Source organism: Centruroides vittatus, unplaced genomic scaffold (genome assembly GCF_030686945.1).
Source record: "Centruroides vittatus isolate TY-2023 unplaced genomic scaffold, ASM3068694v2 contig_3175, whole genome shotgun sequence".
In the NCBI taxonomy this organism is placed as follows: domain Eukaryota; kingdom Metazoa; phylum Arthropoda; class Arachnida; order Scorpiones; family Buthidae; genus Centruroides; species Centruroides vittatus.
In genome coordinates, this window is record NW_027122041.1 from 1,022,375 (window position 1) to 1,094,463 (window position 72,089).

The window sequence follows — 72,089 nt, forward strand, 5'->3', positions numbered from 1 at the left end:
ATTTGGACGTTTGGATTAATTTCAAGTGTAATACCTGTAATGATTATCGATCGAAGAAGTATCAGATTTATGCTCAAAATAATTCTGAAAATCGCAACAGTTGAAAAGAAAAAAATTGTTATTATAAAGATTGGTAGCATCATAAGAATAGGATTTTAAACACTGTTTCGATATTTAGAATTGTTCGTTTTACAATAATACAAATAATAAAACTACAATTATAAACCCCGAGGAAAAAATATAATTAAAATAGACTAAAAAAAACATTAAAAATACCTTAAAGTAACCAAATTGAATTTGGTGAAGGCAAAAAATATTTCTACAATGGTTTTTAAAGTTTTATGTTAAGTAATTATTTTATATGTAGTTTTACATTTACCTGGAAAATTTTTTTTATCATCGTTTTATTCATTAAAGTATTAACTGCATAAAACCAGTCATTCAGTCAATAGAGGTTATTCGCATATCTTTACACCCTATCAGATTACATTGAAGATAACTCCGACCAATTAGAATTATCGGTATGTTGTTAATATTAAACGTGATAGTAATTTCTCACATTATTATCAGAAAAATATTTTTATATCAAGAAACGTAAAAAAAGGAAAAATAACAATTTTTGGTCAACAAAGTTATCATTATTAGCTAATCGACGCTGTTATCATCAGCTAAATACTATAGTTTTATTATTCAACCAATGAACATACAAGAGAACCTCTAAAAACAAACGAGTTGATTGGTTATATCTCAAAAATATATGAAATTTACTTCATTAGTTAACGACTGCTAATAGAATAATTGCCGATTGATTAAAAAATATTTGTCTTCTCGTTAACCAATAACTGAAGTAATTTGCATGTAATACTATTACAGAAATGTTTATTTCTTAACTATATGAGCAAATTACACTATCTCTGTTTAAGGAACGATTGCAGAAAATGAACAACTTATAAAGAAATAGCGTAAGCTTTTTTAAATTCAGAAAACAATTTTAATAAAAAGAGAAAAAATTTCAAAACTAGGAGACGGCTTGCAGCTATTAAGAGAAAGCGTTGAAAAAACTAAAGCCTACGTTGCAAAAAAATTTATTATTAACACAAGACTTTTTTATTAATACAGCTAATTATTTCGACATTAGAAGTCATTATAGAACAAATCGAAATTAACTTTTCAAAATTTAATGAAGAAATTTTACAAAGTTTACAAATCTAGCAAATCACACTAGATTAATTTTTGCTTTGAAATCAAAGACAAAATATATTGTGTTATGCAATACCATACCATTACACATTGTTTGATACTTATGAGAGCCGTTATTACAATGGAAATAAATTATACATCGTTAACAAACTCAATATATAAAAGTATTACTTAAGGGCTAAGTTTCTCTTTAATTTATTTATTACGAATAGATCGTATGTCGCCTTCATACTATTTCATACATACGTAATAATATGTTGATTTCATCGAACATTATTTTTATTTTATTTTATTTTATTTTGTCTTTTATGATCACGGTTATCGACATAAGGGAATGTGGGGCAACAGTACGAACTGCATTTTTTCTCTTGTTTTACATGTTGTTGACAACATTAAACATAAAAATGATGGTGGAATCTACTGACTGCGAATTTACTATCGCCGAGTTTAAGGCTTGTTCGTTGAGGTAAATGTTTTTTCTATGTTCCGATCTTATTTTTCTGTGTTTAGAATTTAGCATTTTGCCTTAAATACGCGTGTAAATAAAACAATTGTTTAAGCGTAAAGTATAACGTTCTTTCGATTGTTACTAATGAAACTCGTTTACCGCTGCAAACACGATGTCATTAACTTATCCACTTTAACGTGAAAAGTATCCTGTGGGGCAAGAGTACGGATTCGTACTCTTTCTCCACAATCTATTGTTTAGTAGGCCTAATATTAATAAAAAGGAATTGGTTTAACTAGCTTGGTTACTTGAACCTAACTATCTCATTTAATGAAGATCAGCAAACTCAGTTTAAATATAAATATGCCTATATGGAAATATAGAAATATACTAGGCGCATTTTCCTGTTTGTTATTACAGGATCCTAACTGCATTCCAACATCTCTTTGGAGATTTAAGCAAATTTCAACCAAGAGCAACTCAAGGAGCTTTCTCAATACTGCAAAGAAATTTAATTGACCATCTTTATACTGACTCTTGTCTACTAGAGGTAGTAAATCCAGTTCCGCTTCTGGAATTGGAACTGTTAAAACTGAGTGAGAAACTGTTAAGCTAGACGGTTCTTCAGAACCGTTATGTTCCGATGGAATTACTTAATCTACTGGACTAGACGGTCCCTGGTTGGTTATATATATATAATAGAATGTTTGTGTTTCTCTGTTTTTAGCTTTTTGATCAATCTGCTTCGAATTATTCTTGCTTAACTCGGACTCTAACTCGGAGAAAAATATAGAACTATCATGAAACTCTAAACATCTTATCGCTTTCCTGATTTCATCCCCCCTTATTAACTCCTAAACCCTTTGTCTGGTCTGCACCAAATTTTTCATACTTATTTTCTGAGCCTCTGGGGAATATAGACTTCCATGAAATCTGGACACCCCTCTTTCCCTGTTTTAATTTCCTTGATACTTCTTGATAAACATAACGGTAAGTTAAAATAACCAAATTTGTAATATGGTTTTTATCTTAAGGTTTAGCCTTCTTACATTTGGTCGGGAAACGACAGGTGTATCTGCTAGTTACTAATAAAACAAGTAATTACGAACTCTAATAAAAATATAAACTTTTAAAATATCTTTATAAACTTAAATACCCTGAACTAATTTGATAATTCCTAAAAACTCGTTAAACATTAAATACTGCAGCAGTGGTGCGTTAGCCTGTGGGAAAAATAAATAATTGCCTGAAGCCTCAAACAAGTCTTTTATAAGAATATATTTTCCCCAAAAAGTTTTCCCGAATAAAAATGTCTGAAGTCAGCACTGTACACGGGGCATCCTTATTTAAATTCGCTGGGTCCTATAAAGTTATTAATATAACGAGACACTGTACGGCAGCTGAAACTGATTAGTGTTTTGTAACAATTCATTTCCATCTAACTGTTTAAAGTACAGTATCATAAAAAAATTAAAAACTGATTCAAATAAGCAAATAATCGTTACTATGCCTTACAAGAGGGGGAATGTTTACAAAAACGTTACGTGATTCTAGAATTTCAACCCTTGGGTAACACAATTATTCATTTTTGTTTCCGAAGAATTTATTGTATAGAGAACCTATTGTTTATATCACTGCTTTGTACGTAATAAAATAAAGTTCAGTACCCCGTGCTGTGTATTATTCCTTAGTACTGTACTATTAAGAGAGACATTCTAAGAAGTGCATGATTTTGAGGGTGGGTATGTGGGACGCATTATGTACCGTTACAAAGGATGGGATGGTAGTTGAAAAGTATAAAAACAGCGTTACGTAACTTATGAAACATCCTATACATAGATTCCTAACAATTCTTATAAGTATTTAACTTTAATGAAAACAAGTACAAACCACACTGAAACATAAAAGAAATTTAATTCACTACTGTCAAAAGTTTTCTTCCACTCAGTGACAAATAGATTATGATATTATAATATTGATAGTAACATTTTGATATTAACCAATAAAAAAAATCAATACAAGTGTGTAATTTTTGTTCTTTGTTTAATATTGCTTTAAATAGAACATCACTACTAATATTTTAAAATCTGTTGATACGTGATAGCAAAATTACTGATCGAGAAAATTCTCACAAACTTTAATTAATTGCTCGCTAGTCACGACCGACTGAAGCCATCACGTGTGAGAACTAGTGACGGCAATATTCCCATGGTTATAAATAGCTCAACAATACAATTGCATTAGCTGAATCTGGAAATGCGCTAAAAATATAGGAGATGATCGATCAGCGTAAAGCTGTATTTGACTCCGATGGAAAGAGGGTGTACTTCTGATCCGTCCTATACACTTGTCGACAGCTAATGACTTTGATTGTGTAATCTAATACTCTTTAATTTGTTTACTACCTTACCTCCCCTTCTGTTCTAGCTACAATGACCAGAGAATAACACAGTTTGTTCTATTTTATGGACTATACCTCCCGACTTCCAGGGAAAAATAGTTTACATTTTTTTTAGTATTTAGGGAACAGATCAATTTTTTTCTCCCTTTGCCTCTATCAAGAATAGCATATCCCTCAAAATCGTAGGCCCATACCAACTGGCTTACTCAACCCTTTCTGTTCTGGCTTTAATTTAGTTTCAAGTGAAGTAAGAAGATTAGAAGTAATCGACTAAAAAAACCTGTTAAATCTTTTATCCGATTAGTTTTAACCTTCTTAGTTTAAATCTTTCAAGCCGATTAAGAATTAAACGATTAATTAAGGTACTTATCGAATTAACATTTGTAAAATATAGGCTAAGTCGGGAAAAATTTCCTACTGAAGCACTTTGAATTTTTTCTATAGCAAGGCAGTGCAATAGAAAAAATAACAATAGCTCAAATCTGTAATTAAGATTGTTGTCAACATAATACAAATAAATACGTCATAAAATGTTAGTGCATCTTACGAAAAACAAAATTTATTAAATTTACTGAAATTGAGCATTTTACCCCACATATTGGGGCATTTTTACCCCCTATATTGGAGCATTCTACCTCATATGTTGAGCTAAAACTAGTTAAAACTAGCTAAAAAAGCCCTGGACAGAATAAGTTTCTTTTCGTTTTTATTTCCATCCACATTTGTTCATACGTTGTACAAATTTCGTGTAACCATTTTTACAAATATTACATTCTATCCAGTCGTTTGTAGTTATCATTGTATAATAATAATCAAGACACTCGGTGCAATTTTTCCTCTTTCAAAGAATCCTTGAAATTTTAACGAGTGAAAAAATTATGCAGTTTAGAAGTTTTGTTTGGTTTATCTTCCTGAAAGTTCATTGGGATGTTATTAGTAGCAATTTTATGATGATGAGGTTGTAAGCAATAGACTGAATATCAAAGCTAAGATTCGTTATTGTAAGGAAGTAAATGTCATTGTTACTACCTTGCAACATTCCTGTTTATAAATTATCTATTACCGCTATAATTTTAAACACATGCTCTTTAGATTAAAACTTCGTGCATAAGTATAGTTTCAATCTACTACAAATGCCATCACTCGGCCATTTTCTATTATAATGGGGCATTTTTCCCGTGTTATAGGAGCATTACACCCAACGACTTACATTACATAATAAGTCTAAAATTAATTTTAGAAGAGTTTCCTTATGATAATATCGCTATTTGACTATGAGATAGAGTCGAAATCATTCATTCTATCAATAAATTTTAAAGAATTTGTTTACCTTACAGGTAGGCCTATATTGAAAGGTAGGCCTATATTGAAAGTTCTTTTCAAAATAGACCTGTGTTTTCAAAATAGACCTGTATGCAAAGTGCTATATGGAATTAATGTGATACTTATAAAATAACCTTTAAAAATCAGGAGTTAAACGAATTAACAATTTTAAAATTTATTTCAGAACAGTTTTCCTACGATACCATAGCGCTTTAACTACGAGAAAGATATTAAATTATTCATTTAAATAAAGAATATGCTAACCTTGCAATTGAACATAATAAAATTAATGTTAATAAAATAATTTGAATAATTTTTCCGTCCTGTAACATGCCTAACAATTAACATTTACTTGTTTAACTGTGCAGTAAAATTTGTTTAAACCTTAATTATTTTAAGGTTTATCTAGAATTCTAATTTCTAAATGTACAAAATTCCATTAAATACCTTTCATTTAAATAGTTGCCCAATAAAGGTAAAGTACGTGAGAAACGAATGACAAATTCTTATTGTAGTTAAAGAGATGAAGTCACTTGCTCTACAAAATAATACAAGTATATTTTAACTAATAAATATATAAAAATTTATTAAACATTAATAAAATTTTGATATATTTAAACTTAAAATGAATGATTCATAGTATATTAGAATCGTTTATAATGTTTTTAGTAAATTAGATATTAAGTCATTTTGCAAGCAATGAGATAATAAAAATACGTAATCTAATAAATGAATAAATTATAATTTCGAAAATTATTACGAAATCCTTAGAATAAATTAATAAAAGGTAAGGGTTAAAGCCGGAATCTTAAATCACATGCTTCGTAGAAATGTATAAATAATTGCAAAGATCTGTATGGTAGTTTATTAGTTCCAAGGAGCGTTATAGAAATTACTGTATTTACAAATATAATATTTACTTTATTCAAATTATTTATAACCCTCCAAAAATTATTAAATTTCTTAAGTAAAATTAAAATTTATAATAGATTTTTATATAATTATATCATAAAATTATTCTACTATTTAAATTGTGATATACTGTATAAAGGGATAATTCGATAAGTCAATGGAAACAATACTTTTCACGAAAAATATGAGATTTGTAAAAGTGAAAAACGAGCATTTAATCGAGATTTTTGGCGGCAGTTTTGACAAATGTAACTAAATAGACCTGTCATAGCGACGTCATTAAGTTGATGCTGAACAGACACTCGGCCGGAAATGAGGAAGCTGTAAAGATTAGGAAGCATAATGAGAAACTTATGATATACTTTGTTGATTATAATGCGATAAAACAATGACTCGTCTTAATAACATCCTTCAAAGTAATCTCCTAAGTATTCCACGCATTTTCCCACGCTTTTTTACGCATCCGTCAAGACATAAGGTACCCACCAAGATTAACGTTTTCTTTTATACAGTATTTTTAAAAGAATGCGATAGACTGTATAGGCAGTAAGATTAAGTCTCTACTGCTAAATTAATGTAGCTCTACCACCAATCAATCTCGAGGCAATGCGCAACAGCTACAACTAACAATTGACAGCTTGTTATAGTTTATTTTTTCCGATTATGTTTATCATTTCACACTATATTATAACATTATATTATACAAATAATAACAATAACAAGATATTTATGAATAACTGTTTGTTATTGCAGCTGTTTAGTTTGTGGAACGGTTTTATTGGAAATGCTGCACTCTGCTTACAAGAAAAGAACTTTCAATATAGGCCTACCTATTTTATAATATTTTCTAAAAATTTTAAAACTTTAAAATTGGCAAAATATAGTTTTGATTTAAGTCCAAGTTCGGAGTTATTCGCTGCTTTATTACGGTTCTCAAAACAACTTTTCAGGGATACTCACAGTTTTTGTTTTAAGAACTACAATATTTTAAAAATTGGGTAGATGTATTTGGTCCGAAATTATTTGAGAAAATGTTAGTTTATAAAAATGTTGTTTCGTTTGTGACTTCAAACTCTAAAATAGGATAAAATAGAATACTATTTGAAGGGTTTTTTCAAGTCATTTTAGTCATTCAAATCTATAAATTTCTAACACTCAAACATAACACAGTTTAAGCAAAGAAATTTAAGATCCGAATGACTTTAATTCATAAATAAAATCTGAAATTCATCTCTTATAGGAAATTTTCCAGTGTTTTTAGTCGCTGACCTTCTCTTTAGTGTACTAAAAGCCGTGACATTATCTAGAAGTGTAGTACGTAATCCAATTGGAAATAGTGACGTTACTAGTTGGAAAACCACGTTATACAAGAATTAATTACATAAAATTCTAATATCTAATTTATTTTATAAATTAAACTTTAAAAAATTAGGATAAATCTAATTAATTTTCCAAAATACTGTATCTTAAATTTATACCTATTAAAAATGACCAAACTGAAAATAGTTACAACTTGGAGCAAAGTAAAGATGTTTTTATTTGATGAATCATAATTAATTTAACGAAACAAATTTTAAACTATAATTAAAATAATTTTCATCAATATTTTTAAATTTCTCATCAAATTTTACTTTGTCGATAAGAAATTTGTTTAAGGATAAATGGCGAAATGAACGTTGCTCTATAAAGCACTGAATTAACTGGAGAAAAAAAATAAGAAAATCATAAATTTCTTTGAAGTTTTAAAAAGTTATTCTGGATAAGTTTCAATTGATTTTAATTTAATAAACCGCGGTGCAATCAGCAAATATTCGTAATTTAGTAAAAAAATAATAAAAATTTAATCTAATTTTCAAATTATAAAATACAAGAATTTAATTAGATATACGTGTACTTTCGGTATATAATTAAAGATATTAATACTTTATATTAAATATCATCTTTTGTTTAGAAATGTTTAGTATTAGATGAAACTTTTATTGATACAAACGTTCTTTTATGTGTAAAAGGAGAGTATAGAAGATAAGTATTCCCTTAAAACTTTGAATATTAATTATTCTGAAAAGCTTCTTAAACTCGAGTAATTTCTGATACAATTAAAGCTCGAAGCTAATTAAGTTTATCTCCTTCTTAACCCCCAGGAAATGAATGCGACTGACAATAATTGATTTATTTTTGTTCGATGAATATATTAGATTAATCTTCGCTTACATAGAAATTCTAAAAAACATCAATTATTCTTTAAAAAAATATATTTTGAGATTTAAAAAAATGATCATTTTACGTGTACAAAAAGTTAATATATGACAGACTGATTTCTCTGCAATACAACTTAAACAAGCTATAATTTAAAACCTCATTCTACTGAAAGTACAATGCAACTTATTACTACAGTATTTTGTACAGGCCTATTATAAAGGGACGGATTTACATATAAGATAATCAAGTAATAACTTAGGACCTCACTCTTTGAGCATATAGCTTTGAGATCTGTTCTATGAGGATGCAACTTAGGGACTCGTCTTTTAAAATTCATTGCTATCTGGCGAAAGTCTCTTATAGAGGTCGGATTGCTATATAGGCAAAACAAGTTGCAGCTTAGGACCTATAAAGCTTATTGGACTTTTAAAACTTATTATTATCAATATTTGGTGAAGGCCTTTAATGGAAGGATGGGTTTACTCATACTGTAAGCTAAACAAGCTTAAGTGTAAATATAAAACTTTATTGATATATATATATAATATATAAGTTTAAACTTATTACCAATTTATGGGTGTAAAGATCTTTTAACTTATATTAAAACTTAGATTTACAAGTCTAAAACCAGTCCCGTACATAGCAATGTTTAAAGTATATGCCAGAGTTATACAATATATCTATTTGTATATTAGAGTATTTATATGTATATGTAATTACATTGTTTTTAATTAAATAAATTTAAAGATGTGTCAATAATAAGTTAATAAATCAATTAATCAACTTACTTTCTTATTTATTGAGTACGAATCACCAACTTGACATTCTAATTTTGGTTATATTTGCACCATTTTCAATCAGATCTTTATGTCTTTTACAATGAGCTACTCAGAACAATGAGAATCAAACGTGAGTTAATTAGAGAGATGAATATAAAGATAAATGAAGTAATTTTGAAGCTAATAAATTACTTTTAAAATTAAATAGAGTTAATCATTTAAAAACCTGAATATTTTTATTACTTTTAGCAAAATAAATAAATTTATAAAAAGTAATTAAAGAAATTTTAAAGTGATTGATTATTTATTTAACTACTTTAAATAAATAATTAAATTTTAAAAATCTTTCTCTTGAACCATGTTGCTAATTGCTAAATCCAAAATCCATTTTGTAAAGAGTGACATCTTAAGGAAAGAAATAACCACTGCAAATTTATTATTTTATTTTTGGAAGAAGTACACTTTAAACATATTTAATTATTTGTACAATTTTTAATTAGCTAGAGAAGATTAGATTAAGAATTACATCAATAAAATCAGCAATGTAATGAAATACACTTAGACTGTTGACAAAAGTTATGCACCAAGAAGACGTTAAATCAAATGAAATTGTATTAGTGCGAACGAACCATAGTATAAAACAAGAGAAATAACTTAAATATATATTTTTTAAATTAAAATAAAAACTTTTATTGGTCATGTTTGTCGAGATTGGTGTGGGGAGTACTTCCACCAATACATCACTACAATTCATTAACACACCCGCACCATGATTAAGTTCTTCATTTGGTTATGTTTATCGGGCTTCATGGTGAGGCTAACCTCTTAAAACATCATTAAAATGCATAGTCATTAGATTTTGGTAGGCCTATATACTCAAATTTTCAACCTTATTAACTTTGAATAAATTTTTAAACCAAAATTCAGGTTGTCCATTGTCCAAAAATCGATTACTTTCAACAGTATTAAAGTTTGAAATTCTTTGAAAGACGTCTTAAAAGATATGAATTCATTTACAAGGTTACATAATGTATATAAGAATACTGTTACAGAGTTAAAATAAATCATTTGATGTTCATAAATAAAAGCTTAGTTAATTAGGCCTACATTATGTTAAGATGGATTATGTTGTTGTTATTCCTTGTATCAACTTATATAACAGCTTATAACTTATTTATAGGTTAATATCTTATGTAGTACTGTATCAATGTACAGTAAACTACAATTATAGTTTCAATTATTTATTGTTCATAATTAACATGGTATTGTTTTGTTACATTATATTCTGTTGTAATATTGATGTTTATGAAAACTTGATGCGCCTGGAAGAGGTCTTGCTGTGCTGCCTTTTAGTATGTACTTTTTTACTTACGTCAATAAAAATATCTGTCTAAAGGCTATTAAATTAAACAGAATATACGTAATAAAAATACTTCAAAAATAATCTTTTTAAAATTATTAACTTATATTTAAGTTAAAAAAAAAACATTTTTAGTTGTAACATAAATACATTTATTTCTTTATACAGTCAAACTTCGATTTAGCGTCACTGCATTTTTGGCCTCTGAAATTGGCATTAAATCAAGTTTGAAATGTACATAATTTGATTATAGCAATGCCGTTTACAATGCAAAATCGTACGTTTAGTAATTCACGAATACTGAAAGGTTCTCTATTTAATAGCCTATATAAGTTATATGAAAAAGATTTGTTTACGAGTATTCATTGGTTCTTTATAAAGGTAGCGCTATTAGGATGGCGCTATATTGAGATTTGGCTGTAATTTTATTTAAAACTTTAAAAATATTTTATTAATTATAATAAAAGAGAATCTGAAGAATTAAAATAATTTTTTGAAAGAACTAGTTTACGTCATAAAATAATAATGTTAAATAATAGATTTTGAAAAGTATTAAAATAATTTCAATTAGTAGATTTTTTTCGGATTTTCAAAGTTTTTACAAATTGTATTTTTAATTTGATTCAAAATAAGAATTTAATATAATAATAACCGTTATAAAAACAACCTCTAAAAATAAATTTCTAAAAGGAACTACTAAGAAAAAAATCTCTAAAATAAAACCTTCAAAAAACCTCTAAAGACTCTAAAAAACTTGTAAAATAAAAAGAAACCTAGAAAGAACCTCTAAAAACGAATCTCTAAAGATAATCTCCAAGGAAAAAATATATATATATATATATATATACAAATAAACCTTTTAAAAACTTCTAGAAAAGAATCTACAAAACAAATCTGTATAAAAAGTACCTCTAAGAAAGAATCTTTGAAAAGAGCCTATAGAAAAACAACTTTAAAACTAATTTTCAGAAAGAACCTATGTAAAAAAGGAATGTTTAAAAAGAAACATTAAAACATCCCTCCATAAATGAAGCTTTAAAAAGAAGATCGAAAAGAAATAATATTTAAAAGCACCTCTAAAAATGAACGTCTCCAAAACAAATCTCTAAAAAGAATTTTTAAAAACAGAACCCCTAAATAAAGCTTCTAAAACGAAAACCTCTAAAAAGACTTCTAATAAAAATATTTTTTAACAGATTTTTAGCGACTTAATTTTTATTTTAAATAAAAACTGATATATATTAATATTCCTATAATTTCTCGAATCAGTTATAATTTTAATTAATGATTTTGAAAGGAATTCTTAGATTTAGTTAAGGAATTTAAAAGATTTCAAAGTGATAATTAAGGATTTGATAAGCGAGTTAAGTGGATTCAAAAGAATTTAAAGATTTAACTGAGAATTTCATAAAACAATATATCTAATGATCCATTCAAAATTGTTGAAGCTTTACCACTTTGTAATTGATGAGTGTGCTAGATATATAAGCCAAAATTATCTCCTTTTCGATATTCTTTTTCCACATTCTCTAAAGAACTATCAATCCATTTACCTTTCAGATCCACACTTTAGGGAGTTTTATAGGATGATCGATTACCTATAAATATCGATTTGATTCTTGAAAGGTAAAAGATTCTAAAAATTGGGTAACATCCCATGCAACAAACAGGAATTGATGATCCATAAAAACTTTCTTTTATATCTACTGATTTACTAGCATTTTATAGAAACTTTTAGTGATTTATCAAGGAAAAAAAATATGAAATAAATTTCAACAATTTCCTGTTGATTCATAATAATATCGGGCATACAGAGCGTGTCTCAAAGGTCGGTTAATAAGCGCCTATTATTTTTTGATATTCCTAAACTGAGTTTAGAACCCGTTTCTTTACTTTTTTTTTACAAAATTGGTAAAAACATTAAGATGAAAGTATGATTAAGTAAGAAGTTTGCAATTTACTCTTTACTGTAGTTAGCTGATTGTTGGGCCAACCTGTATATTTATATATACATATCTTAAATATATGTAAAATATGATTGCATTCTGTAATATATAATTGCATTAAAAAAAAAATCAGTTAGCCACTTTAGAAACTAAGCTGCTGTCATGTTTAAGTACTTCATTACTTTCAAGATTACAAAAATTATGCTGTACACTACATTACAAAATAGCTAATGATTTAAGACAACAATTTAACAATAAGCCTTTAATCCCTTTTTTAAAATATTTAATACAAATATACTTTATTACACATATGTAGAACATTATTATAATGAAAGGGTTATCACACACATGAAACAATTAATGCCTTATATATCTCCTAAAATTTAAAATATAATTTTAAATTAAATCTAAATTGAAATTTATATAAAAATATATCAAATTATTATATCTTTCATCCAATGAATAGCATAAATTTAGAAAAAAAAAGAATCAATTTTATGAAGAAAAATTGAAGAATATTCAAAAATTGTTTACTTTGATTTCTGAAAGATTTCTCTGTAATATGAATAAGAAAATGTAAAAGCTTTTGTACTTCAAAATAATATTTCTTTCTATAAAAGAAAAAAAAAACAAATAAATAAATAAGTATAAAATAAATAAAAAAAAAAATAAGAAAATGAAAAATATTTATGAATGCTTTTGAATAAACATAATATTGAGTTATTTTAATTTATTCAAATATTAGAATTGGGTTTATCAAAACTGTCAATAATTTCAAATAATTTATTCTAAAATTATTTATGCAAAATTCTAAAAATATTAAATAAAATTATTATGTATTTATTTGATAAATTGAATTTATTATTATTATTGATTAGCAAATAATTATTTGCAATTCAAAAATTATTTAGGACGAATTTTAGTTTGTTAATACAAAAAATTGATTTTTCTAATTTTTATATATAACTAGTTTTTTTTATTTAACTAATAATTTCTTGATATATATTTAATCAAATTCATGTAAAATGAGTGACAACTTTGAGAGATCCTAGATAAGACAGGATTTGTAATGCCCTCTTTATATAAGTTTATTTAATGGTAAGCCTGTGTAAGGCCGCGACTCCACTAGCCGTAAAAGGGCCGTAAAACCCCTCACCGTAAAAGCTTTTAATCACGTGACCATGATATTTTACGCCTGAGCAGGTCGTAAAACCAACGTAAAAGCGAGTTGAACACTGCTCAACTCGCTTTTACGTTGGTTTTACGACCTGCTCAGGCGTAAAATATCATGGTCACGTGATTAAAAGCTTTTACGGTGAGGGGTTTTACGGCCCTTTTACGGCTAGTGGAGTCGCGGCCTAATACATGATTATTTACATGGTCTAGTATCCTAGCAGTGAGGTGCTGTACCAAGACCATTGATAATAATATATTTTTTTGTGTTTGAGTCCCTAGGCATGCAAGGACTTTGAGACTCTTTAAATGTATATTTTATATAATGTAAAAAGCACAGAGACTAGACAGATAAGGTTCGGTTGACCTCCTCTATCTGGATATGACTTTTATTATAGAATTTTATAATACAAGGTTACCCAAAAGGCAATTAACACGGATGAGATTTTTTAGAAACATTAGCTTCGAATAAAACGAATGAATCACGAAGAACAGTTTTAACCCTTGTTAAAATAATCTTAGTATCTCGATTAATTGACTTTTGAACTACACTGTTAAATATGAAAATATTGCAAATCATCGATGCTAATCCCAAAGCTTTTTCTCTTAAGACATAACTATAAATGCTTTTAAAATCTTCCTTTTATTATATATAAATGTACAGTACAGTACAATACTTAAAACAAAATACTCGAAATTAATAAATGAAATCAAATTTATTTTGAAAATGTCAAATTTCATTTGATTAATTTTGTATCAATTATTATTGTTAAAAACATACATTGCATTGAAAATAAAATTTTATTGATTTTAATTTGCAGTATAAAATTTAATTTTGTTATTTCAAATATAAGATCAAATCATTCATTAATTTCTATAAAAATTGTTAATTTTTTAAAATTGTTTCATTTTATTTGGGCTAATTGAATTGTTGATTTAAAAATCTCGATATTTAATTAGTAGGATAATGATCGATAAATGATCATTTATTGTCAAGTTGACATAAAAACTGTAGAAATCAAAAAGCATTATAGACAATATAAAGGATATGGAATTCAGAAGTTTTCAGTTGGAAATCTGGATAAAATCGGAATCAAAATCAGATGACAAAAATCTTAACAATCTTACGATTAAAATCTGTCCAAGATTAAAAACATGCCAAGAATCAAAATTCCTTTAAGACCAAAGTTCGGAACCAAAAACAGAATGAAATGAAAATGTCTCCAACAGTAACATTCTTATAAATGATCCACCATAGCCTAGTGGATAAAAACCGGTAATGTGTTCGCGTATACCGCGTGAAGTTTTCGATTTTCTTTACGTGTCTAACACCAAAACAGGGGCCAGTTTTTTATAGAAAATCCTGGAGATTCTCCCCAGCAGATTGCTCGTGTGTTGCTTCCATCAGTCTAATGCAATCTAACCAAACTAACCTTATGAGCCAAGCCTCAAAACTTCAAAATAAATTACAATAAAATGTAATCGTTTCCTGAAAAATACAAAATATTAATTATAAGTATAACATTAATATAATTAAATCTTTATAGTGTTAAGAAGATCGATTTGAAATTTTGTGCATATCAAAATTCTTACTTGGGATTGCAAGTTTATAGAGTTTCTTGCTGTCAGGATTTTGATTTTGGAGAAATTTTGTTTGGAAATTCTGATCTTGTCGGAATTTTTTCTTGTAATTTTGAATTGTCAGAATTCCAAGTGTATGGGGATTTTGGTCTTCTCAAGATCTTTGATTAGTTTGGATTGATGAAATAATGCAACACAACGCAAGGGCAATCTGCCAAGGGGTGGTGTCTTTCAGAAGAACTTTCTATAGGAAACTAGCCTTATTTAGATGTTAGACACGTAAAAAACGCCTCGTGGCCAGCCCGATGGTCAAGCGCGAATCCGCGACTAGCTACCAATGTTGTGATTTTATGATGGCTTTTGACCTAGCGAAACTTTGATCTTGGTATTTTAACTATTTAAGTTCTACGTGTCTAGAGATTTGACTTGTTGAGATGATTGTGTTTAAGTTCTATTCTATCGCGCTTTTATACTATCAGAATTTTGAACTTCATAATATCGATTTATAAAAATTCCGAACCTCATCCTTCAAACCCATCTTAAACTCACTTAAGAATATTTTCAACAGCTTATAACCTTAAACTGCTCAAAAAACTCCATCACCAAATAACACAATTGACAATATATTAATAATAAAATTTATAAATGAATAAAGTTACTAACAATTGAATAATAAGTTAATTTCGAAATAGATGTAAAAGCCCACTTTAAAAACCTATCAACTGTAAAATTTCATACGAAATAAAATAAAATTGACGAGTCTTTTTAGTTAAAGTTGAGAAGGTTCACTCAAGATATATCTGTCAAGACGTTTGACAGGAATCGATACGTGTCCACAAAAAGCACTACAGAAGACTAGAATTCGATTTTATAATACACTCCAGCGTTACTGTTAAATAAAAGCTAAGATATAAGAAAAATTCGTTATATCTTTTGATTCTGGGTGAGTTTAAATACGAATAAAACGTTTTCTGATGAGTTTGTCTGTCGAACTATTTGTTATGATGCACAAGAAACTATTCCTGAAGTTAAGATCCATTGGGATATTGCTCGAAAAGTCCTGATACTATGTCAATTGTCATTTCTTTTTCTTCTTCTTCCCTTTCTTACAGATAAATTCTAGCTTTTCCATCACACGAAACAACTAAAGAATCACATAGCGTGTACTTGTGCGTACGTCTGGAAGCATAAAGTTGAAAAATATTGATATGAATAATTTTTGTTTTTCTAGAAAACATAAACTTTGTCAACTAGAACTTCTATTTTTGGTTTTTTCAATAAGTAAAATTTATTTTTAGTTTTAAAAAAATTATCTCTAAGAAACTCTCATATTTTAAAATGTTTTAAGAAACTCTTTGATTACAGCAAGTTTCCAACAGGAAGTAAAGTAAATTCCCAATGGGATTGGAAGGTCTTTCAGAAGTAAGCTTCAATTCTCTAACGTTTAAAGTAGATAGAAAACGTTTCAGTTTCAATTCAGAAAAGATGTCTTTACGAATAACTATCGATTTTTTGGATATTATTTCGTGTCGATATACTGAAAACATAAGTAAAATCGATGAGAAATTTATTTTACAGTAAAAAATTTTAAATTTATAATAAAATAACAACAAAAATTGACTAAATTATAAAAAGACAAAGACTCTTAGATATCTAGAGAGGCCTTATTTTTATACATTTAATATATTTAATACAATACAATAATAAATACAAGAAATGTGATAAAATGAAAATTTTCTAACATACGTTTTCTAACAAGCTAGTACCATATTGAACAGTTTTGAGGTACCGGTCTAACTTTAGAGGCATTGCACAGATACAGATGTAGAACAAAAATAATAAGTAGTGAGATGAAGCCCTTAAGAACAGCCAAGATATCCTGGCTATTGCAAGGTTTTTCCATGTGTTAACGTGGCCATGTCTCTAGCAAAAGTGACCTGTCGTGGTCTCTCTGTAGTAGCCTAAAGCCTTTATAAAAAGTTTCTTGTTTGTTTGTTTTGTTAAATTACAGTAAGCAATACTTGGACGATCTGCCTAAGGGGAATGCCTTCCGGGAGGTCTTTTTAAGGAAACTGACCCCAATCAGGCATTACAGACGTGGAGAATACCCGGAAAACTCCACGTTAGCGAGCAATGCTAGCGTTTAGAGATTTTATCCACTCGGCCTCTAGTGTGCATTTTAGTTTTTGCCATCTTGGTTATCTAATTCTGTTGATGGGGATTTTATAAAATAAAAAAAACTACGGATTTTATTAAATAAAAGTTAACGTTTTTCATGAGCTTACTTTTAAAATTAGGTAACTATCTCGTGTCTTAATTTGAATATTAAATAGTCACTAAAACGCTCAATAAGATGATAAATTTACGTTTTTTGTAAACAGGCATTAACTAAAATGAGAGTATTCATTACTATTAATCGTATTACTACACTGATTGAGATAAAGGAAGAGAGAAGATCCGTTTGGTTTAGGTCACGGGCACAAGAGTCCCAAAAGTAAAAGACACGATACCGAGCGACAGTTAAAATTTCAGTGATAAAAACATCTGTTTTTATGTTTTATTGATTTTTCGAACCTTTTGTATAGCTTTTGGAGAAGTGTAGGATCACGTCTTACTTCTCTTTCATGTCTTGTTACTATGTAAACGAATTTTTTAATGTTTTATTAGAAAATTTAAAAGTTATCAATCCTTAATAAACAATTTCCTACCAGTTTACAGTAATTATCATGAGATACAAAGCCGTAAATTTACAACAAAATTCACTCAACAAACAAAAAAGATGACTTATCCGAGTAAACTTCATCTTAGATATGCAAATCAATCCATTTAGGCGATCCCACACATCACATTGGATAATATTTAAACTAAATCCAATGTTAAACATGGGACAACTTCACATTAATATACGAGCGTATAAAGTATGTAACAGACATATCCCAAAGAGATTTATAAATAATTAGAAGCAACTCATGTATACTTGTTTAAAAAATGCAGCAACGGATTTCCTAACTTTCCCGGCAATATTTAAAACTGCGCCATCTGTTAAGTTTTTATATTTTTAATTATTATAAAATAACAAAAAGCTTAATTTTGAGGATACGGCTGGGTTTTATTTTTAAAAAATTGTAAATGCTAATAACGAGTAAAATCGTTCGTCATTAAGTCCGACCCTACTCAAGATATGACACATGATCCCCCACCGGTCGACCTTTAGCCACCAAAATTTAATAGCATCTTTTCCCTTAATATACAAATTTCCCTGCGAAATATCTTGGAGGATCAATTTTTGACTGATCGCCATACTTTCCTTCTGCTATATATAACAGAACCGGGAAAGTAAAAATTAAAGTTGGCCCACCAGTGGCCAAGAGGTCTTCGTTTCCTGAACACAGGGCGTTCGGTCGTGGGTTTGCGCCTCGCTCGGACGGGCAGGACACGTGGAGTTTTCCGGGTTTTCTCCACGTCTGTAACGCCTAAATAGGGGCCAGTTTCCCTTTAAAAAAAAACCTCCTGGAAGGCATCCCCCTAGGCAGATCCCCTAAGTGTTGCGTTGTCACAGCCAAACAAACTGAAAAATTAGAGTTACAATATCAAAAACATTTCTAAACATTCTTATGGCGAAGTTTCAATATATATAAAATTTTCATTTTACTTTCCTGGTTACTAAGCCTGGGAGTGGCGTGTCCAGGATTTTGAGCATATTTGGGTGCTGCACAAAGCAGATACGGTGTCTCCTGTCGTTTTACAAAGAATGTTACTCAAATTACCTTACTTTACTTACCTAATTGACGTTATGCGTTATTGGGCTGCAATTTTAAAATTGTAAACCTATAAATTCCTCCTGTCGTCCGTCTGTTTGTCTCTCGGTCTGCCCTTCCTTAATCTCGAAAACGGGGTTACACAGATGAAAATCAAATCAGATATGGAAAGCTTAGGAGCAAGAGGCCACGATTAACTATATACGTACTTCCGATTTTCACAGGAAGTCACGTTATTTCAATTCATTATATTTATTTTTATTTTAAAGTAACAAAAATGATTTCCTTGGTATCAAAGCTGCAGCATCTGCGCTTACGGTAACATGCGTCCTTGCTATAGAATGTAACAGGGAAAGTATGGTGATCGATCCCCCGGAGATCTCGGCGTTTTAGAAATGCTAAAAACTATTTTTAATAAAAATTTCGTACAAAATTCATCTCGGAACTGGATGAACTAAACTTTTGAACGTGGCAGGCTCATCTCTATATATAATACTGATGCAATTAAATTTTAGTAGTGAATAGTGAAAGGGTGGGGAGATTAAGGACATCATGTGTCATATCTCCAGTGGGGTCAGACTTAAAGTTTTACTCGTTATTAACCTTAATGAATTTTGTAAAAAATTTAGTTTTTTTTAGAAAACGCATCTCTATCCTCAAAATTCAGCTTACTGCTCTGGGGGACTAGGGATCGAATAATCCCAGGAATTTTTCGGGGTTGGTCCATCCGGATATGTCGGGCCTCGTCCCTCCCCACCTGGTCGCCCCATGTGGGCCTGGCCGTACTCATAATGGGCTTGCAAAAAAGAGGCCCTCTTAGTGCCCACAGGGAAAGAGTTGAAAAAAAGTCTAAAGTAGTGGTAGGCCTATATTTTTGTTTATAGCCCTGTACAAATGGTGAGAAATGAGTAAACGATCGTATTAAATTATTAATTAATTATAGATTTAGTATCAAAGTTGATAGTAATGTTTCCTTCCCAACTAATATTATGAACTTGCCACAGACTATATCGGCTCACATTCGAATTTGTGTGCCGGATTCAATTTAAATGCTTCCTATTAAAAAATTCTAACCGTTCCATTCGGATCAGATTTACTGTGCAGCAGGCTTACTAAAGTTAATTTCAGTACAACAAGAACTTACTGTAATTAAAATTCTGGTTCGTTTTGACGCTCTATGTTGCAATGATGTAAGGATGTCTCAACCTGTCAAGACACATTAAACCGTTTTAGTAGCAAGAAACGATTTGTGACATGCATTACAATAAAAAACAAGTTTATCCTCACAACATATCTAGTTGTGAGTTACAAAACTATGCTGCTAGGCTACATTAGTTGAGAGTGATTCAACCACGCATATGAATTCTATGCAATTTCAGGCACTCGTTAAGTTTTGCGTCGGTTTTTATTCTCAAAAGGTGAGAGAATAATAGCAAAAGTAGAGAGTTGGCAGATGTCTGATGTTGCTGGGCAGTATGGCTTGAACAGTTCTACAGTAGGCCGCAGTTTAATCTTACAGAAGGACAGAGACATATAGGGGAACAATGGGAATTTATAGGTCTACAATTTTTTTTTTTTTTTCAAATTGCAGTCCAACAACAGATATGAAATGTGCTTATCAAGAGGTCTAAAACTTTAGTTGATATATAAGGTCCCCAAATGTGTTAATTCATCACTGGATATATGTGTAGAAAAATATACTTTAATTCATTATCAGATATATTTTTAAACTTTACATCCGTTAGCGAATTAACACACTAGAACTAACTGGCAAGTAATTTTGGGGGCTTCTTGAATATTCCATTTAATATTTGTATATAGACTAATTTAATGTAAAATTATTTCTGTTAGGACTACAAACTTAAGCGTCTAGCAAGCATTTACTGTAGTTTGCCATTAGTGTTGCCACCTTTTCAAAACTGCTGACCCGGAGGGCAGGTCATGTTTGTTTCAACAGAAGTCCCTGACGCATGAGCAATGTTATTTTGCCATGCGAAGAATAACGCGCACGCCAGTTTTAAACCAGTTAGGGACTTGTGTAGGAGCAACTTAAATTAAGAAATGAAATAACTTAGCTTTAAAGAGCTGAGAAGCAAAACAAAGGTCGACAGGTTGCTACGAAATTCCGGACAAAATTAATTGTTAATCCGGCGGACAATGAATTAAAAACCGAACTGTCCGGGTGAAAACCGGCCGGGTAGCAACCCTATTTGCCAATCAGATAATGTCATTGCTTAATCTTATATAATACTCAATCTTGATTTACATCATGTTATAAGGCCTGACTTTTATGAAAAGTCAAATTACGTTCAGTTATGACATATGTCAGAACAAATAATAACTTAAGAAACAAATCTTTCTGCAATACGGAATAATTTTTTGTACTATATCAGGATAAGTAACATATACAGTAGAGCGTCGATAAGTGGAACCAATTGGGGACTGGGGTCCTTCCAGTTAATGATTTGTTCCAGTTTCCGACTTTGTACGAAAAAATACATTAACCTGTCCGATGTTCAAATTTTTCTCCGTTGCGTATCGCTTCCTGTTGAATTTTTCTCCGTTGCGTGTCGCTTCGTGTTGAATTTTCGTCGATTTTAAGCCTAACGAAAATTTTTATAATAATCATCGAGGCTATCGTATGGTTAAAAATTATTTCTGCATTTTGTACAAACAAAATAAATATATTAAAGAATATAAAAAACATGAAAATTATACTTTAGAAGTAAATTTAGTATCAAAAAAATTCGATTCAGCACGACACAGTCCGACTGAAAATCGTTCCACTTTCCGGCCATTCCACTTACCGACGTTCCACTTATCCACGCTCTACTGTATTATGTAACTTCCCTTTTATTCAATTATTTTTAAAAGCTGAAACACATTAATATTAATCAAAAAGAACATTCACAATTTTTCTACTTACATTTACACTTAAACTATAATTTTACTAACCTATAAATAGAAAAAAATGATTAAATATTTAATTATTTTCTACACTTAACTGTAAATTTATAAGAAAGAAAACTTATAAAATACTGAAAATTGTTTTTTTTTTCTTTATTTTAAGTGCAAATAGTCAATACATAAAGTGAATTTTGAATATATTTTAGTACTTTTTTAAATACTTTCTAAATATTTGTAAACTTTAACAAACTTCACTTCTATAAGACGATATTTAAATGAGATCTCTTACACAGAATTTTTATCAAACACAAACATGTATACAGTTATATGCATAGACATTAAGAATTATTTAAACAAAAATATATAATTACTGTAAAGTACTTAGCACTGCATTTTCAATTTACATTCTTCATTAATTTATTGTTGTTCTTTCTATAATTTATTTGATGTTGTTGAGATTAAACTTTCCTAAATATCAATAAACCATTAAATTTCTGCAACAGCTGCAACAATATATCTTAAGCCAATAGATGTTCTTATCTAGGATACTAGAGATGAAATATAACATCACATCATAACATCTAATATGTTGCATTTATTCATAAATTGACTAGTGAATTATTAAAGATCAATATATATAATCTGATCTTGGAGACTCTTTCTTATTTTTTTTTAAATTTATAAGAAAACTTTCTAGAATATTTCATTTTTATTTTATTTTGAAAATGAGATACAGTTAACTTATGTTTTTAAAGGATTTTAAAAAATTTATAATTTTAAGTTTATTAATATTAGTAATTTGTGTATCAAGATGATCACTCTAAACCTTTTTGTAAGTGATAAAGAATTTGAATAAGAAAAAGTTAGTTTTTACAAAAGTTAACCAAACTTTTGGCCAATCCTATATTATACAAATGTTCATTTATATCATTTTATTAGTGCAACTAGTTATTTAAAACATACTTTGAATAGAGTTACCTTTCTAAATAAACAATATTTTTTTCACAGGCAAAGTAGGTGAGAGCTTGTATGAGAGCAGTTACCTTTGACCTTTGTGTTTTGATCAAATAGAATAAGCAGAATGTTTCTTTGTTAATAAAAGGCAGTCTTAAAGTTTTTATTTTCTGCTAGTAAAATTAACATTTTTTACAGGGGTAGAAATCACTGTAGGCCTTTTCTCCAGGTTCAGGGAAAAATCCCTATCTCCCCTCTCTCAATACCCTGTTTACAGATACACTTTAATTTTTAAATAAAGACTGTTTTGAATAAACTTTTAAATTTTTCAGAGTTAAACACTTACAAGTGTAACAATTGACTTCAATTCCTTATTTAATTATAACTAATTTCAATTAATTCAACAATTATTTTTAACAAAGTAAAAATCTTACCTTTGTAGCTACACAAAAATATTTTATATTTGTTTATAAACATTTTTTAATAGAGGAAAGTAAATGTTTCTCACTTAGATTACTAAATTACGATATATTTCTCTAAAATGCAACTGAATAATTAATCTTTTAATTAATAAATAAAGAATTCTGGTTAATTTGTGTTGTGAAGATTATATAGATGCTTACACTGAAATAAATTTCATGAGCAAAATGGAATGTAAAAGATAAAAAAGCTTGCAGAAACATTCCACACCCTATGTTAATGTTTCTACAAGCTTTCTTATCCATTAATTTCATTTATAGAGAATATGCTATTGTAGAAAATAAACTTGTATTATTTTACTTCTTTGTCCTTTTATTTGACATTCTCTTTTCCTATTGAAAATAAAGTAAATAAAGTATAAGTTTTCTAGAGTAAAGCTTATTTTCATTTTATTACTTATCAAATAAGATTTTTTAATATTGAATAGTGTGAGTAAACAAACTCAGGAAGTCAAATATTGAATTTTTTTTCTTATTATGAAAGTGTTATAAATAGAATGAGACAACTTCATGAATGTTTTATAATATTGTTTTAAATTCTACACTTTTTCTGCTTTCTTGTAGACTAAATGAATATCTTTTATAATCAAAAGTGCTTTCAGGTAAGGTTTTTATTCTCCTGATGATGGGTTGAAAGGTATGATAGCATTTTGGATTAAGAAAAAGAATTGTTTGATCTCCAAGAAAGCAAAAAGGATAAATATTAACTTGTTTGGAAATGTAAAGTTTTAATTTATTGCTTAATTTATGCATTAATTTTTAAAAAATGTAATCTATAATTACCAAAAACTGTTATTATTGAACAAACCAGACTTAGCACTCTGAAAAACTGAGAATTGGTTATTGTTGATTCTTCTTTTAGTTTTTGATGCACTTGCAAATTTAGAATTTTTAATACAAATTTTATTTCTATTCTAATTAACAACTTTATTTATTTATGTTCTTTTACTAATTTTTAAACATTAATTAACTGTATTATATGTTCTTTTTAACTAGCTAATTTACATAATTAATCTAGTTTGTTTTTGTTTCAATAATTTTGAATTTAAAATAATTTGATGGTTTTGGTTGAATTACCAAATATTTATTATTTTATTTCAATATATAAAGATGCCTGAAGGCAGTTTACTTCAGACTTACTTTCCTCTATTATGGAAATAAGAGTTAAGTCACTCCATTAAATAATTTCATAGTTATGTTTCTTACTTAATATAGTTATTTAACAATTTGGATATAATACACAATAATTTATCATAAATATTACCAATAAAATAATAATAAACGGTTGTAAGAATTACTTTTTTCAAATCTAGTACATAAAAATAACAGAATGTATTGCTGTATATTGTAATCATATTCATATAAATAATTTCAGATTTTAATTTTCTCCTGATATTATTATTATATGATGAAAAATTCAAAGTTAAAATAAAGTTAAATATTAACTTCTGTCTTCTCTATTTTGTTCTCAACTATAATCTTTAAAACATTGTTAATTTTGTTTCAATTCTATCATATAGTTAGATTATATAAGGTATGAATTACAACTAAATTTATTAGTGTTATAAAATTACAAGAGAAACTAATTGTAAAATTATTTATATATATATATATATTAACATAATAAATATCTTCAGAAAATTAATATCAATTCAGCATTGTTATTGTTATAGAACTTTTTGTAAAAATTCAATAACCTAGTATTGTGTTATGCTAATAAACCCAAAATTGCTTCATTTCACACCTAACACTATTCAATAGCAATATCAATCCAGCAGACAAAACAAAATAAAAAACGGCATGAAATTAAATACAGTAGACCCCCCTACAACACGGAACTTATCTACTGTGTTATAGGGGGGTCTACTGTACACTTGAAAAAAACCTTGTTCTCAAACATAAAATACCTAAATTAACATTAAAATTGTAATTTTAACCGAATTAATAAGGAATGGATTATTTATTGTTAATTACCAGTTGGAGATAATGATTTAGAGAATAAAATTAAACTTTAATACAATTAATAAGATGAATTATAAACAAGCAATAGAAGCAACTTTCTTAAATATTTGGAGATCTGCCAGATTTTAGAAAATTGTATTAGATTCAAATTTGCATGCATTAAATTATCTACATTCAAAGATATACATATATATATATATATATATATATATATATTCATGTAATTAATCAGTATCATTTTGCATCCATAATAAAATTAATGTGATAAAATATTTTAATATCTCTGCAAGAAGCAATTGAATGATATCATCTTTAACTAATGATTAAGTGAGGCTCATGTGACAAAATTCAAATTCTATAACCATTTTCCATTAACTATTCATATAATACATAGAATACACTTACAATAAAATAGAATTGTATACTTAACATGAACATTACTAAAACATAATTAAACAGAGTATATAAAGTCAAATAAGAATTAAAAAAAAGTTTGTTTATCAATTTTTGTCAATGTTTTTATGTATAATTCTTTGTTATCGATTTGCTTCTAACATCATTATAAATATTTCTATTACTATTTTGTAATTTTTAATAAATAGAATGTTATATCTATAATGTTAAGTAAGAAGAATCAAGATAATAGTAATGAAATAAAAATACTATTTATTCTATCAGAATAACATAATTTGTATATTAAGTCAAAAGTAAAGTCATTTTAAGTAAAATTTGTAAAGCTAATTTTATTTTTATTTAAATTAGTATTGCTTAGCTGCTTATATTTTTACTTTATCCTCTTTCCAATTTAAATTCTATAATGCACAAAACCTTCTATCAGTTTACACTGTAACTATTAAAAAAATTTGTAACTTTATCCTAATTGAAACATTTTCACTGATAAATTTCTCCAAATATTTAATATTCTTCTTAAAATTTTTATCATCCCATTTATCACTTGAAATTTTATAAGCGAATTTGTCTTTTATAATGTAGTCTAATTCTACATAGAAGATAAAAATGTACTTAGCTTACAAATTATCATTTATAGTGCAATTCCATTGTTAAGAATCTTTTTCTATTCTCCATTTAAATCTAACATAATGCAATTTCATCAAAATTCTTATTCACACAGAAATGTCCTAAGTTTTATATCTTTCAAACAAATCTTATTTATTCTACACTAAAAAGATTTAAAGATTACATCCTTCAGTTATAAAAACATAGATTCTCTCATGTTTTTTAAACTGTAAAATCCATTTAACTCTTATCTTCCTGATAAACTGCTGCAATATTAGCATCATGTATCTCCATTTGTGAAATTACTAATTTCCTTCCAGATTATTTTTATTAACAGCTGTTTTGGTAGGACAACAGCCTTCCAAAGTTTAATTTTCTTGCATCCAAACAAAGTTATCTCTTCAAATATTTTCAACCTTTAAATTTTTTATTTGCTATATCTTATTTTGATATCTAACATCTTACTTGATATTTCAAATTTATGATTTCTAATTTGGTTATTCAGTTAAACACCAATTGTGTGAATGCTTTTCGAAATGTTCTGATATATATTGGATTTTTTTCCCTGAAATATATTAAATTAATTATATCATTTTTAATTTATGATTTCCATGGAAGTATTGCTTATATGCAATTTTAAAAATGGATATGAGTGATGTTAAAATTGCAGCATGTAAAATTTTTAAACAGTTTGAATGAATAATGGTTTTAATGAAATTACACACAAGTAATTAAGCTAAGATAACAATAGAGTGATTCTTAAAAATTGAACTGTAGTATGAATAATCATCACATAATTATAAATAATTGTAATTTTAATTATATTTATTGTATTATTAACCATAATAAGAATTTCTTTATTACACTTGAATTTTTTCTATTAACAAATTCTAGCTATAGCAACAACATATTTGCCAATATTGATAATCACATTACAAATGTTATAGCTATTATCCTGTTATAAATGTTACTAGCATTTTCAACAGAAAGATTCAATGAAAATAGTTACAATAGTTACAAATTATCATTATTAACTCTTAATATTTTAGTTTAATATTTATTTCTCATTATTCCTAATACGATACATCCATAAGAAATAAAAAAAGCATTATATAAACTCCTGTTAATTACATTAAATGCAATGAAAGAAAATAATTTTAAACATAAAATATATTACTAAATAAAGTCAAACGTTTTGTGCATATTAAAAATAAAGAGAATTTATAACAAAAATGAATTGAATTAACTACAATGTTCATATTAAAATTTTTCAAGCAATACTAACAATAAAAATATATCAAAAACTATAAATTCTTATTGTGTATAGACTATCTCCAATCCTGTTTAAACAGATAATAGATTAAATTTAGCAGGAACTTTTCAAAAATGAGAATACTTAAAAATAATTTGAAAAGAAGAATCAATAGAAATGCTTGAATATATATGGCTAATTTAATGACTACATTATCTAAACATTTCTTCCTTAATAGTTATATTTTATACAAATATCTTCTTAAATTCAACATATAACTTTCTAGTTATTTTATGGAGTAATTTTGGTTAAAAGTAATAAACACACACATTTTAAAAACAAGATTTCATACTTTCTAACAATGGGAATTAAACATTTTAATATCATAAAAGAATTTAAAATATTAAAATATTTAAAATTAGCAGATGCACTTTTATCTATGATCAGAATAACACAAATATTTACAAAACTTTTTACTACATCAAATAACATATATTTTGTACTTGAAAACTGAACTGTTTTTTAAAAAGTTAATACAAACATTCATCAAAACATCTTTAAAAATGCAAAATGACATATATAAAACAAAAATTTGTTCTTATAAATTTTTAATAAGGAAGCAATTTTGTAAAATATTTAAATAATATATGCATAATCCATTGTGATTATTATACAAATTAAAATAATTCACATCAATAACTCTATAAAATCAATGTAATGTATTACAGAACATTTAACAAAAGTTGTACAGAAGAAAATTCAATTATTTTTTAGTTTATAGATATTTTTGCCTGTTATAGTATAATTACATTGTATGAATATCATTTGTAATATATCTGTCATAGTGCTATAAATAAATTAAAAACACTACATAAAATTTTAATCACAAGTCATTCTTATAAAACAATATTAAAAACCATGTCTACTCTTCATACAAAATAAAAAAAAGGAATAAAAACAATTCTTACAACATAACTGGGAAGAATATATATACATTATTCTCTTATAACTTTAATTATAAATACACATTTTAATATGGTAACACCATCCTTAGAAGGAAAAGAGAGTTCTGAAGTTTCTGATTGTTCAGGAAATATAAAATAGGTCCAAGGGTATACTGTAAAAGAAAAATAATTAAAATAAATTTATTTAATTGTATATTAATGCATATAATTATTATTGAAAATATAAATAATTTCATTTAAAAAATTACCTTAAATTACATTAATTTAGATTAAATTCATTTGAATATGCTTCTTGTTAATTATAATATTTATATAAAATAAAAAAGAGCAGTTTTCCTTCCAGTTTTTCATTGTTTTTTACAACTATATAGCCTGGAGCCAGAAACAAAATTAATGTTACAAATAAACTAAAGAAATAATGCTTAAAATTTGCTAGTACGACTTAATTAAGTATGCTGTACAATAAATAAACAAAAACAAACATTAAAATTAATAGCTTTTAACAATTAAGCTTTCTAAACGGGACATTTCATTACAGAAATTGTGTAAGATTTTAGAAGATAAATGAAATGTTTTAGCATTTTTAAATAGCTGTTTTAAAATAAAATTGAGACTTCAAAAAATCATTTAAAAAACATTACTTGTGAAAGCTATTAACTTTATTGTTTTCTTGTTAATTTATTGTAAGTTATATTAATTAAGTTGTTCTACACAGCAATTCAAGTATCATTATAACAAACTTTATTTCTTGATTTTTATGATTACGTATCATGAATATTCTAATGATGAAAAGCACTTAATAAACATTTAGAATTTGGAACTTCTAGCAGAAAGCCTTAAATGTTTTTCATTTTGTAGTTATAAAATAGTCAAATGTTGTCAATACTCAATAGTTAGAGACAAATGTAATTATTCAATACAGTATATAACATACATACAGCAAGTCCTCATTTAACATGAGCAATAAATTCTTCAATATTAAGTAAAATGATGTGTAATGAAATCAATAAATTTTGAACTAACTGGAGTGATAGATCACAAAAACTCCCACATTTAAAATCCAGCAATTAATTTATTACCTCCATTAAAGGTGAATTTCGTGGTTTCATTATGTTTGCTATCTTCAAGGACAAAAAACAGCAAACAGTCGAACCATGAAATTCACCTTAAACAGAAGTATAACTAACATTATGAAAGAAATTGCAGAACGTAAAGAGTCTAATATGACTGTAAAAAGAATCCAGACTAGGTATTGAATTTTAAGAAAAGATAAGGATAGATTAGAAACAGAAGAAATGGCAGGTGTGTACAGAGTACTATATGAAAACATGCAGTTGGGAATAGACTAGGATTACATTGATGTCACCACAAGGAACTTGAAAATTAGACTTAAAGAACACCAATATAATGTAAAAAAGGGATGCAGTATCATGGTACTCTTCAGGATGGCGCAGACTGAAGGCTCAGTGATAAAATGGGAAGAGGCAAACATCATTAAGTCGATACACTCCACTACATTGGCACAAAACGCTGAAAAAATTGAAATATACAAAAGCAAGTTGAAGGATAAGTGCATTAACGAAAGAGATGCTGACAGCTTAGCAAGGACGTGGAAATACATTGTACAGAATAACTTTGTTAGAAGGTTATACTTATTACTTATTTCTACTACATATTTTTTTTGTATATTTGTCAGTTATTTATTTTACATTTTACTGTTATTCATTATTTATATTAATTTTTAGTTTTTTGGCTTTACATTCAAATATTTAAATATTTATTCTTTTTTGTGTTCTATTTTGGAATGTTATTTAATGGTAAAATATGTTCCAAGAAAGATCGTTAGCCTGAAGATGGCTTATTAGATGAGGTTAAAAATATTTGCTAAATAAAAGCAAATCCCAGCAGCATAAAAGGTGTTTGTTGATTTATTTTGAATTATCTTGCTGAGGTTAATGAAGATGAAAAAAATTACTACAAAAAGATATTTTTCTGTTTGCTGGAAATTATTGTATGTAATTTCTTTATTCTCTATGGTAAAATGGAGGCAAAGAAAAGTTTTGCTAGAATTTATTTTGAGTTTGGTAGAATGAATTAATGAAAAATACAAGGAAATTTCTTCAAAAATGAGTCAGCCAGGAAAGGCACCGCATCAACTCTGACAAAAAGACATTTCCCTAAAGCCATTCCACCAAATAAAAAGAAGAGCAATTCCACAAAAGTGTATGAAGTATGTTCAAAGAAGCAAGATGCACAAGATGAACATGTAAAAAGAAAAACATGTTTAAACTGTTCACAGTGTGAAGTCCCATTGTGCATACTACCATGATTCAAAATCTATCACATGCAAAAGAAAAAAATATATATATATAATAATAAAAAATTGCTATACACATGAATGTTCCCTACCATATTTAGTAAGAACATTACAATATTTTTCAATAAAAAAAAAATCACTTAACTTGGGTATAAGAAAAAATTCAGAAACACAATTAAACTCAAGATAATAATATATATCCATAACTACCTCAATTAGCTACTTGATTTTTTGAAATAATTAGAAATTATTATTATTTAGAGTACTTTCTTTCAAAATAGATCTAAAAGTAGTTATTAAAAAAATTAGATCACTTTTGACACATACGAGTACTTAGAAAATAATAGGTATGTTAGGTGGTTAATAATCTGAATTTATATCCAATACAAAGTACAGAAATCTACAAGACTTTTGTCAATGGAAGATACATAGTCATATAAATTTTAAATTTAGTTTTTTTTTTTTAAAGTTTTAATTATTTTAATAGCAATTAAATATTACACTTTCTAAATTTTTAATAATTGTTCTGAAAGAAAAAAGAATATAATTAATATTCTGACAGAAAATAATGCATACAGTAAAGAGTCATTAATCCGAATCAATTGGGGACTGGGGTTGTTCGGATAACCGATTATGTACAGAAAAAATATATTAACCTGTCTGATGTTCAAATTTTTCTCTGTTGCGTGTCGCTTTGTGTTGAATTTTTCTTCGTTGCGTGTCGCTTCGTGTTGAATTTTCGTCGATTTTAAGCCTAATGAAAATTTTTATAATAATAATCGAGGCTATTGTATCGTTAAAATTATTTCTTTATTTTGTACAAACAAAATAAATATATTGAAGAATATAAAAACATGAAAATTATACTTTAGAAGTAAATCTAGTATCAAAAATGTTCGATTCAGTATGACACAGTCCAACTGAAAATCGTTCAGATAACCAGCGATTCGGATTACTGGGGTTCGGATTAACGACTCTCTACTGTAATATCATTTTGAAAATTTGAATGTATATCAAACTGTATTTTTAAAATAAAAATTATACTACAGAAAAACTTTTTATGAAAACTAACAAACTTCAGAATTTAAGTTAAGATGTGTACAAAATTTAACTTTAATTTTTTATAAATAAGTTTCCATGGTAAAATTTTAAACTAATAAATGGAACATGTTAATAAAATTATTTTATAAATGAAAAAAGATATGTTTTCTCTTACCTGAAATAAATAACTTAGGGACTGATTTAAGATTGTTATTGTAAATTTAGTTTCATTTTCTTTCACTTCTAAGAAATCAAATTCCACTCGGGGTCTGAGGAAAATATCACTCTCAACAACAATACGTCTTTTGGAAGAATAATCAACTACTTTATAAACAACTGCATATTCACCTGAAAAGTTGTATTTGTATTTTATTTACCTAATCAATATTTTATTTTAATAATTTAAAATATAATAAATATTAAAATTTAAAAATAATCTTAATCTAAAAAAATGATTCACTTAGCATTTTGAATAAATATTTTACAAATCTGTTAATTATAAGCTTAATTTATTCCTTAAAATTTATTTGTATCATAAAAATTAAAATTAATTTCACATTTGCATGTTACAGATGTTAATTGACTGCAACTGAAAGAAAACTGACATCAATGTTCAAGAATGTTACTTCAACATGACTAAAAATATCAGCAATTCTATTATGAATATTTTTTGTTTGCAAATTAAATTCAACAATCATTATGATTTGATTCTATTGTATAAAAATTAAGGATATATTAATATAACAATTGCTTTAAGTTTTGTAAATAAAATTTTAAAATCTTTATTGAGTCATCTTTAACTATGTAGAATAATGATTTTTAGAACACTTTCTAAGTACTGTATATTGGATGATATTCAGTATGCTAATAACATTTTCAATTTTTTTTGCAAAGTATTTGACTTACATAAACTAAAACTATAGTAATATTAATAATATTTAAATTCAAAAATTGAAAATATTAAGCCCAATACGACCAATCCTTTTTCTGTCTACAACTGATATCTACTTACTAAAATTCGTAAACATGTACATACATATCATGTGCATGTATGAAAATAATTATCATCAAGATTATAATGGCATATAATATGAGGTTGTGGCCGAAGTTTTCAACACGAAAACGTGAATGTCAGACATTCAGCACCATCTTCCAATAAGCCTAGAAGTTTGACAATGGTGTTTGGAACATCGAGCATGTTTCCACTGAAATTCCAAACACCATTGTCAAACTTCTAGGCTTACAGAAAGAAGGCACTGAATGTCCGGTGTTCACGTTTTTGCTTTGAAAACTTTGGGTGCAACCTCACTAATAAATGCAGTACAGTTCACTTATAGCAAACTCTCAGCTATAATGAACCAAGTTCAAAACTATGAATGAAATAACTATGAGATTAATGTTACTTTTTACACACTACAATGAACCCATGTATAACAAACAAGATTTATGTCTAAAAACAATGAAAATTATTTCTCATAACAAATTACACATGCAAAGAATACTTTTAAAGGATCAGATTTTTATTTAAAAATCTTTCTGGCAGCATGATGGGAATAACATAATAGGTATTCTCAATGGGAACTTTTCTTGCTTTTAGAAAAGCTGAATTATACAAAAGCTGTGAATTGTGAACTTATATATGGGCCAGACAATTTCAGGAAAATAACAAATCTAAAATTTTTCAGTATTATCAGCTACAAATGTCATAGTTCTCATTTTACCTTTATTGGAAATTTTATTGCTCAACAAGCTACTATATAACTAGCAAAAATGGACGAATAAAAATAATGAACTTCTTTATGTGACACTGTGCATTTACTTTAATACTTCCTATGTCATGGTTTACATTTTATCTTTGAGTGACATTAAACTTTAGTTTTTCAAAATTAAATTGTGTTTTACTTCCTATTAGACATAACAAACATTGTTTATAATGAACCAGACAATACTGTATATAACTTTATAATATTAAAATCAGTAGATAGTTTAAAGAAAGACTAGATATGCTTTGTACAAATATTTGTAAATTAATTATTGATATTAATTAAACTAATTTATTAGACACTGTTTTAATAGGTTATACATGTTATGCTTCATTTGTTGCATGATTTAATTAAATTAAAATATTTTATTATAATAATAAAATATCAGTTTGAATTTTCATAAAAAATAGCATATAAATACTTCTTGAATAATTACAAATGTCATAACAGAAATTTTGTGAAAGAAAATCTTATGAAACATGAAACTTTTTCAAAAATTAATTAGTTTGATATACCATACTTTATGGCATATAAGATGTACATCTTGTTTTAAAAAAATTGCCCTGCATCTTATATGTGAAGTTGTGATCTCCCATAGGCTAATGAATTCCTCAAACAACCTTCAGTAGATTACAGGCAACCTTACCCAACCCAACTCTTGAATAAAAATGTGATTGTTTAATTAAACATATAATAATATGTTTAATTAAACAATAGCATTTTGGAGTGTTTTCTATGTGACAATATATACTGGTGGCTAGAGTTATGCCAGATTAAAGTCAGGGCATAATTACAGAAAAAAAAATGTTATATTTAAGAATTTCCTGACTATGTGACAAGTGTTTAGTAAGACAGCCTTTTGCAGAGTGATATATATGCTGTTGTGAAGCCCTAATGTTTTGAGACTTGTGTAGTGTATGTGGTATGACATCTGTGCAAGAGAGAACTATTAATACTGTATAATAAATAGCTTATATATTCTTCACAGATGCTTTCTTTCATGAGTGAGTTCTGAGTATTTACTAATTTTTCTTAATTTTTCTCTTGTATGTATTTTGCAACTTGTGAGTGTTTGGAACTGCTATGTCTATTATGTATGAAAGTTTGTTTTGTTTGTCAATTAATGTGATGTATTGCTTTGTCTGTGATTATGGCTAGATCATAGTATATTTTGTGTATGTTGCTTTCTATGATTGTTGGAGGTGTGTATTTATAGTATGATTCCTGGGTGTGTAACAATTTGTGTTTGTGTGCAAGCTTGTAATGTATTATATTTGCTATTTGGTTATGTTGATGTAAATAGTTGGTTCATGTTAAAAGCTTGCAATCAGCATGAATTGTATAATCTTGTGCATAATGTGGCATTTCCTACAAGTGTTGTCTGTGAATGTTGTCTTTTAAGAAATGCTTCCTGTAGATCCTTATATTTATGAACCTGGACTTGTATAGCAATCATGAACCCTTCTCTCTCCAAAGAGGCATCCATGAGTCATCAGCACTTTGAAGCAGTCTGTCAATGTAATCCTGGCTGAAATCATTAGGTTACCCACGATGAAGCTTCTTTCAAGCCCAAGACAGTCTGACAGACTGAATTTTGAGTACCACATTAGTGACGTAAAAGTTTAACAGTTTACTGTTTTTGTGTTTACAGCTTTGTGTAATTGTGAAAAACTCTTGCAGTGTCTCATTTGTTTGAAGTTCAGATGTAAAATATCTATAATGCATCATCTTTCCTCTTTATGAAGAAGAATCAGCCTTTCTTTGGATAACTTAGGGTGTTTGTTGTATTTGTTAATGTTGTTCTAGTTCTGTGTATGTTCAATGTATTACACCAAACGAATACGTCAGTACTGGAATGACATGTCGTGTTGATGACTTTAAATGTGTGTTTTGCATTCAGTTGTGTTGTTAATAATGAATTTAAGCTGCTGTTGTATTCTTTTGTTAGTCTTTGTTTTATTTGTGTGTTCTGTGAGTTTGGTCAGTTGGATTCCTAAAAATATTTGTAGACTTTTCCTTCATCCATAGACTCAATGACATCCCAATTTCCAAGTACAAAATCACCTTCCTTCACAGGGGCAAATCCTGACCAAAATTTTTTGGCATGCTGAAAGTTATAATAAGAATAATAGGCCCATCTCTAGCACTAAACAATAGGCAGAAACATTATTTGATGTGAATAAAAAAGTATGGACTATTATAAAGCCATTATATCTACACATGAAATATATTATAATGAAAAAGTATTCAAAATTTATGATAATAATTCAATTTTTGAAGGGCCCTTGACACTGGGGGCCCAGAGCTTAAGCCCTATTAGTCCCTATATAGATCTGCCCCTGCACACAATACATGTAAGCTGACTGGGTACTGCAAACTTTTGCTACAATCTGGCCATGTTAAATGCTTCAAATGATGTCACGTACATGCACTTGTTTGCTGCGAAAAACCTCCACATGAGCATGCGATCAAGTTCCTGCAAGCATCACACTCACTTAAAATGGCTAGCCGCCAGTGTAAAAGAAAACTCAAATGATAAAAGAGTTTACACGTTAGAATAAATTATTATTGACATTTATTCTCATATAAAAAATATATTGACAGTCAAAACTTTCTCTTAAACATGCAGCACATGCTAAGCAAGCCCAGAGAATTCTCTTGTTTCTTCAGGATGGCCTATATTGCAAACAGGTTAAAGATGATGTGAAATAAAAAAATTTATGCTCAGCAAAATTTAGCTGGTTTGGTGAATTGATGTGGTTTCTTCAAGATTATTATTATTTTTTGTTTTTTGTTAAACTAAGCTGGTTATGCATGTATTCATGTAGAATATTTTAATGGTAAATGACTTCTTTTAAGTTCCTATTTTTCCTGATAAATAAGTGCATACTCTAACCTTACTTTTTTTAAACCAAAATACAGTAAAAATGCTGGTGCTGAGTACCAAAGGCAGAGATAAGTTAAATAAGTTAAATACATTACATACTTTTCATAAATATTTTGTGCAGAAATACAGATGTGTTTTATATGCCATAAAATATGGTACATATTATACTTATTTAATCAATATAATACATAATTAATAATATATATATATATATAAACTAAATAATATCTTTTCAAAGCAGTCAATTAATAAAATATTAGATTTGAACAAAGACTAATTATTTTAATAATCTTTTAGTATAAATTACAAATCATGATTTTAAGTATTTGAAAATCAAACAGAAATGAAAAATCTGTGTAAATTAAATTGAATTTTCTAAAATAAAAAATGAATAGAAATATAAAATAATGCAAATTTTAATTTAAAACATTATAATTAAGAATTTTAAATATAAGTTACCCCAAATTGGAATTTCATATATTGCATAGTATTTCTTTCCAATATCAAGTGGACGGTCATCTGCTTCTTTCACATATGATGCAAAAGGAAACCACTGAAAGAAATATTTTATATTTTAATACATATTTAATCAATATTTGTGTATTTAGCATAATAAAATAAATAAGTATAAAATTTCATAACCATCTTTGTAATAATTTATAAAATTATTATTAAAAGAATATATGATATATTACATTTATAGATAATTAATAAAATGCTGAAATATTCAGCAAAAAATAAAACTATTAAAGAAATTATAAACTGATTAGTCTCTTACCATATATTGATTAATTAATAAATAGATAACTTATATAAAAACATTCTTTGATTGCTAACTAAATCTTTTTCTATGAATTTAAATCATTTAGTCTTAGAAATTTGATTTTGAATTATAATTTTATATGTAATTTATAGAAAAAATAAGCTTGATTTTCGAAAAGTTTATCGTATATATGTATAAAATATATTCTGTAAAACTATATAAAACTAGCATATTCTAATAAAAATTTAAAAATACAATAAAACCTGGATTTAATGAACAAAATTTCCATATTATCATACGTGAATATTAATACCCTGTAATTTTAAAATGCTTTTTATATGTAATTAAATTAACGAGTTTTTCCCAAATCCAAAAGTCACCATTCTTAACTTTATGAAAAAAAAACGGGCATCTCAATGTATCATCATCATCAATAAATAGGAACTTTTTTTATGTTTTTGTTAAATTTTGTTTTCTTTTTAATAACATTTATTTAGTTAAATACAATTAAAATGTATTTTCTAAAAATTTTTTATTTATTTTGATTTTATACTTCTTTGTTCAGTTTCAGAACTACAGCAATAATACAATAATAATAAGCAATAATACATATAGAAAACTTTACTGTGAAATTAAACTTCTCAAAATACTTAATTTTAATTACAAAAATATATCTACATAAGTAAAAGCAGATAAATTAACTAATTTTTCAATTATTTAATGCACACATTTAGAACACCTACTTTATCATATAATGAACTTTCAGCTTTAACAGACAGCCCCACTTGATTAAGTCCATTAAATTGAGTTTTTACTGTAATATGATACTTTGACATAATATTCAACTTGGTGATTACTACATGAACTAAACCTACATGATATATTCATTATAATAATTAGCAGCAATAAAATTTATATTACAATTATATGGTATTATTATTGAACTATTGCTTCCGTAAAAATATTTAATACAGTGTGATAAATTACTTTTAAAAAATACAAATTTTATATTTATAATAATATGATTATTTTAGCATTTTCTCATGAAACTGATAAAAATTAAGAAAATATCAATACAATCAAAATATACCTACCTTTCTCATATAATCAACTGTTGTAATAAAACTAAATGCATCATCTACTTTCGATTTCAATAGAATTGATTTAGAAGTGACCCATTTATTTTGCTTCACTTCTAACTGATAAAGTATTGCCATAACAGCTACTATCACAAGAAATGTGAACCTGTTTTTAGATTCCTAAATTATAAATTTAAAAAATTAAATTCATTATAAAATTTTAATTTCTGTATAAATTCCAAATCAACTATTTCATTAAAAGTTTAAAAATTAAGTTTATCTTCTTAAAACTGATTAATATAATTATAATAAAAGAACCAACCTTTTTAACTAGCAAAAAACTATTTTTACTTGACTAGTATACTCAATCCAAGTACAGATCGTCACAAAATACATCAATATGTTTAATCTAGTTTAGTTATTAAGATAACCTGATGATAATCTTTATTTAGATTGAAAGTACTGAACAAGTAAAATAATTTTCTGCTGGTTTAAAAGATAACTTTTATCATGCGAAAAATTATAACTCCAAAAACTTTTTAAATTAAAAAAAACTCATTTCCAAAGATTTAACAACATATTTTCATCAATTAAAGTATATAGATCCAAACATAGTGCTATATCATAACAGAAACCATTTAACTTTATGGATCAATAATAAAAAATATCATTCTCAATAAAAATACGCTAAAAATTATTTTTTAATTGAAATGATTAAACTGCAAAAAAAAAAATTTCAACGTCAAAAATGTTTATTGGTACATTTTAAGTACAGTAGAACTCAATTAAGAAGCTCCAATTTTATACATTTTCCATTGTAAGGAATTTCATTTCAAAAATCCCAATTTTTTTCCTTTTAGAGATGTGTAAACTTTTTCCACATGAAATTTTTCCATTTAAGAAAATTTCCAACTTAAGTTGACAAATTCTTATACATGACTAAAAAATAGACCCACTTAAGTTTTTAAACTGCAGTCTATTGAAAATTTTACACATTTAATTGCATATGGAAAAAAAATAATTACATTAGAAAAATGCACAACTTTTCATATGTTATTTCACTTGCAACTCTGGGCTAATTTGAATATAGATTTTGTAATTTTCTTACACAGTTATCAGGTAACAAGGCTTCAACAAACAGCAAATTCTGAAAAGTGCTATCAATATGTGGGTTGGGTTTGGTTTGATGGAATACAGTGATGCATTCATGGCAATACATCAAGGGGATTGCCTCTAGGGAGGACTTTCTGTGCAAAACTTGCTTCTATTTAGGTGTTTGAAAACCAGGAAGACTCCATTGGCAAGGCTTGAGTCTTTGACCAACTACCTGTGTTATGTGATTTTTTTAATACATGGATGATACTGTAATTCAAGGGTTCCCAACCTTTTTCATGTATCAACCCCTTTCAAGAATGTTTTTTTTTCATTGACCCCCCGTAAATAAATATATACTTTCATTTTTAATTCATTTTTTTAATTTGTAAAATTTTGAAAATGATAGTAAAAATATTTTCAAGAATTTTTAAATGATTATAATTAATAAATAATTAAACAATATTAAAATATTATATACACATACACAATATGTATTTAATTTGCTCATTGACTCCTATGGGGTCAATACCAACCCCGTTGAGAAATATTGCTATAAGTCTTCAATGAATTTTAGTATGGTATTTGTAGATCTGAGGTTTTGTTCATGGAAATCAAAAAATCTACATTTTTTTTTAAACATAACAAAACAGATAAAGTAGGTTACAATCGACAAATATCTAAATAAATAGATACTGTATAAACATAATTCAGTGTAATTTAACAAAATATTGTTAAATAAATATTGATTATGGAAATAAAAGCCATTTAAATTTTCATTTCTGCTCAAGATGATTTTTTAAAAATTAATCCCTTGAAAAATCTCTTAACCAAGTTCTACTGTCTACATTGATTTTCTATAAAAAAAACATTTAAAAGGCCTTTTGTTTGTTAGTTTGTAACATACTATTACAAACTAAGTTGACAAATCCTTATATAGACCCACTTAAGAATTTTACAGTTTACAGTTTATTATATATTTTGGATGATAATTTTGATCAATTTGATAATTAAAAAATGTTATTTGAAATATTATAAATAATAACTATAAAACTGTATACTATTAGGAACAATTTCATTTGAAACACTGATCTTTAAAAAAATATTCTCAATTTAAAAAACCTGAAATTTAATTTTATTATTAAATTCTCATTGATGGGTTTTATTTTTATCCAAATTCTTGAGATTTTCATAATTTTTAGTTCTTTAGTTTAGTGCTTTAGTTCTACTAAAGAGTCAATTCTAAAATTGATTAAAAAGAATTCTGAAGTCAACTTCTAATGAACGTAAACATACATGATTATAAATATTTTAACTAACTGAAAATAACAATTAATTTCATGTCCTGCTTATTTCTTTAATAAATGAAAATTGTGTTCTGTAAATGTATGTCTCTTTAATCCGAATTAAAAATTAATTTCGGTAGAGTAAATGAAAATTGTTAGTCTTTCATAATAAAAACTTCATTAAGTACACAAATTCTTATAAAATTTAATAGTGAAGTTTATAGTATAAGAAGAAAAAATATTTCTTCCAAATTACATTTTACTTGTACAAAACACAAAAAAATAAATATGTTTATATATTTTTTATATTGTAGTTGAGTTTTGTAATAAAGTTTATAAAATGAGAACATTGTTTAATTTCATCATTAATAAATTAATTCTCATTTTACTAATATAACAACATTTGTAACCAAAGTATAATCAAGAACATACTTTGGGTCTTCAGCTATAAAAATAAATGAAAAATATGTTCTAGTATAACAGTTCATATAGATTTTTTTATTGTAATGTTTTGTTTTATGAATGTTTATTCTAACATGTTAATTCTTAATACTTAATTAAAATCCTAGAATAAAATTGCCACCTTGATTTTAAATTTTGTTCTAAATTATCTTCCACAAGGCTGATAATTTCTTTAAAATATACTAGAAAAAGTACAAGCAACTGATAAATTTGAAAAATTAACCATCACATATAGAAATGATGCTTTGTTTAAAATTTAGGTAAACTAAATATTTTAGTTTCACTTAATTTTATATGTTATACAATTTTAATTGGTATTAATTATTTCAATTCAATCATTTATAAAACAAATATTTTCATTGTAAATAATGCTGATTATAATAATGAGATGTGTATAATACATTTAAATTAATAAGATTTATTTAAATGTATTTCATATATGCCATTAGTCTTGAGTGGTAGTTCTAATGAAATCTCAGACTTTCCTTTTATCTAAATATGTGTATTAATAATTAAGTATATAATAATATAACAAAAAACATTTCAAACTAAAATTTTTTACTCTTAACAATTTTAAATAAACTACAAAAAGTTAGATTAAGAAAAATAAATTTATATTCTAAATATTTAAGTCTAAATTGATTCAAAAAATAAAATAAATTTCATTTCTTTGAAATGTTTAAAAACAGGAAGTTTTTCTTCTTTAGCAGATTCAATGTATACTCAAAAATGTGTAAAAATTAAAATATTTTTGGTAGTCTTTAACAGACTTGTTAACATGTTGACTGCCAACTACTATATAACTCGTAGTTTGTGTTATTGCCTAGGATGCCAACTACGAGTTATATTGTAGTTTGTTTCCTTGCCATATTTGTGCAGCTACGATACAATTTGTAGTATATCAGTGTAAATATGAATAGATAGCCTCGGGCAAGAACAAAAAATCAAGTTGGCTTACATGAACAGAACATTTATTAATAAATGAGCAGAAAATGTAATCATAAAAAGTTTATTCAAAATCAAAAGAAAAAAAATATTTTTATTGTTTGTGATAATTGATAAAACAATCTTCCATGCAAAGGGCTGGCTTCACTGGACAGATTGGACAGAAATAACATGTTTCTCAGCGTATTTTAGCTTTGGTACAAATTCGACATGCCTTTGTCAAATGCTGTTTTTTTTTCAGTAGGTGAGATACTCTGTAAATAATGTTGAATGAAGCTCTTGCAATCTAATTTTTTTTTTAAACTGGTTGAATCTCTTCTCCAATCAATGCCTGCCTCGATTTTTTTTTACCTCAGTTTTTTTTTAGAAGTTGCTTTTTGAAACAGTTTGTGCACATTGTGTATGTATATGTATGTATATATATGTATATATATGTATATATATATATATATATACATACATATATATATATATACTTATAATTTGATTATAAAAATAATTATAAAACAACACACTCAAGAAAGACGTAAATGTGATGCGTTCGACTCTATATCTGATTTATTACTAACAAATTCAGACGCATATCTCTGACTTGGCTATAGCAAAGCGATAAATCAAATTGTGTCTGTGCATGAATTAACTCATAGTTTGGCTCTAGCAAAGAGCTTTCTGTTACATAAGCCAACTACAAGATAATTCGTAAGATCTTTTTTTAGAAAAAACCATTCTATGTGCTTTTTGATTATTACTATGTACTCTAGAGTTTTCAATAATATAATATAATTAAATTAAATTGGCATTTTACAGTGGAATCCTGAAAAGTAACATGGCAGTCAACATGTTAAAGAAACTTCAATTATAAAATTACTCTTCAATTACATTGCTTTTTCTCAGTATGAAACTTTTTAAAAACTTTACCCAAAAGAATATTTAGATTAAAGTTTAAACATAGCTTATGGCCGTTCTGCTTAATGAGAATTACAGCTTTATTATTGCCTATTTTAAAAAGTGTATTTTTACAATACTTTTTAATACTATATTTCCTTGATTCTAAGATGCATTTTTTTACCCATTTTACTTACCTGAAATATATACACCTGTTTCAGATAAAATGTCATTAATCTTTTACGATTAACAGTGTATTACATTCATAGTCAAAAACAACAGGCAGTCATCGTGAATAGATCATACATTATGTTATACATTAGCAATAGACATTTCAACTGAGCTGCTCACTAATAAACAAGAGAAGAAATTGCTGCATTTTTGTGAGGGTTGGCTGAAAATAATCCTCCAGAATAAGTAAAGAGTCACTATTAAATCTGTGGTATATGACTACTGATATAGGTGGTATACAACTAACCCTGATGGTAATATTTTGATAGAAATATATAAAAATGAAATGAAACAATTACTAGATTCATCCTCTAGCAAGAACTTTATGAAAGGTTATACAGCTCAACATCATATTAGCTCAAATAAGCTTTCTGGAAACATATATTTAATTTAAACTTGTTTTTAATGTTTAAAATATCTTCAAGACAAAATTATGATGTATCATTAAAAGAAAACTTATTGTGAATGCAGAAGAGCCTGGAAATAAAGTTAGTAACTTGTTAATAAACAAAAATTTAATTACATTGATTAATTCAATTTTGAAATCAGTGCAATGTAGAATATTAATTTCAAAACTTAAAATTTTATGTAGAGGCCAATTGTTATGTGGGGATAGTAATCTCTTGCCTAACAGCATTACTTATACCAGTGTAATAAATAAATAATCTAAATTTTTTAAACTGCATATTTTAAATCCCTGCTTACAAGTTTATTAAAAATTCATATTAACAGCATGAAAGCTAATTCTTTAATATAAAAAAAATAAATATTTCTAAAGCGTTGCTTATTTTGAGCAGTGTATTTTATTTATTGAATATAATTATTCTTATACGTTTTCAGTGCTGGCTCAATGGTAACTTGCACCTGAGGCAAAACTGATTTTTGCAGCCCGATTCCAAAATGACTGCCAATTAGAGAGAATTATAGAAATTGAATTTGAATAGCCAATAGAAATTGCCAATAAATTGCCATTTCTAGCACTGGTACTCGTACATGAACTATGTACAGCTGACCCTTGATAATCCAACAGATATGGAACCAAAGGGGTGTTGAATTACCAAAAGTGTCCAGATTACTGAAAGTGATTACATATTTGGCATTGTTTTGCTAGCAGCAGCCTACAATATTCCTATATTTTATGAGTAAAATGATGCCTAGGTTAATATAGAAATGAAACACCCATTTCGGTTAACTAAAACATGTTTATTAAAAAAAATATGGAAGCCAATAAATGTACACACAGTATGTATAGGCATAAATAATACGGTACGTACAGAACTGCTCATGGAAAACACAAGAAATGTGTGCCATCGTGTAAGAATTGGGTGGGGAGATTCATGTCGCGACATCCTTCTGTGCAAGCAGACACGTAACAGGATGGAGACTACAGTGACCTTGACGGGAGGTGCGTCAGACTACTGAGCATGTCGGATTACAAAAGCGTTGGATTATCAAGGGTCAGCTGTATAAACAACTTTAATGTACAGTACATTTATCGTATTTAGCTTATAATTTTAGTTTTTATTTATTTTCCACTCCTTTTGAACATTTCGACTGCTCGAGGCATTCACCCCATCAAGCTGACCATCTGCTTTACTAAAGTTCTAATAGAGCAATATTTTATATTTATTCAGTGCTCAAAGAACTATGTATTTTGTTTGCTTGTATGTAATCTATCAAAAACGAAATGACTAAACACCAACTCAAGCATCAAAAGATGCTGCACCATGATACCTTTTAATACGGTATTTATATTTTTCATATTAATGAAATATTTGCATTATTAATAAAATGGTAATAATGTTAACTTTAGCTTAATTATCTAATATTAAGCAGAAAGCAACCAGATATCACCATTGTGTTTATAATTAGCTATTATGTTTCTATTTATGGTCTAGTCACACATACTGGATTCATTCTGTTCTGGACTTGGTATCTAAATATATAAACAACACAAATTTATATAAATTAAATACTTATAATCAATTCAAATGCATTATATTACTTTCATTACTTTTTCTTATTACTTCAACTGCAAAAACTTCGTTTTGAATTAATAAATAATACAAATTCATAAATATTTTATTCATTATGTTAACCCAATAAACACCTAAATAAATAAATAAATTTCATTTAAAAATAAAATAGTTTAAATATAGAAGGAGAAAGAAAGGAATTTTGTGTAGCTTTTGTTAATGTCTGATAAAATTTTAATATTATTTAATGAATAAAATTATCTACTTTGACTGAAATTTAACTTTGAAATTCGATCGATTGAGTTTTTTAAAAATCTTTTTGGACTATTTTATTAAATAAATGGATAATTATGTAGTTAGCACTTGTTAAGTGTGTTTTAAGATTAATTTGATGTAAAATATACTCACCATAATAAAAAATTTAAACGATCAATCAGAATTACAACATATTTAAATATCGCCGGTTGTCATATAAACAAGCTTGGTAACCAGAAACATTACAAGCGCCCCCTGATGGAAAAATTAAACTGCTTACAATAATCGTCTGCTACATTTTTTTTTCAAGATCTTGTAATGTATCTAAATTGCGATATTATTACTTATAATTTTCCGAGTTATGTTTATGTTTATGTGTGTAAAAATAACCGATTATAAAAAGTGCGTAAAGTTCAATGACTATAATAGTCAGACGGCCAGGATGGCAGCCTATCACTCTAAGGGACCCGGGATCAGGACGGGTCGAAAAATCCCCAGAAATTGTTTTGGGGGTGGCCCGTTCGGATATGTCGGGCCACCCCCAAGCAGAGAGGATCTCTAACACTTAATTTCTAATTGCGCTAAGCACAACATCAGACTTCAACGTATCACTGTAACTTACAGTAAGAAGTTCACTTGGCAAATCAATCTACAGATACTTATTAGTAAGAGGATCGTCCACACGATATTCTTGTACTTTATAAAGATCAAAAGTTTCCAACAATTCCATGCTTAAAAACCAGACTCCCGTTCAGTTCTTGGACATCGGTTTTGTATCCGCTCTTCTCATCTTCCTTTATTTAAGGACATTGTATATGAACATTCTCGCATGATACTGTTTCTCGTGATTATACTGGTCTTCTGCATCTTTCTTACAGTTTTCCTTCTTTTATTGTACACCATCGCGCGACCTCTAATTCAACAAGTCGCATTCCTTGTGTAATTTATCATTGTATGTATATATGTTTTTTAGTTCTTTCCGCCCTGTGGGAACTAAGAGGGCCTGTTTTAACAGGCTCATTATGGGTTCGACCAGGGCCACTATGGAACGGCCGGGTGGTGAGGGACAGAGGCCGGCATATCCAGTCTGACCACCCCCAAAAATTCCTGAGGATTTTTCGCCCCTCCGAATTCGATCCCGGGTCCCCCAGAGATAGGATGCCACCTTGACCGCTCGGCAATCTGCAAAATATCATTGTATATTACCGCGCATAATCACTGTTTCGTACTAATACTATTCCATGTAATGATCAACTCTTGAATGAGCGATTCTGTAACACTTTCGTTTCTATATATGGAAGTCAGCGCAGTACGTGGACACGACACTATGTACCACGACAATATATCATGCTCTACGCATCTCGTCCGAATACCACTTTTCATGCATTTCAAGTCTGCGTACCGTGTACTTAGTACCACGGTCGTCTAACGTATAACGAATGTGTGCGAGGCTGTCAGAAGTTACGACCAAACACCATGTACAGTACAAAGTACTTCGACCATTACTTAGCAGTTAGGGTGAGACTATGCAGACGCGAGCGAGCGAATTTTCTGAGCGAGCGAGAATATGTGGCGAGAAGAGGCGAGACGCGATAAATATCAAAACCTGTCAGATATGTGCGAGAACCAGAAATTCGCTCTCGCCAGCGTTATTTCTCGCTTCTCGCTTGTGCATGGTTTTCCTTTGCGAAAACTAAATCTCTCGCAACCTCTCGCTCGCTCTAAATTCGCGTCTGCATAGTCGCACCCTCTTAGTATTGCGAACGTAAAATAAAAATAAAATATAATACTCCACATTTGAAATAAACACTTTTATATTAATATTAAACATTAATTTACAATTTATTAGAAAAAGAATTACCTAATATGTCAGTACCAGTAGAGCATCGATTATCCGACTCCCGATTAACCGTCACATCGGTTAACCGACCGCGTTCTAGTCGGCAAATTCAAATGTTCGCTAATGATGTGGCGCTACAATATTTGGCTATGTTTTGGCTACTTTAATATTATTTTTGTTAAATTTTTGCGTGTTTTAGCTGGAAACACTGGCTCGACCGTGAAAGGGAGGCCAGTATTTAAACCAGGCTTAATTTTTTATTTTGTCTATATTTTTGTATTTATTTTGTGGAAAATAAAGAAATGATTTTTAACAATACAATAGCGACGATCATTATTTTTTTAAAAATTTTGTTAGGCTTAACATCGATGAAAATTCAACGCGAAGTAGGTTAATAGCGATATACTAATATACTAACAATGTATTTTTTCATACTTTTTGGTTATCCGTTTTTCAGTTATCCGACTAACCCCAGTCCCCAATTGAGTCGGATAATGGTTGCTCTACTGTATTTACAATGAGTTATCACTATTACAAGATATATATACATAGGCTAAGATACCTATCATTTTAAAATCAAGAAAATTTAGAACTCAATATAACATGAATATAAACATGGTTTTTTAAATATTGCATTAATCATTATTTAAATACGTACTGTACATTACATCAAATAAGTATATTTAATTACACTGTACAATAAACAAAACATTTAATACACTAAGCTTTTAAGATAAAATTAATGTTATCTTTAATAATTACAAATATAAATTCTGTTAATTTGATTTTAATTTTACAGGTTAAAGATTTTTCTGAGATTGGAAATCACTTATAATTTTAACAAGATTATTCACATTATTTTACAACCTATAAAGTTTGTTTTTTATTCGAATTTGCAAAGTAATTTTGTAAAGACATTCATCAAAAAGATTATGTGATGATAGAGATAAATATTAAGTTGAATATTACTAATCTTATGCACAACTGATAACCGATGTTATGTACTTAAAAAAGTGTCCTAAAATTTATTAATTATTGTTTGTAATGTGAACCATGAACTAGCAATTGCAATAATAGCACATTCAGTAGGCAAAGTTAATTTTCTTCTATCAACATGAAAAATTAATTCATTAGGAAATTCAATTGTTACTTCTTTATTAGATTCAAGCTAATTCTGACAAATGGGTCTCGTATATTAACAGAATTTTTAGTTTTCTTTGCAAGGTAATATTGTTTTTAATTGAATATCATGACTTTTATATGATAAAATTACAAAGCTTTTAAAATCTTAATTGTTTTTTCTTTCTAATAACTGCGTATAACTGATATAATAATTAGACCCACTTAACTGCCTGTAACATCCAAATCGTTTCTTTGTTATCATTCTCAAACTATGATAACAGAAGCTAGTGTAAATTGTAATTATCAAACATATAGAATCAGTTTTACAAAGGCTTCATTTGTTATGATTAATGCTTGAAATGTTTGAGATGTTAACGTGTCTGATACATACAATGTTAATTTCCACTTTTTTAGCCATAAAATCATCTAAGAAAATTAATTTATAAAGTATTTGTTTTTTTTTTTATTGGTTCTCTAAATTTATCATTAAATTTTTGGCCTTCAAAATCATAGCAAACGTTTACAATTTTTCACAAGTTAATTATAGCAATTATTATTTATAATAAAAATGAATATAATAAAACAAAAAATAATATTATTTATTATTAATTAGAACCCGTTTTGTGCAGATTTCTTCGTTAAACACTTAGAATATCCAGTTTATAGAATCACGTCATTGAAGAATCATCACAGCGAAAGGAATATTGACAATCTGATATGTATTGGAGCGCAGACAAAGAAGCAGAAGCATCTTCACACAACCTGGTGTCATGCCTAAGGTAAAGAACAAAGCAAGCGACAAAAAATAATAATTATATTAGAAATTTCCAGACATTATGTTTTCATATCATTGATAAATACACAGTTTAGATTAATGTGTGGATGATGCAAGAGGAAATGACCTAGGCTTACTTGGAGCGGAAGGATGGCTGAGGCAATGAAAGTGGATTTGAAAGAGGATGTTTGAGATGATCAAGCACAATGTAGAAGTTTACAAGGCAATCGCTGATTAGTGCAAACTACTTTGAAAGTAACAAATTATAACTGGAAAATAAATCAAATTCAAAATCTTAATTTAACATATTATTTTTTGCTATATCTTTCCATGTTTTCCTAATTTTTAATCAATTTTTTAACTACATACATTATAAATTTTACCTTTAGTTGCCATTTTTATCTTTTCCTTTGAGTGATAAAGTAAATCAGTTGAAAATAACCGGAAATATTCCAGAAAGAGCGCGAAAACGTTCGAAAAACGCTAAAACATCCTAGAAAAGTCGTCGTGACGTCACAAATAAAAATATTATTTTATTTATATTAGAAATACAAGAAATAAATCAATAGAAACAATCTTTTTATACCACTAATCGTAAGGATAGTTATATACTTAGACTAGATTCCGATTGTATATCACCCTATACCTGGACCGGTATCAACGTCCGAATCCGATCTTAATAAGTGACTGTCATCCATTTAATATGGTATGACGTCAAATGTGTCACGTGAGCCTCCTTTAGTTATTTTCTGGAATACCGAAATTTGGGTATTCCAGCTTCCTTGGGTAAAAATATTTAAAACTAGGCTTACCAATCTTTATCTCTTATGATCTCAGCCGTAGATCTATTATATTATAATCAAAAAATAGAATATAAAACTTTTTACTGCGTTAAATCAATATTTTACTGTAATATTTCAAATCCGAAACGATTTTATTATAAAATCGCTCGGCATTCGAAACGGTAACTTGCGCCACCATCTTGGAATTTACGAATCATTAATTCGAAAAGTTATTTTCTAATCTTCGAATAAAGTAATTTATCAATTTCTAAAAAAAAAGTTCGTTATTATAATAAAATTTAATTACATCGATCGTATATATTAATAAAATTAAATAGTAAAGCATTAACAACTTTACTTAAATGGTAATTTGAAATTAGAATTTAGAATCCCGATTTTTAAAATTTCTTAATGTTTAATCGTGTTATAAATACATAAATTATAAATTTAATCTTTTATCTTTAGTTTTATCTTCCACTTTTGAGTGATTAACTAAATCTGTCGAAGATAATTGAAGAGATCTGAAAAAGATTCCCTGAAGTTTGCGAATCGAACAAATTCGTCTACAATAGACTAATTAATCTTGTCGTATGATGTCACGATTGATGACATTCGTAAAACGTCATCGCTCGTGACGTCATATGTAAAATATAATTTTATTTACAAATTTATAAGCCTGTTATAAATACAAAATAAATCAGTAAAGAAAAATAGTGGAATCCAAGTCTTTTTTGGAGTTCATTACTAAACCATGTGTCTAGGTTTAGGGATAGGAGCGGTATAAGAAAATACCATAAAACACAACGTAGGGGGAATGGTACCGTATAAATGTAGGCCAATGTGTACTCAAATACATTCGTGAAATTTAAAAACTACGTCATTGTTGTCAAATTTATTTTAGAAGTATTGATAAAATAATTTAATGCAGATTTATTTTAATATTTATTATTATATAATATCAATAACATTTGATGAATTGAATCCTTTTTTTTCATTTTTAGCTTTCCGCCTGTGAGTATTAAGAAGACCTAGTAATCATATTCACCAAATTTGTTCGGCCAGGCCAAAATGGAGGGGACTTTGTGGCGAGAGACGAGGCGTAACTTGGTTCTATCCTTCACCACTTCCGTTCATGTAAAATACCTGTGATTACTCGCCGAATTCTATTTCGGGTTCCCTCAGACATATGCCTCTCTTCACTCAATATCAGCCTGGTCATAATGGGACAGAAGAATAATGAGTGAGGAGTTTGACATATCCGAATCAAATCATTCATGGAAATTTCTGTGAATTTGACACGAACCTTTCTTTGATTTTCTTAGTGAGAAAATCTAACATTACCGTCTCGACCATTCGGTACATCAACACTAACTAAAGTAATGAAATTTTATTGATTTTATGTACTGCTGCTATTTAAAACATTCAACAGAAATTGATCTCGGTATTTAAAAATTACATAACTTCTTTGTTTATCGTCATTTTTTTTAATTCTTTGCCATTAAATAAAAATTATCGACTATCCATTAACACCTCAATCTATCATTCTAATATCACGACCATACTTGTTGGTTAGAATGTTGTTTGCTGTTTGCAATGCTCTTTAAGCTCATTTGAAGTAATTTGTTTTTTATAAGAATTATAAGAAAAGAGTTAATAAAATCTCTTTTTTATATTCTTCAAACATACTTCTAAAATACCAGAATAGTTTTTAAAAATTAGATTATTGTGTTTAACAGCATTGTTATGAATACGTATCTGAAAAAAAAACATTAATTGTACGCTAAAATCTATTATAAATATATAACTGAAAATTAATATAAAAACAATTGGCAAATTTTGGCAATATAATAATATATAAACTTAATTTGTATCTTCATTAATTTTAATATTAATAAACTTGCTATACAAAAATGTGCTTTCTTTTAACACCAGAACCGCAAAGTGGGAATCGGGATTTGGCCTTTTTTTATTTTCTATTTCGTCATTCGGAAGAACGTCTTTTTTAAAAAAAATGACACAACGTGATGAGTGTATCGGGAACCTAACAGCAAAAATTGAGTGATGTCAATCCTGACGTGGTCACCGTTAACGCGGTGTCGGCCCTTTGGTCAAGTTGTGCTGAAGCAATAGGGGGCAGTTCGCGCGTTGTCACACTATCGTTGATGGAGAATATTATATAGATTGAATTAATATTATTCGAATGATGATAAGTTCTCGTCAAGCTATTTTAAAATATATATATATATATATATTGAATGAAAAAGCAAAAGATTTTAAATGTGCATAATTGAAATAGTTGTAAAAATTTCTTCTTTTTAGCTTTTTTAAACTCCCATTTGGACGCCACATGGCCGAGACGGTAAAAGTATCAGCCTGTTGCTCTGGAAGACTAGAAACCGAATCCGGTTCAGATACCTCAAAAATTTTGCGGTTTCTTCCGGATATGTTGGGTCCTGTCCCTGGCTTATCGGTTGTCTTCATTGTCTTCACTGTCCAAACCAACAAACATAGAATAGTAATAGAAGGAGCCTAAAGGTTTCGTAGGATGCGTTCTTTCATATCTCCGCGTAAATTCCCAGCGAAAATGGAACGTGTTTCGCAGAAAAATTTCTGAGAAACACGTTCCTATATTCCCGCCGGAATCTGCGCGTTAGACGGTAAAAACTGCTGATTGTAATAGTATCAATAGTTTATAGAGAAAAGTATCATGGAGTCCTAAATGTCTCAGAAAGTTTCGTTTCAGTCCGTTATACGGTTTTATGAATGAAAATTTAGAAGTTGAGAAAGCGCATGTTAACGCACATGATGATGAAAGTGTCATCTTAAATTTTCTTTCGAATGGTAGCCAGCATTCTAATTTTTTCGTGGCAACTTTAAATGCTCTGTCAGCAAGACAATCCATTTGATGGTTAAATTTTACAATTGGAATCCTTCTTTAAAATATGCGTTTTTTGGAGACAAAGATTTTCAATCTTTGTCTCCAAAAAACGCATATTTTAAAATCATAGATCCCGCCATTATGATACCATCGATGGGTACGGCGCCACTATCTTTTTCTTGTTTCACTATCGTTTCCAAATGTAGCGCATGCCCCTGATAGCGAGATGCGGAGCGACCGCTAATAACGAACGCAATGAAGCCAATGATTGTCATATTGGTAATCCTAACGTAGAATAATCTCAAGTTACTCACCTTATGTTTACTGCAAAGGAAATTAATATATTGAACATAAAATAATTTCAGATAAATATGAGGTGAAGATAGTTAATATTTAATTTTTCTGTAACTTATTTGCATTGTATTATTATTTATGATGAAAGAAATAAGTGATAAGAAACACTTCTTGTAACTTTAGAACATTATTTTTCACTTTTTAAAATAGATTTTAAGTGATTTTGTGTGTGGAATTTCATTCACTCAGAAATGTATAATAAATAAATTAATAAGACAAAAAAAATTTAATTCATGATTGAAAATAAATAATTTCTTTATTCACTTTGGCCTGCCTAGGCCCTTGTGCCACAAACTCCAACTCCAACCAACTTTTTATTCACCTTTAAACTGCATCGTCTTGCAGTCGAATACATACTAGTAATGTATGATCAATATGTTTCTCCTTTGAAAAAAGGTTTATTCGGTCTAAGCTTATTATTTAAACCATTACATTACTAACAGGTGTAATCATGTTTCGATTTTCTATGTTTGCATTAATATCATATTAACTTTACAGTCTGTTGAATAGCACATTTATTGTAAAGTAATATATTAATAAAGTACCTGGAAATATTTTGAATGAAGAACTGATGTTCAGGATGGCTACCAATTTTCTCGATGAACAGCTCTAGGTCCGGATTTACAAAAGTGTCCCTATTTACAACGTCGTAACCTTGCGACGTCGTTAAATATAATAAACTTACGACATATCGTAATTGCAATTTACCTGTTTTACTATTACGACGAAATATCAGTGATTTGATTTCGAGAGTATACTGTTTCGTCCACTATGAATATAGTCCTTTTAACTAAAAAGAGAAAATTCTTAAATCCATATTTATTACTATCAGCTTGTGCTAAATTGATAGACTTATGCCAAGAATAACTTTGTAATCTTTGAGGATAAAGAATATTTTCACGTAAACATAAAAATTTGAAAGGTTTTTGTTTTATTGTTAAACACACAAGATGTTACTTTTTTACTTAATAACTGATATTTGCAACAGCAAGTATCAGTTATTAATATCATATAGCATTACTAATATAAAAATTGCTTTTCTTGCTTCAGCTTTAAAGTCATATCTAATCACTAATTTTGATAATTTTCCAATATATCCATTTACAGTTTCCGATTTTTATACGTTTTTTGCATATTCCTAATTTATTATTATTTCTATAATGTCATTCGTCTACTTCAGTTGATCTTTTTTTTAAATATATTATTGCATGGTCCTGACTGTAATGCATATTCATTTATAGCGTCTAAAACTTCGCGTTTTATTACAAATCGTAATTGTCATTAATCTGCCTGAAACTCTCGTTTTACTCGTAATTCATTCTTTGGTTACTTATCCATTATAGTAACTATCTCGTTTCCTTTCTTTTCTCTTTTTTCTTCGAGGTTTATTGCACCAGCCTGTGCAATAAACCTTGCAGTTCTTCCAATTCAGTAAATTTTTTCTCTCTACCATTAGTTCTACAATGACTTCTTACTCACCTCTTCAACATATCCACTAACTCCTCAGCACTCCCATCCGTTAATGACCCAGATATCATGTGGGCCACGCTTCTTCTGGATAGTTTCTTCAACCGTATTCACTTATTGAATTATTAGAGCCTCTCTACAGCAATCAATTCCTATAGTATATTGTCTAGAAATTAAATAATATTTACTAATTTATTTAAATTTTAAATTAATTATAAAAGTATTCGGTAATAAGTGGGACCAAGTGTACTTCAATTACCTTTCTTTAGGATATTTTGTGTTATTGCTTAAATAATATAAACAATAAACGGATGCATGGAACTAACAAGTAAATTTCTAAAATATTTATGTATTAGACGTTAGAATTTTGCTAGATAATGCCATTTCATGACAGGTTAACGCAGGGCTACCACCTTAATCGCTCGGCCATCCGGCTAACCACATTTTGGTATTTGGTACAAACAAAATTGGGTCATAATAATGTTGTTTTTAACTCATTTACAGACTCTCTTAATTTTTAAATTGATATGAACAGGCACCTTATATCAAAGGAACAGCACGATCATTTGGCTAGAGCATTTACAGATTAGCCTATGGTTCCTTTGAGTTTCTCTTGTGTTACTAGAAGAAAGAAACCTTTGTTTTTTGTCAAATTTTATAATTTAAAAAATATAATTTTTAATGGTGTTTTGCATTTTTAACATATCGGACCCTCAAAAAAGTAAGTATCACGGCCCTCTCCACTTCTTAGATGCTCTGGCATGAGGATTATTTACGCAAATTTTAAATTCAGGCAGTTTCTAAAATCGATTTTTGATGTAAATTAACACAATTTTAAAAGAATCTAATTATGTGCCTAATTATAATTACTATAATTAAGCTTAATCAAATTAATCTTATACCGGTAATTAAAATAGTCATTTTGACTTTAAAATTAATTTTCAGCATTAAAATAAGATAATTTTGAGTCATTTCGAGTAAAACATTATGTGTATTAAAGTATGGAAGATTTAGTGAGTTTATTGTTAACATCAATATCAGTAGCTCTTTATTGTAGAAAAGATCATTTATCTCACTAAGTGGAGTCTACTGGAAGGCTAAAAGCATTTACTGTAATTGAGCTCATAATAAATGTTTATATCACAACTTGGACAAACAAAAAAAAAGAGAAAAGACCATTATCATTATGACCCATCTACCAATGAATCAGCATAACATTTACATTGAAAATAGTAAAATTTGAAGCAAAACTATTTTTAAAAAAATTAATTTAAATTAAGTTCGTTATTTAATCTAAAAATTTATTCATATTTTATTTATTTATTGTGAACGGATTAGAATATCATCATGTAATTTCATATTAATTATAAAATTTTCTATTTTAATAAATTCATATTATATATATTATATTATATTAAATCAGAATTATTTATTATGTAATTAAGCTATTTAAAAATTAAAATAATATAATAAATAATTAAATTATTTATCATTTTTAACGCTAGATGGTGCCATCTTAGCTTTTGAATTTAATGGAATTTTTCCATACATTTTAATAAAATTTTATTTTTAAAAATAATAAATTTAAATTTCAATATAATTAGTTTTAATAAAAATATTAATAAATTAATTTAACATTTTTTATTCCCTTCAATGATTACATTATGTACAGACATGACCTAATAATAATTTAAATTACATAAAAACACAACCGCGACATCATTTTGTCCTTATTTTCCAACTGTAAAATATTTACAAGATAAAACATTCTTCATTTTTTCAAAGATTTCCAAAGAAATCATCTGTTTTCTTAGAAACATCAAAGAACACATTTCCTAAATTTATTTATCATCAAGTTTTTTGATTAACAATATGTATCATCAATAGATGCAAATCAGTGCATACTTTAGCTATGGAATTAAAGACAAATATCATTTTGTAGAAATTTGTACTGTTTTGATCATTAAGAATTAAAATTTTTAAAAGTTTCTATACATCTACATTGACTTTTTAACATTTTTCTTGAGGATACTCATAAACTTGGGTTCTTTCAATATATATATAAAGTTCTGTAAGAATAAATATCACATAAAAGATACTAAAGATGTAAACACCAACACCATCATTGTCGAAGATATTGAAAGCCCCATGGTGTCTTTGGTGTTTTAAATTTGAACAAACAACTGAAAATTTTACAATGAGAATCAATGGCAACCGCAACTTGCAGCAACCATGTCATCGTATTGTTTGAGGATAACATTCTCATGTTCGTCAAAATACAGTAAACTAATTGAATAGAGTTTGTTAGGTACACAGCATGGGGTATCTACCCCTGCAGTCAGACTAAGTTGATGGACAATGCTTTGTACTGTCGCGTGATTAGTGGGCCATTGGTTTTGCCCTAAGGGAAACAAACATTCTCCTTTGCAATGGTAGGCGTTGTAACCTTTCGGTGAAATTATCCAAGTTGACCATCCTATTTTTTCAAAGTCTACATAAAGTTCGTGTCGACTACACCCCTCTGATACATTATCTTCTGTAGAACGTCTTAAACGACCGTTACTTGTACTGTTATTTATTGGTAATTCTTTATTTGTAGGTGCACGATTTAGTTGACTGTAATATGATAATTCCGGATATCCATAATTATGAAAATCTATTAAAAATAGTATCAATTTTAAAAAAAACTATTCAAATATTATTGAATATCCAGAAAGAAATATATACATATATACATAACAAACATCATTAAATGATATTTAACAAGAAATATATTAAAAGGACAGGAAGCAACAGACTTGGATTTATCGATCGAAGTTACCAAATATAACTCTAATATGTCTTATTCTATTAAACGTCATGCATATTTACATTTCTCCAACACCTTTTTATATATATATTTAATAAAATGTTTTTGTTTACATGACAGAAAATGAACGTGTTGTTTTTTTTATTCAGCTATTCTCTTTAGAACAGCGATTTTCAACCGACATATCATGGCAACGAGGAACTTCTCACCATAAAATCTCAAAAAAAGAAAGTTTAAAAATGCTAATTTTTTTTCTACATTTTATTTTTATTTGTATATTATTTATATAAAAAATTTAAATCTTCAAGGCTGTGTTTCCTTTCGTTTATACATATAAGCAAGGTCGTGGAAAGTGATCATGGGCCCTGGGGCAAGGATCTCCCGGGCCCCTCTAGACCTTCTGACGTGACGCTTTAGGTTTATCATATTTCTTATTTCCTTTTTATGCACTTGAAACTACTTAAATTGATTTTCTTAGACTTCATTATTAAAATTGTATAGATTCCAGCCCAGGGCCCGGTTTCCCATCTCTTTCGTTAGCTGTGCATGTAAGGGTGCCACTAGCTTAGAAATGTAAGAAATAAAATAATATATTGTAAATTCTTACCAAATTGTGGAAATGAAGATTTCTGCTTTGACTTTCCATCATCGCTGAACAGGACTAAAATCGGTTGTTTGTTAATATGATGTTGATGTCTTTTGGCAAATCTTAATGTGCCATCAGTAATTGGTGTGCCCATTATAGTTTTTACCGTCACCAAGAGACCTGTGATTAAAAACAAAAACAATATACACGTGAATAAATATATATAAAATTAGTTCTTCTTGAGGAATTAAGTGAATTGGATCACGCATAAGCCATTATTATACTAGTCCATCGACTTTTACCGTTTTTATGACCCTCGTTAACATAAGGTTGGAAGTCATAACTGTGCGATAATATGGATCTTGATATCAAAGGATAGCAATTGTTGGGAATTTATTGTTCTAAATTTTTGAATTTAATCAATAAAATTATTCTTTCTTTCTTCGAATAATCATGCAAATATATACATAATATGTTTGTATAAATTAAAACAGGAAAATGCTTTCGTTGACAAGCGAATTTGAATTTTAAAAATAATTTATATTTTATGAAGATTTTACATAATTTTTGTAATGTCAATCTAGAATATAAACTAATTGTTACATTACTAAATTCTAGCGCGTATATTTTGTTCTCTGCAACTATAATAGCCCTGTGCAAATCTTAAGAAGCCCAATCAGTATACCATGTTACAAGAAGAGTATGAGCAATATTGTAAAGTGACTTAGAAATTTTCGAGTAAAATATGCATCGAAATCATATTTACGTTTTATTAACCGTGTTTTGCTTGTGCTACTCCAAGTAGGCTACACTTGTGATTATAAATCGTAAACTGAATCTAAATAATATGTTTTTAGTTTATAAAATTATTGAAAATTTGACAATAATCATGATTACATAATCAGATAAGACAACAATTTAGTCTTTACAATAATTAACTAACTGTTGTGCTCCCTTATATATATAACCTATGTATAAGATCATACAAGGATAATCAAGATAAGACCCTTTTATTCAATTTCTTTAAACAAATTTTATCAAAATTGTTCAAAATATCCACACTATCGTCATAAAATAATTAACACAATAATTGTACGTATTAGAATTACGCAGTACAGTACAGTCTTTACAACAACTGTCCTTTGGATCTCCCTGTATACAATTATGCTAATAAAATTTTCAAATATTTTGGTAAGGTAGCCAATATTGAAGATCCCACTGGTGTAATGTTTTTAGTTCTTTACTTAGAATAATTTAAAATTTATTTTTACAAGAATATGATATGAGAAAAGTATTCGCACTTCATTAATTCTGTCTCGGTTTTCAACACAGACAATACTGAAGTAGTTTCGATTAAATAGGCCACACTGCACTGGGAATAACTTAGAGAATAATAACTTTACGTTGACTATGCATTATAAATAACATTTTTACTCTATCTTCATATATCAATATTTAATAAACTTAAGTTTTAATGAATGTAAACAACGAAAGGAGTTAATTAATATGCGTAAGACTTAAAGGAAATAAAATCAATAATAAAAAGTTTAGTAAATTTATATCATAAATTATATATAATTTATGAGCTTTGACATTTTATTATTTATAATCGCTAAGAATGTAACATTCATTTCATCTGATAAATAGTTTGTTGCATCCAGCTCAATAAAAAGTGAAGTAACAGGCCCTTTTGTACCCGAAGCACAGATAGTACCTTTCTGTATCTGAACAGACACAGAAAAGCACCAAAATTTAATTTGTTATGTAAAAAAATAATACAAAATTGATATGAATTAGAACTTTTATACAAATGGTGAAAAAAACTAATTTATATCACTCAAAATGCAGTAATATCACACTTAGACTTTCTTTAATATTTCGACAAATTTCTATTTAACTTGCACCAAAGTCGGCAAGAAAGATTAATAATTAATTGTACTGTATGTAAAAATGATCACATTCTAGCCACAGGAAACGGAAATATCAATAATGTGTTCTAAAATGGCCGAAAATAATAGTCTATCACACTTAGAGTATACACACAAGAATCCCAGTAGTGAATTTTAGCTCCTTTTTTCATCACAACTTTGAACAATCGATTAAAGCATTGTCGCAATCAATTTTCGAATACACTCCGTGAAGATTTGTTTCCATGCAGAGTTGTCAGTTCCGGGATAGAATTATATTGTTTACCTGCACCGTAGACAATATGATATAAATCATCCCAAAGGTTCTCAACACTGTTCAGATGCGGTGAACAGACCAGCCAGTCAAGCAGGGTCACATCTATGTTCTCAAAGAACTCTTCTCTAGACACTCGAAACCTGCATCGTTCTGTTAAAAGACTTGCAAGTTTCTCTTAAAAATTTCAATTGAGCGCCAGCTATCTTCAGGCGATATTCGATTATCTGAAATGATCCCAAGTTTGTCGTTCCGCTGTAACCGGAAATAATCTAAACCATCAGTGATCAAGCTCAGAAACATTCTTTGTACAGGACATTTTATCCAATTTTTATCGGTCCAGTAAAAATTTTATCCGACAAGTTGGACTTTTTTCTTATCCATAAAAATTAGTTTTTGCCAGAAGATAACATCTGAGAAGTGTTACCAGGCAAATTCAGGCTAGCTAACTTGTGTATTTGAGTCATTAACGTGGCAGGCTGGATTTTGATAAATTCGACGTTTTCGGACAAGCCATCGCATCAGTGTTCATCGCGCTCCGGCGCCTCGAAGAACACCTGATTTAGAGAGTCTTCGATCCTCGTGGTAGACGAATTTACAGATAATGGATCGATGTTTGTTCAGTTTCTTAGCAATTTGTGTTGGTGTTAAATGGCACCCGTATCCAGTGGTGATTTTCGAAATAGTTAACAAAGGGTTCGCTAGCAGAAAATTTTTCCCTGACAATCACCGACAAACGAAATGGAAGTTTTGACTAGAAATAAATACAATACCTTTTCTTGCGATATATCTAATAATCAGTGGCGTATTTGGAACGTAACGAGCCCTGGGCAAAGACCAGGTAACAATAGTATATTAGTGCTGTCGACCTTTTTTTTTTCAGGCAGAGAAATTTTTCACCCCGAATGGCACTGCTGATAATAGACAGATGTCATCATCTCTTGAAATACAATATCCTTTTTATTTCGCTGTCCATAGCCCGACACGTGTTCCACAGCCATCTTGTATTATGTCGCGCGCGTGAGATTGTGGGATCTCTCTTATGACTGGATCTAGTTTCAAGAACTCTCTTGAATCGATCGCGATTAAACCTCGTTTCGGTCGAGATTGAAACGGTCGAGAGAGATCGCACCAAGACATAGCCCCCGACCTTGCTCACAATCTAGATTGAAATACTCGGTGCGAACGGGGTATAAGGCTCTAGTTTAGTAGTATTACAGAGTATAATAGTATATTTTAATATATTTTTAAAAAAAACACAAAACCACTGAGAAATGTTCCCTGTGTTTAACAAGGTTCGGAAAACTGAAAATTTTAACAACGGGTTCGGCCGAACCTGTGCGAACCCGCTGAATATCACCACTGCCCGTATCACAAGCTTGAATATTGACGTTTTCTTCTGTATTAAGATCACTCTTATGCCCCAACAGCTTACTCTAATCATATTTTTATCTCTTCTTATTATTTGATTATACAACAAAATTAATCGCTTTATAATTTGTTTATTAAATAGTTTATTAATTATTATTTATTAAATTAATTAAAGTCAGCGTGGTATCGCTTTGGAACGAGGTAATATATATAGACTATAGCTTTATGTAAACTGAAACCTATAGCCTATATATTAACATAAACAGGATGTAGACTGAAGATTCAAATTTTAAATTCATAAAAGTAAAAATAATAAAAAAAATATATAGATTTAGTTTTTAAAAAATAATATCTTTTTACTTCATAAACTTGTAAATTTTTAATAATTTTATTTTCAATATTCTTAAAACTTTGTTTTTATTTACTTGAGTTGAAAGAATGTTGTCTATATCAACGCTTCTTTAAATCTTTTATATTTTTAAAATATTTATAAAACAAAAACATAGACTTTTTTTTAAAAAAATAATTCGACTAATAAATATTAAATCCACAAGAAATATTAAAAACCACAAACATCCATAAAAATAAAAAGAATAATTAAAAATATATTAAATTTTTATGAATTATTTTCTATTTTCAACATTTTTCCAAAAAACTTGTTTCCACTTTCTTGAGTTAGAATAATGTTTCTATAAGTTACATCAAAATTTACTTAAATCTTTTATGTATTAAAAGTATTTATTGAATAAAAACAAAGTTTAAAGAAAAAGAAAAAAAATTTATAAGATTTGATTTACTTTTTTTTATAAAAAAATAATTTTAAGTTAAATCAATAAAAAAATCCAAAGCACAATAAACAACATTATTTACCAGTGCACCTGTTACCTAGTAATACAAACAATTTCTTTATAGTCTTATAACTGTATCCCATTTTTTAAAAATTTGATAAATATATATACGATATATATTTATTCTTTTATATTAAATCGAAATAGTTTTATTTATTTGTTTTTATATTAATATATATATATATATATATATATATATATATATATTTATTTATTTATATAAATAAAGGTACTGAATCTACTTCAATTTAAGATATTAAACTACAATTTATACTTTTTCATATGAAATAAAAGTTCTTATTTATAAATTTTATTAGACTTTTTTGTTTTATTTAATTATGATTTATTATATTTACTTCTTTTATGTTTACTATTATTATATAGAATATATTTTAAGTACTGTAATATAACTACAAGTATGTACTGTAGTTCGTTCTGAGTAGTGTCATTTATATTCTTATTACAGAAGATTATACAAGATGGATAGCAATTTTTAGAAATTATTACTATGATTTTTCTTTATTTCATTTTGTATTTTTATACAGGTCAATATATCATAATTTAGAATTATTTAAGTTGCAATACTTGAAATGTATATCTGTAATAATTTATAAGAATTATGATCTATCGAATGTTATTTTATGAAATAATAAATATAAATATTCATTTTTTTAATACAGGTAAATGTAAATAATCATATTCAATATGGCAAAGTGTGCAGAAAATGATAAATAATCTGGATTCAATATAACAGAATGTGTAAAAAAAAGACAATGGACTCAACATGACAAAATATATAAAAAAAAAAAAGATAAATAATCTAGAACTTAACTTAACAAAATGTGCAGTAAAATGCAAATAACATGAACTCAACACGATGTACTTGTACTTGACCACTGATGGCAATTGAGTGAAAACTGTTGGCAAAAATAATCGTCACTCAATAAAAAATACAGTATAAAAGAACATATAACTAATCTATACAATAGGCCTACATTTAGTATCTAATTCTGCATATTTATTTTGCTACATGCAATAAAATCACATTAAATAATTTCAAAATATTTCTCGTCATTTTTTTTTCCGTCATAAAATAACGAATATATAATTTAAGCTTATTTAATTAAGTTTACATAACCCAATGTTACATTACGAAATTTGTCATGTCAACGACTGTACAAGTTTTACGTTCGGCTGCGTTCACACAAACGACAACGACCGACCACAGATCCTAAACCCTATTTGTCTACCCTCAAGCTAATCCTCCAACAAACTAAAGCGTGTCAATCAAAGGCCACATCGCATAGCTCCCGCGATAAATCTCAATTCAGAGATCTAAACAACGAAGAGTATTATCATCTTATTTTTGAATTTTTAGTTTTATAACTCTTATTTTATATATCAGATAGACAAACAAACAGAAGAAAAAATTGAGTGCAAAATTTCAGCTTTCTTTCCTTCATTTTCTGAAGAGTTTTGCAAGCAAACGGACGAACTAACTACAATAAAATGTATCACCAAAAAAATTATAGTTTGAGTAAATTAAAAATTTAATGCTTAAAAACTTCCAGCAAAACTTCTTAAAATAATTATCAAATTCGAATAAAATTTTACTATTTATTTTTAAAAATGCAAAGCTTAATAAAATTCTGCAAGTTTTTAATTACCAAAAAAAAAATCAAAATATTCTTAAAAACCTCAAAGATTATTTTTAAAAACTTATCAAAATAAAGCTCTAAAGCAACTCTTAAAAAAACCCTAAAAATGATGAAAAACTACAGCGAAAATAACATTTATTATAATAATTTTAAATTTACTTTTTGAATCTAAAAAAATTTTACAAGTATTCAACCCTTCATCGATCTGTCAATTTTTTTTTTAAAAAAAACTTTAATTTACTATTGATTATTAAAGATAAAAACAAGAAAATTGAAGAAGAATGACGAAAAAGTAAGAAGAACAAGAAGATAATTTAAAATTGTAAGAAGTTCTTCTTTTTCTATAAGAATTTGATACAAAAAAATTACGTTGTAATATGTAAAAAAAAACAAAATAAGAAAAAAATGGAATAAGTTGCTGTTGATGAAAAATCGATTTAGTTTGTAGATTTTTTGATAGCGAAATATAAGTTATATTTGAAGAAAATATATCAAGTAAATAACAAGAAGAGATATGTTAGAGATATGAAGAGAAAACTGAAAAGTTTCCAAAATACAGAAAAAAAATATATATATATATATATATAAATTTAAAAATCAAGGAATTCGCATCTTGTACTTTCAATTTTCACTTCAGAAAATTGAAAGTACAAGACTGGAATTCTGTTATGACATTTTCTTCTTAATCTATCATTATAGAAAGAATATTTTATTTATTTATATTAATTTTATAACAACAACAACAAATTTATTATTCTGCTCTTATGCTCTACTTTAATAAAAACAAAAAAAAATTCCCTGTTATGTTGTTTAAATGCTCCACTTCGCTTATGCTTATCTCAAACACACACAATTTAATGTAAAAAAATTATATATATATATATATATATTTACTGTATATATGTAGGATTTGTAACATCTTAAGTGGATCTTATATATGTAAGATTTGTAACATCTTAAGTGATGCTGCTATTTATGTCATAATGTTTTATAAAAAAGCGTATTAGTTTTGTACGCTTCATTAATTTTTATGCATTTTTTCCAATAAACGATGTTTTAGATAAAGAGAGATTTTTGTGGACGGATTGACAGACGGATAGATAGGGAAAAAATGAATAAATGTATTGATAGATAATGGGTAAAATAAATAAATAGGTAAAACGAATACGAAATTTTAACTCTCTAGCTCATATTTTCTGCGAAAATTAAGATTTTGTATTTTAAAGTAAAGCATAATAAGATAATGTAGAGAAAAATACAGTTTAAGAGCATAATAACAAAGTAGAGCATTTAAGGAGCATAGGCAGAAACTAGCGTATATTTTTTGTTAAAGCATAAGAACTTAATAATAAAATAAAGTATTTGGAGAGCACAATGAGACAGAAACATTGTAGTTTATCGTATTAAAATAGAGTACGTTAAAGCACTTTACATAAGAAAACATTAAAGCCAAAACGCGCCACTAAGGCATTTTTGTCGCTGTAAGCAACAGACATGTTATTTGATATAAAAAGATCTTAGTGAAGTAAACGTTATTGCTCAATGCGATCCCCATTCTGAAGGCGATGAACAGTATGTTTAAAGGCCTACCGTGATTGATTCTCGATAAAGCATACTTTACAAGTATTTCAACAACTAAAAATCAGATGAATTAAGATTCGGAAAACGATGCGGCCAGGCAGTAGGAAACGCATGACTAATCACTGTCATCGGTGAAATATCACAAAAACTTACTGTTCGCAGCTTCCCGTATATGGAGGTCTCCATCTTGCATTAAAATAATTGAATCAAGGCCTTGTCGCTGTAAATTGGGGTACGATAAAAGTGTTGAGCAGCCGAGAGCTGCTCTCAGTATCTCTGGGCAATCACAGATCAATCAGGATTAGCTTCTTAGAAGAATGGTCAAAAGATAACTATGGCTATGAATCCACACCATAATGTAATTTTAAGTAAGTGCAGTGAAATCTGCTGGAAAAACATGAGGGTTTTCTGTAGCTCAAATGAGTTACAGATGTTCACTGTTCCACTTAGATGAAAATATTCCTCGGATCTTTCGTGTCCAAGACATTCACTTTTATTCTGGCAAGGAAGGTCATGCAAAGGTCAGTTAGCTTTCCCTGTCGGCGACAAACAACTTCCTGTTGTGGCTGATCTTATATGGATAACAATGCACCAACTTTCTTAGTACTTTCCACACTGTGCTATAGGATGTACTGTACAGTACCAAACTGCCGTGACACTGCACGTGACTACTAGAGCCTGCAACATTATTTATCGAGTGTTGTTGACATTCGATGAATAATATTTACACGTGTGTTTATGCAAAGCAAACGTTTAGTTGCTTGCAGCCCCAAAACAGCCATAGTAGTGAGTTTCGGTGCTAATTTCTTTTTATGCGGAAATGTTTGCCGCATATCCTAAAATGTTACCATACCAAATTTGGTTGCATTTGGCATGCTAAATATTTCCCTACACAGTATTGAACAGAATATTAATTACGACCACCCGGTATATATCATATAATAATTTATATTAATTTTATATAGCCTAACTATTACACAATTAAATTACATTTACATAAATTTAATTATTTAATTTTAGTAATTTTATATAATTAATATACATATTAATATATAATCTTTACAAAAATTTAAATTGTTTAAGTACATATTTTTATAAATTTTATTTTAATATTAATAATAAAATTAATCTTTATTTATTAAACACAATTAACCGTTTAATTATAATTCCTAATTAATAATTCTAGATAAAGCACGGGTCCATCATGTTTGGTCCAAATTTGGTGAGCCACAATGAAGTCTCTTACTTTCTTATAAATTAAATTAATGGTTAAAATTTATCAATTATTTAAATAAATAAACAATTTTTAGTAATTTGTACAGTAGACTCTCGATATAATGTTCTAAAGTATCGAAGGACTTAGTTAAATTATTCACTATATCGAGAAGTAAGTATATTTATTCCAGTTTATTTATTTATTCTATTGATTTATATAATACAGAATGTAAAATTTATTATAAACAAATTATAATAAAACAATTAGATTTAAATTATATTTTATAATACGAATTAAATACTAAAACTAATAAATTTATTTTAATATTTTAAATCTTATAATCTTTATATACATATTTATAAAGATTTAAATATTAAAATAGCTTTTTTCCCCCTAGAATTAAATTCTTTATTGAAGAGGAAAAACTTTCGAAGAATTTATTTTACGTTTTATTTTAAATATTAAAATTTAGAATCGAACTTTTTAGAAGTATTTTTTACTTTTTTTTATATATATAGAGAAATGCATAAAGTTTATCGAATTTTCTTTGAAGTCAACGCTTTGAATATATAAAAGTTATATAAATTATTATTCAAATATTCTAAAATATTTGAATTAAAATAATAATAAAAATTTAGTAGAATTTGCTTGGAAACTTTTTAAATGATGATAAATTTTACATGTAAATAAATCATTTAAATCCAATTTTATTGCGATCCAGCATAAACTTAAGCGGGGTATTACATGCAAAAAAGCAGTTAAAATCGTAAAGGTTATTAATTAAAAAAAAATTGTAAATTAGCTTAAAAAATTAAAAACTGTTTTATATTTAGTTTTAAAAAAATATCCATTTATTTAAATCCATATCTACAAGTTTGTTAAATATCGAAGAATATTAATAAATAATATAATATATTTCTTAGATACGTTTTTAAATAATGAGTTAGATGTAAATAAATCATTTAAATTCTATTTTAAGACGATCCAGTAAGAAATGAAATGGATTTTTATACATAAAAATATCATTAACATCGTTAAAAATAGTTTTAAAATTTTTATAAATTATTTAATTTATAATAAAGCTTTTATTTTAAATTTAAAACAACAATATTTATAAATAAATTAACGCAAGAGCGTTAATAAATAATTCAAAAAACTAATTCTAAAAAATTAACTTAGTAAATTTCGCTTCTATAATTTAAAATAATAACACAATCGAACCTCCAATAAGGCCACCTCCCAATAACGGACACTTCTAAGCAGCGGCCATTTTTTTCAGAAACATCTTTTTAAATAAAATGGAATACAAAATAACCTCCAAATTACGGCTATCTCCAAAAAAAGGCAGTTTTTTTTATATTCCCGTCAGTGGCCGTTGTTGAGAGGTTTGATTATAACATATTACTTTTTAACATATAAAACTTCTTAAATCCGATTTTAAATGCGAACGAATGTATAATTAAGTGGAATTTTATACGTAAAATTGTCTAAAATACTTAAAATATTTATATAATGTATTTCTTTTAATAGTTTATTTTAAATATTTTATATCTAATGTTAGAAATTACACAAGGCCATTTTATATTAATTAATTAATTTATTTATTATCTTAATCGTACGAAACGTTGTTAAATATCAAAGAAAGCATTAAAAAGTAATCCAAAAAACTTAAGTTTTAAATAATTTAGTAGATGTTTTTCTTATAAATTATTAAAAAACATTAATTAAAAACTATTTAAATCGATTTTAATGCAATTGAGATATAAATTACGTGAGATTTAAAAATATAAAAATGTTCTTAAAATTGCTTAAAAATAAGACACTGCAATCGGATAAATTATTTTAAAAATGAAAATATTTTATATTTTATACTTAAAAATATATAAAGTAAGGCGTTTTTTTACTTTAAATTATAAATTTATTTATCATATAAATCTATCCACAACATTATTTTAAGTATGAAATAAGTGTTAATAATTAATCTAAAAAAACTAATTCTTTAAATATTGAATGTTAATAAAATGTATACTTTATTATTAAATATAAGAAATATAATAAGTGTTTTTTTTAAAGTTATTTAAATAAACATTTCGTTTATTCATTTAAATAACTTGGAAAATTAATCACGTATAATCTCTGTCAATCCAAGGATATGGAGAAAGTAAAATTCGATTTGTGGCACACGTCGGAGAATTTTATTAGATGTACCTGTACAGGAAATAAAGTTTAATAAAGGAAATAAAGATTAAGAAATCTAGATAATGATAAAGTTTATAGAAATTTGATTTCTGTCTCTTTTAATGCTAACATTAAATAGAATATTCTTGTATTTTAAACATAAGAATACCTCGTAACTTAACATTCGATGATGATTTTAAGAGTTTAATAATGTGTGTAATTAAAATCTAAGTTAATAAAATATGTAGTTAATTGTTAAAATTTTATGCATATTTATGCATATTTTTATTATTCTAACATGAAAAATATCATTTTATTTTTCATATAAACCCTATTTAAATCTTGCTATAAAGAATTCATTTTCAACATAACTAAGATACATAATTACTTTAAAAATCGAAATAATAATATAACTAAATAACAAATTGAAAAAATTAATAAGGCGTTAATTTAGATTCAAATAAAACATATATTAACGTAAATTATACATTATAATTTACACCGTTTATAAGCTTAAAAAAAAATTCCTAAAATAACATATTATTTTATAAAAGCCTTTAAATAATTTAATGTAATAAATAAAATATTATATATAAACTACAATGAGAATTGTAATTTTTATTGACAGGATCGTTTAGGAAAAGATCAATATAGAGTACGTTAGGAAAAATGTTTTCCTAGAACATCTCTTACAATAATCGCAATAAAATATCTTTTATTTACTTTCGAGATAATCGATATTATCGATTTAATGAATGATAAAAATATATTGTTATTAGTATTTTTACTTATCATTTAAACAAAACCTATAAGGGAAAAAAAACCTTACCAAAATTTTGTGTTTCGTCCTTCAACCAATCTAAAACAGCTGGTTTCACATAGAAGACTTCCCACCCATAAGAATGAGCACTGATTCTTCTCACGTCCAAAATTTTGTTACCAGTTTCCTTGTATTTGTTATCTGCAGACATGACTTGGTATACTCGAACCTGTCAACAGAAACAACCCATTAATTATATTGTCAAAGTCTAGCTAGATTTATATGTATTCAACCTAACGTAAAAGTATAACAAACTTTAATAACTGTTACTACTTTGATACAATTTATAGACCTATAAAAATTGTTATTTTATTTATTTTTCTTCTAACTTTCGTTTTTTCTATAAAGCTGAAATGAGAAAGGTATAACCAACTGGTTATCATTAAAATACTGCATTTATAAAGTAATATAATCTATAAAAAAAGATTCTATTATTTATTTTATTTGTTTTTTTTCTATTCAATTTAACTGTCTACCTTTTAAAACAGCGCTTTTATTTTATAAAAATACTTCTATTTTCTGAAGAAAAAACACAGATACTTTTACACAGGTATACTTTTTTGTATACCTGTGTAATATTTTGTGTATTATTTAGTGTATACTATTTTATAATATAAAATTACAACTGTTATTTAGTATATTATTGCTATTTTATTTACTTTTCTTATAAAAATAACCTATTTTCTAGAAAAATAATACCAAAAATTAGAAAATATAACTAAATCCTAGTCTCTAAAATATTGCCTTTATAAATTAATGTAACATTTAAATATATTACATTATATAATATATACAATATAAAAATGAACAAGGAAAAAATGAGAAGGGCACAACTAACTTCTAATCGCTAAAATAATATTTATATAGGTTATATCATTATTATTTATTTGTTTTTCTTATAAATATAATCTACTTTCTAAAAGAGCATTTATTTTCTAAAAATACACTTTTATATTCTAAAAAATCTATAACATAACTGGTAATCATGTAACTTTACATTTATAAAGTAATATAAGATAATTTTTATTACTTACTTCTAATAAATGGGATCTAATATCAGTCAATTTTTCGATATCACGTGATTTAGTTTTTAATTTATAAATATGAAATTCGGCTTCTAAAATCTCTTCTTTATTGGGACGGTTAGAGGTAACGTTAAAAAAAAAGTGCAAATGATGAGAAGTATCTAAAAATAATAATAATAATAATATAAATAAATGATTATATTATCAAATTCTTTTATTATTTTATTTATAAAATATTTTTTTATTTATTTTTAAATTTTTTTCATACTTCATTTGACATTGGAATTCAATAACGTGAATTCTGTACACGATGAAATTTGACATGATTGCATTCTCTTTTGTGCTATAAAAATCCATAAACAATCTGCAGAATAGAGCATTTCTGACAGAAAAAATATTCAGAAAAATTCAAAAAATATAATAAAAAAAAAATACTCGTAAAATTTATTTTAAAAATTTTAAAAATAATCCAAAAATTTATTACAAAGCTCAAAAATCACCGCAAAATTACGTTAATACAACGAAACAAATTATGTAAAAATTGTCGAAAAGAACAATTTTTGATACAAAAATTATTTTAAAAACTCAAAAGTAAAAACATTCCCTCAAAATTTATTAGAAAATAACCGAAGATTGTCTTTAAAAAATATAATAAAACAAAAAAATATATATAAAAATTGCTGTAAACAGTTACAGAATTAGAATATATTTTTGAGAATTTTTAAAAATATTTCTCTTTCAAAAATCTTTCGTTAAAATTGATTACAAAATTAAAAAAACTAACGCACAATTTATCTTAATATAAGGAAACAAAGTATAAAAATTAAACAGAAATTTCAGAGAAAAACATTTATGATTAAAAATAAAATTCATCAAAACATTCAAAAATCAAACAATTCTCTTAAGATTTATTAAGAGATTTTTTTTTATTTTTTACCGAAAAAATTCAACAAATAATTTGTCAAACTAGTATTAACATAATAAAACAAAGAAAAATTGA

At 27.3% G+C, this 72,089-nt stretch overlaps 2 protein-coding genes across 2 annotated transcripts in view; both read right to left on the reverse strand.

Annotated features, from left to right (window-relative positions):
• Positions 1-28,138: 28,138 nt before the first annotated feature.
• Positions 28,139-45,858, reverse strand: LOC136973465 (uncharacterized). The gene is made up of 5 exons (XM_067268197.1): positions 45,752-45,858; positions 38,482-38,646; positions 37,084-37,177; positions 32,150-32,322; positions 28,139-28,768 (listed from the first exon to the last, which is right to left on the reverse strand). Exons 1-5 carry the CDS (start codon positions 45,752-45,754, stop codon positions 28,682-28,684), a joined length of 522 nt encoding a protein of 173 aa, XP_067124298.1. The 5' UTR covers positions 45,755-45,858; the 3' UTR covers positions 28,139-28,681.
• Positions 45,859-56,459: 10,601 nt separating this feature from the next.
• The window catches only part of LOC136973466 (bone morphogenetic protein 7-like), a 17,341-nt gene continuing 1,711 nt past the window's right edge, over positions 56,460-72,089 (reverse strand). The window contains exons 2-5 of the mRNA XM_067268198.1: positions 71,099-71,250; positions 70,074-70,233; positions 58,233-58,391; positions 56,460-57,472 (exon numbers count right to left, since the gene is read on the reverse strand). Coding sequence (XP_067124299.1) covers positions 57,021-57,472; positions 58,233-58,391; positions 70,074-70,233; positions 71,099-71,250 — 923 coding nt within the window. The 3' untranslated portion in view covers positions 56,460-57,020. The remainder of the gene's footprint in view (positions 57,473-58,232; positions 58,392-70,073; positions 70,234-71,098; positions 71,251-72,089) is intronic.

Bases quoted from the DNA above. Each gene is read 5' to 3' on its own strand.
- LOC136973465 (XM_067268197.1), bottom strand. The intron at 37,178-38,481 runs GTAGGTATATTT...TATTTCTTTCAG, and splicing joins CAGTTGATTATATGAGAAAG to TGGTTTCCTTTTGCATCATA. The intron at 32,323-37,083 runs GTAACTTATATT...ACAACTTTTCAG, and splicing joins ATATGAAATTCCAATTTGGG to GTGAATATGCAGTTGTTTAT.